The 68,178-nt window shown below is 49.2% G+C and overlaps 16 protein-coding genes across 16 annotated transcripts in view; 12 read left to right on the top strand and 4 right to left on the bottom strand.

The window, feature by feature from the left end:
* The window catches only part of ETH_00017080 (uncharacterized protein), a gene marked incomplete at both ends in the record, with an annotated part of 7,474 nt that extends 3,100 nt beyond the window's left edge, over positions 1-4,374 (bottom strand). Inside the window, 3 exons of the mRNA XM_013374824.1 lie at positions 1-2,125; positions 2,266-3,611; positions 3,753-4,374. The exon at positions 1-2,125 is cut by the window's left edge and continues 1,564 nt beyond it. Coding sequence (XP_013230278.1) covers positions 1-2,125; positions 2,266-3,611; positions 3,753-4,374 — 4,093 coding nt within the window. The remainder of the gene's footprint in view (positions 2,126-2,265; positions 3,612-3,752) is intronic.
* A 1,907-nt stretch (positions 4,375-6,281) lies between these two features.
* Positions 6,282-8,645, bottom strand: ETH_00017075 (adenylyl cyclase, putative; the record flags this gene model as incomplete). Its single annotated transcript, XM_013374823.1, has 1 exon — positions 6,282-8,645. One exon carries the CDS (start codon positions 8,643-8,645, stop codon positions 6,282-6,284), a length of 2,364 nt encoding a protein of 787 aa, XP_013230277.1.
* Positions 8,646-12,388: 3,743 nt separating this feature from the next.
* ETH_00017070 (uncharacterized protein) lies at positions 12,389-13,303 on the top strand (the record flags this gene model as incomplete). The annotated part of the gene is made up of 1 exon (XM_013374822.1): positions 12,389-13,303. The coding sequence occupies one exon, from the start codon at positions 12,389-12,391 to the stop codon at positions 13,301-13,303; it is 915 nt and encodes a 304-aa protein (XP_013230276.1).
* A 3,174-nt stretch (positions 13,304-16,477) lies between these two features.
* On the top strand, positions 16,478-18,046 carry ETH_00017065 (uncharacterized protein; the record flags this gene model as incomplete). Its single annotated transcript, XM_013374821.1, has 3 exons — positions 16,478-16,732; positions 16,939-17,751; positions 17,876-18,046. 3 exons carry the CDS (start codon positions 16,478-16,480, stop codon positions 18,044-18,046), a joined length of 1,239 nt encoding a protein of 412 aa, XP_013230275.1.
* A 1,669-nt stretch (positions 18,047-19,715) lies between these two features.
* Positions 19,716-21,521, top strand: ETH_00017060 (uncharacterized protein; the record flags this gene model as incomplete). The annotated part of the gene is made up of 1 exon (XM_013374820.1): positions 19,716-21,521. The coding sequence occupies one exon, from the start codon at positions 19,716-19,718 to the stop codon at positions 21,519-21,521; it is 1,806 nt and encodes a 601-aa protein (XP_013230274.1).
* A 7,688-nt stretch (positions 21,522-29,209) lies between these two features.
* Positions 29,210-29,710, top strand: ETH_00017055 (Generative cell specific-1, related; the record flags this gene model as incomplete). The annotated part of the gene is made up of 2 exons (XM_013374819.1): positions 29,210-29,359; positions 29,558-29,710. 2 exons carry the CDS (start codon positions 29,210-29,212, stop codon positions 29,708-29,710), a joined length of 303 nt encoding a protein of 100 aa, XP_013230273.1.
* Positions 29,711-32,634: 2,924 nt separating this feature from the next.
* On the top strand, positions 32,635-34,475 carry ETH_00017050 (Generative cell specific-1; the record flags this gene model as incomplete). Its single annotated transcript, XM_013374818.1, has 4 exons — positions 32,635-32,856; positions 33,024-33,299; positions 33,393-33,452; positions 34,164-34,475. The coding sequence occupies 4 exons, from the start codon at positions 32,635-32,637 to the stop codon at positions 34,473-34,475; spliced, it is 870 nt and encodes a 289-aa protein (XP_013230272.1).
* A 2,055-nt stretch (positions 34,476-36,530) lies between these two features.
* ETH_00017045 (uncharacterized protein) lies at positions 36,531-37,001 on the top strand (the record flags this gene model as incomplete). The annotated part of the gene is made up of 1 exon (XM_013374817.1): positions 36,531-37,001. One exon carries the CDS (start codon positions 36,531-36,533, stop codon positions 36,999-37,001), a length of 471 nt encoding a protein of 156 aa, XP_013230271.1.
* A 645-nt stretch (positions 37,002-37,646) lies between these two features.
* On the top strand, positions 37,647-38,913 carry ETH_00017040 (EF hand domain-containing protein, putative; the record flags this gene model as incomplete). Its single annotated transcript, XM_013374816.1, has 3 exons — positions 37,647-38,300; positions 38,511-38,587; positions 38,706-38,913. The coding sequence occupies 3 exons, from the start codon at positions 37,647-37,649 to the stop codon at positions 38,911-38,913; spliced, it is 939 nt and encodes a 312-aa protein (XP_013230270.1).
* Positions 38,914-40,987: 2,074 nt separating this feature from the next.
* On the top strand, positions 40,988-45,165 carry ETH_00017035 (uncharacterized protein; the record flags this gene model as incomplete). Its single annotated transcript, XM_013374815.1, has 7 exons — positions 40,988-41,834; positions 42,912-43,052; positions 43,451-43,662; positions 43,824-43,943; positions 44,103-44,168; positions 44,317-44,511; positions 44,659-45,165. The coding sequence occupies 7 exons, from the start codon at positions 40,988-40,990 to the stop codon at positions 45,163-45,165; spliced, it is 2,088 nt and encodes a 695-aa protein (XP_013230269.1).
* Positions 45,166-47,451: 2,286 nt separating this feature from the next.
* On the top strand, positions 47,452-47,880 carry ETH_00017030 (uncharacterized protein; the record flags this gene model as incomplete). Its single annotated transcript, XM_013374814.1, has 1 exon — positions 47,452-47,880. The coding sequence occupies one exon, from the start codon at positions 47,452-47,454 to the stop codon at positions 47,878-47,880; it is 429 nt and encodes a 142-aa protein (XP_013230268.1).
* A 270-nt stretch (positions 47,881-48,150) lies between these two features.
* On the top strand, positions 48,151-50,832 carry ETH_00017025 (tubulin delta chain, putative; the record flags this gene model as incomplete). The annotated part of the gene is made up of 1 exon (XM_013374813.1): positions 48,151-50,832. The coding sequence occupies one exon, from the start codon at positions 48,151-48,153 to the stop codon at positions 50,830-50,832; it is 2,682 nt and encodes an 893-aa protein (XP_013230267.1).
* Positions 50,833-52,351: 1,519 nt separating this feature from the next.
* ETH_00017020 (Tubulin gamma chain, related) lies at positions 52,352-54,717 on the top strand (the record flags this gene model as incomplete). Its single annotated transcript, XM_013374812.1, has 4 exons — positions 52,352-52,832; positions 53,016-53,222; positions 53,465-54,198; positions 54,403-54,717. 4 exons carry the CDS (start codon positions 52,352-52,354, stop codon positions 54,715-54,717), a joined length of 1,737 nt encoding a protein of 578 aa, XP_013230266.1.
* A 1,307-nt stretch (positions 54,718-56,024) lies between these two features.
* ETH_00017015 (RRM domain-containing protein, putative) lies at positions 56,025-63,799 on the bottom strand (the record flags this gene model as incomplete). The annotated part of the gene is made up of 25 exons (XM_013374811.1): positions 56,025-56,058; positions 56,365-56,453; positions 56,565-56,623; positions 56,863-57,271; positions 57,422-57,583; positions 57,787-57,981; positions 58,104-58,249; positions 58,551-58,789; positions 59,123-59,209; positions 59,356-59,394; positions 59,589-59,708; positions 60,129-60,180; positions 60,399-60,450; positions 60,573-60,656; positions 60,845-60,942; positions 61,099-61,160; positions 61,291-61,348; positions 61,581-61,722; positions 62,036-62,122; positions 62,350-62,393; positions 62,543-62,614; positions 62,802-62,982; positions 63,322-63,371; positions 63,470-63,563; positions 63,689-63,799. The coding sequence occupies 25 exons, from the start codon at positions 63,797-63,799 to the stop codon at positions 56,025-56,027; spliced, it is 2,766 nt and encodes a 921-aa protein (XP_013230265.1).
* Positions 63,800-64,384: 585 nt separating this feature from the next.
* ETH_00017010 (ATP synthase epsilon chain, putative) lies at positions 64,385-65,178 on the top strand (the record flags this gene model as incomplete). The annotated part of the gene is made up of 3 exons (XM_013374810.1): positions 64,385-64,452; positions 64,860-64,954; positions 65,114-65,178. 3 exons carry the CDS (start codon positions 64,385-64,387, stop codon positions 65,176-65,178), a joined length of 228 nt encoding a protein of 75 aa, XP_013230264.1.
* A 498-nt stretch (positions 65,179-65,676) lies between these two features.
* ETH_00017005 (uncharacterized protein) lies at positions 65,677-66,575 on the bottom strand (the record flags this gene model as incomplete). Its single annotated transcript, XM_013374809.1, has 2 exons — positions 65,677-65,997; positions 66,312-66,575. 2 exons carry the CDS (start codon positions 66,573-66,575, stop codon positions 65,677-65,679), a joined length of 585 nt encoding a protein of 194 aa, XP_013230263.1.
* Between the last annotated feature and the right edge of the window lie 1,603 nt (positions 66,576-68,178).

Raw genomic sequence — 68,178 nt, 5'->3', positions numbered from 1 at the left:
TTTCACGGCTAGACGCGTGGTCCAGTCCCTCGTATTGATGCTCCTGAGAGCTCGCATCTGAAGACCTGTGAGGAAGCTGTTGGTGAGCTCTGGGCACAGCAGTGTCGTCAGGGCCTTGTTGCATTCCAGCGGTCATTTCTACAACATCGTGATCTGCGAGTATATCCCCTTTGGGTTCGGATTCTTTCATTTGCGGGTGGACCTTAACCTCTGTATGCTGGCAGTATTGGAGTGGTGAATGCAACGAACTTCCCCCCTTTCCGCGCATGGGGACTTCCTCCTCCATCATTTGCAGACTGCGGACTTCCTTCAAGCGACGCGTGCTTGAGATTTGCTGGCGTGAAGCGGAGAACAACTGAGCTTTGCATGTGCCGCAATCATTCTGAATAATTAGGCGGCTCATCAATTCTCTTTGAGCACTAAGCTGCTGTCTCAGGTGTTCCAACTCATGCTGGAGATAGTTCTTGAAACAATTGTTTCTCTGCAGTCCCTGTTGTTCTTGCTGAACATTTTCAGAATTTTTCAGGGGCTGTAACATCCCTATTGAATCCATGGCAAAACGTGCAACTGCTTCAGAATCACCTCCTTCGAATTCCATACGTTTGCCTAGTGGTAGGCATTCTCCACAGCTGACTGAAACATTCTCTTGTATATCAGGGCTGCTGCGCCTTATTGATGACTCGACCCTTGTCCCCTGGGAGCAGCACGAATTAGTGCTCTGTGATATCCATAGGAGGGATTGGTTATGGTATATATGCCGATTTGGAAATGTGCGCGACTCATAGTACAGTCGTTGTTGGGAATTCTCTGGTGATTTTACTGCGAACTCTGCGCCATCTCCTACTTTACACGTTAGAATACTTGCTGGCATCAAAGCATTTTCGCGCGCTGTTGAGATATCATCGGGCGCCGAAGTATTTCGATTTCTACCAGCACCTCGAATTGTGTTTTCCCAGACTTCAGAACCTGTGGCCATCTTCGACTGTGGCACAACTGAGCAGCAAAGGCTTATTTCGCTATACGAGTCTGTCAATGAACGCGCTATCTGAGTAGTGCTCTCGCCGTCCTCCCCTTTTTCCTCAGAGCCTCCTTGCGGCGGTTCCCGGTGGCCTCCTTGCTCGTGCGATACGGGCTCGCAGCGTTTCTTTGGCTCCAGTTTCACCCCTCCAATACTCGCGCCCCTTTGTAAAGTCTCAAATGGACCTCTGCTAGTGGAAGCACTTTCCTCTCCACCCACGGCAGAAGGGGACAGATTGCACACCGGCGCTTGTTCACTTTCAGAGATCCTATCTTCATAGTGGTGCTCTAGAGGGCTTTTGTATCCGGACAGCATGGGCCCCTGTTTGCTGTCTGCTTGTTGCTCTGTTAAGCGCATGGGCTGACAAGCGTCCTTACGCTCGTCTTGCACGTCTACCGTTCCAGCAGATAGTCCTGCAGCTTCTGCTGCAGTAGCATCCGCTGTGGTTAGCACTCCGTCCGCTGCGACGAGCGCCGCACTGAAGTCTGTCCACGCTATCGGACTAGGAGCCCGTGAGCAAGTTAGATTAGCCTGGTGAGCGGCTATTTCAATAGCACCGTCGAGGCCTTCCACATGAGCTGAGCTTCGTGGAGAGACCCCAAAATTTTGAACGTCCTGAGGCTCACCATGGCGGACTGCTGAATTGTGAATAGAGCTTGCAGTATTTCTTACCTCGCAAAATGGCAAAATATGGTCTGTGCAGGTCTCAGCCTCCTCTTCAGGTGGAGACAGGAGGCCTTCATGGGAAGACATTTTACTGGTGATGGCTCCGTCGGCAACTCGAGGTCTGACAGCGCCTACCGGCCTGCCAGTGCTTTCGGCAGTTGTACTCGAGCATTCTTGCAACTTTGTGCTATCGAGTTTCAAAGAGTTGTTTTCGCTAGTTTGCAAAGACTCAGGCAAAGCATTGATACTCTGTTTTTTATTCGGGCCGGCTTCGTTGCGCATTGGCTGGAGGAAGTGAGTAATCCTATTCAGTTGTGTCGGTACCTCCTTTGATTTTGTGTCAACTAAAGGCGTTTCTCCATTATTATGGTTTCCTTGACACCTCCGCAGGAACCTACGTGCACCGTTGCGCAGCTGCCTAATAGTTGCAGTTCTCAAAGCCTATGCGGAAAAAAGTGACAAGCACCTGCCCGCCGGGAAACTAGACAGTCACATATTCAACACACAGTACAGATAAAGACAAGGGGAAGGGAAAATTCCACTATTCAGAGTGACAGCGGAAACGCCAGCAGCTATCTTACCTTACTGATGATGCGGGCAAGATGCCTAAGTGCCGCAATTTGTGAGAGTGTTACTCGTAGCTCAGTAGGAGTCGCAATGAAGGGACCTTCACCAGGAACGTCCACTGACCTGCCATCAACAGCAGGATGTGACCCACTTCGAAGCCCAACAAACAAGCCAATTGCTTCCTCCGGTGTCTTCAGCTCTGTGCATGCTGCAGATGGACTTGCTGGAGGTAGAACTGCTGAATCAGAAGCCACATTTGGTGCCGCTATACTTGCAGTCGTTGATCTAGCTGACGATTTTGACTCTTCTGGACCCTCTTGGAGTCTAGATGCAGCACTTACAGAAGGTGAAGTAGGTGCAGCAGAGCAGCATTCCGGCTCTTGCATTCGACTCCTCGGTGGAGTAGCTTTAGATGCAGTGAAAAGAAGTGCCCGTTTTGTTGTCAGAGATCCTCCTGAATCCTCAGCGATCGGGTGTGTTTGATAACTTGTTAAAAGAGTGCTGGGACAGCGGCGAGCTGCGCCGCAGTCCCATAGATGCGGCTCAATAGTTACAGTACGGGGCCCTGAATCGGCTGATTCGACCTTCAGCGAGTGACGTGCCTCGTCTTTGGGCGGTGCGGAAGCCAGAACCGCAGATGAGATGGAAGTGTTCATCCCTGGAGCTCCTACTGGGTTGCTTCCAATATCCAACTTTGATGAGCAGCCTCGACTCTTGATCGTTACGGGCTGCAATTTCTTCCCTAGTGCAGAAAGGTCGCTAGCTGGTCCAACTGTACCTGCCTTTCGCCGTTCTGTGTTAGACTCATCGGAGCTGCATCGTGTTTTAGCGGGAAGCCTTGCGCTGCCTTTGTTATTGCTGACTGACCTAAGAGCTGAGAAGGGCCTTGCGTCCGACCCTCGAGCAATTCTCCGGCTTTTGGATACGCATTCCTTAAAGGACGTGGAGTATTTCATGCTAGAGGTCTGCGATGGCCTGAAGAAAGTTCCTGGCACCAGAGATTTTCCGAGCATCTTGCCTGCCAAAGGAGGCCGCGGCCGAATGCCTTTGTGGTCTCCCGTAGATTCTCGTCCCGCTGCAACTTCTTTCCTAATCCTCGCAGCAACTTCTTCTGTCCTGATCTTAGCTCTTAAAAATGCCTCAATCTCACTTGCATTGAGTTTAAACCCAGTGCACAATCCCGACTTCGTTGCTGAGTCCAGTAATGTCACTGATGAGCCTTCAGAATCCTGTATCGAGGCAGCAGCAAAAGCCGCTGCAGTTGCTACTGCAGCCCAGCCCTCGGAAGTTGTCTTCAGAGGGCTCATAGGGGGAATTTTGTCAACCGTACTATCGCCTGGGCTGAGGAACGTTGTGCTGCCTGTGGCAAACGGGCAACAAAACAGTGGGCGCGTTCCATCCTAGTAATTGTCCAGCAGACCTGCTGAAAATTTAGTTTCTCCTTCAGTGGTTACGCATGATGACAACTGGTGGCTTTTTCTGTTTTAGGTATCTAGCATACGCTCTGCATGCGAGATTCTTCGGGGTCTCTGCAAGAAGTCGCTAATCAATTTGTCTATTGACCGGGAAACATTGGCAATACAGAATCCATCATCTTCAGTAGAAAATGATCCAAAGACACTTGTTTCATCAGCCTCCAAAACAGAGCTGCTGCGTAATGCAACGGGGAAGGTTTCTTCTCTGCGAGATGCTGATGTCCACTGTGCTACACGTCCCTCGGTAGTCCATTGTGTTGATGTGCGGCGAAGGGATGGACATGCATGAATGCTGCAGCTTTCACTCTCACTGGAGTCCCAAAGGCTGAATTGCGCGTCTAAACGCTGTCCCACTCTGTCGGGCACTGGAGACCACCCGCTGAGTTTCTCTGTGTCTGTTTTGCGAAGCTCGCCCGAAGTGTTTGGTTCGTTGTTTGAGGTGCTTCCTGCTCTTTCAGGCCCATAAAGACTGTCGATGAGGCGATGGCTTTCTGAGTTTAGAGATGAATCTGGGAAATAGTGGGTGATGCCCGCGAGGTCAGCAAACGGTTCATGGCTTGCCAAATAATCCCTTGCAGCACGAAAGCTGGGCACATAGTCATTGCCAGGTAGGTAGAAGGCTGCATCAATGTTCTTGCTGAAGGGCATTTCCTGCCTACTGGTGCTAATCGATGGGTCACCAACACCCAATGAAACCGCGTGCGCTGGAAATCCCAAGGAAGGTCCGATGAGGTGAAGATCACAGCGGACACCTGAAGAGAAAAACTGCGTAGCTTTATGCGTCTTACAAGATCTATGACTAAAAAGTAACAACGGTCGGCGAGACGCTCATCCCTGTATCCAAATGCCTGAGTAAAAGAGCAACAGCTCGCTTCAAATACATTTCATACACACAAACAAACATTGTTCTGTAGTTGTACATATCTTGCCTGGAGAGAAAACCGCGCAGTGGAGCGGCAGCGCCAGATTTACTTGGAGGTCACCTCCCGAGAGAAGCTGAGGCAGAGTCTACGTCGCTAGTCCTGCTGCACACTCGGGGAAAGAAGACATGGGCAATGCATACGAAATCATTCCGTGGTCATCACTGCCACGCTGTAAGGTAGCCATACTGCAACTAATTCCAGTGTGTAAGTGAAGTGAAGGAGCTCAGCCCCGCCACTGTGAACTATAGGAGAGCTCCAGAGTTGACCTGCTACGCGCTCATATGCAGCGACTAATTATAAGCTCTGGCAAAATATTAGTTTTCTTCTTCTGCAGCCGCAAACTATGCAATTGGACCAGATCCATCCGCCTCTGGTTAAAAGAGATGCGTTTGTGCGCGTGGCTTCGGGTCTTTTTGGTGTTGTTCCTTTATTGCAGTGTTTTGCCGACAGGCTCGAGAGCTCCTAACGAGGATCTGTTTCCCACAGGCAGTATGAGGCTTGTACATGGCAATCAGTGTGTAATGAAGACTGCATAACCATAAACTCCTCCAGCTGAAATGGCATTGACTCCTTCGTTTACTGTTCAGCCTGGAAGATCAGTCTAGAGTTGCCTGTTTCTTCCACTTTAAGTCAGTGCAGCTTGAAATTCGTCATTTTTCTGGTTTTCCTTCTGATTGCTGTGTCGCCGAAGGCATTTCTTCTATGCCCACGCCCAGGCTCTTCCTAGTCGTTCCTAGCCAGTCAATGGGCACATCTTCAGCCGCCTTACCACGTCTCGTTAGTGAACCTATCTCGAGAAAATGAGTACCCTGTGGATTTTGAATGTTTTTTCTGCACGCTGAAACCTTTGAATTTGTCAGCTGATGTTCGCATCGCACTTGGCGCAGCCGTGCTTACACCGACCGAACGCCATCGCGAGCTGCTGTTCAGGCATCTTTCCAACGCCAGCTCTACCTTCTCGTAAACAAAAATTTCTCAGCACACTGTTTGCTCTGCAAATAGAAGTTTTAGCTGATGTGCCTTCAAGATCAATTTAAGCCTTACCGTTACAACACAGAACTTTATTTTCACTGTGCAGCGGTCGCCATGCAGAAGCTGCAGGGATGAGGTGTGCATTCTTACCGGAGTTCGGCATGCCCAGTTTGCGCATTTGGGGTACAGGCGTCAAGTTGAAAATCACCTTGATTCCATTTGTGCCTAGTTGAAAGCATGCTGTTCGCTGGCAAAGGGCCGCATATGGTGAGATGTAAAGGCAGTGCATTAACCCCAGAAACGACGCAGGCACAACAAAGGAGCATGCATAGTTTGGAAGAGCAACGTGCGAGTACACTAATTGCGGCTAACCACTGAATTTGACTGGCAGTAGAGTTCCCTCTCATTTATTGCAACAGATACGGCGTTGTGCCTGAAGGAAAACAATATTTCTGGAAGCCAGTATAAAGAGCTCATTGGCATCCAAGGGAGGAAAAGTAATTTTTGAACTCGTGCCAGTGAAGAGTTGTCACAATGCACAGTCTCAAATTTTGATGCCGATCTTTGAGACTGTGGCTTCGTTGAGAGGCATGCCCATGCTTTCTAGGCATTCCGGTGGCTGGCTGGCATCTGAAGGTGATGGGACGTTACTATCTGATTTTACTTTTCTACAAGCTCCCGGTACCCTCCCCAGTCTTCAGGGGCAACGTAATTCTTGGTGCTCATGAAATGGAGAAGCACAGTTGACGGTCCGTCCTCCACGCCTAGCATGTACTGTGTGCGGACGAATATCTCTCTGGCGGTGTACCACTCACCAGCTTCGTAATGCCTAAATCCCGAGCGAAAGGTACCCAGGAACTCTTTGGTCAAGTGCTCACGCATAGATACAATATCTGGGTCGGTCTCAAACATTGCAGAAATCGATGTTCGACTAGACCAAAGCTTGTGCTTTTCTCGGAGACGCTGTTGCCTCTGAAGGAAGACTGTATTTTTGGAGTTCACTGTCACAGGGGTCTTTGCGGGAACCTGGAGCCTACCAGGGTCTAAATCAACAGTGTAGAGTCCAAGAGGTACTTTGGAGCCCTTTACGGTCGCTCGATCAATTTGGCGACAGTATGTCTGCGTTTGCGGAGACATGATATCGTATAGATCTGAAGATATCAAGATTGTGACCCCATACTGCTTGGTTGCTGCTTCAAGCCTGGAAGCCATGTTTACATTGGGAGATAAGTACGACGCGTCGATTTTGTATTCTGATCCAATGGCACCCTCAATAGCCCACCCAACATGCAGGCCAAAGCCCATCTTAACCTTCCAGCCCGTCCCCATGCGCTCAATGATCTCCGGTATTTCTCTGTATTCAGCCAATGTGTATGACTTGTTGATCCCCGCAACAACTTTAACGAACGACATCAATGCCATGTCTGCCAGCTTATTGCTGGTAACGGTGTCGATGATTTGCTCTTTAACGCCATCGGCGACCTCCCTCTCTGGAAACTTCCAGACCAGAAGAAATGCATCACCTATGTTCTTATTGGCGCTGCCTGAAAACTGGTCCACAGTGCCGTGGACGATCTCAGCAATCTGGTTCACAAATACCATAACTTTTTCCTTAAGTATTTCTGTTGCATCTGTGAAATTCCGTATGTCACAAAAGCCAAAGATTGCTTCCATCTTGCGTCCCTCGATCATTGCGTTTATGTTGCCGTCAGCAGTGTGCATATTTTTGGCAATAATTTCGGCTCCTGCCTCTCCGAAGCCAAGAGCTAGTAAACCCCCGATTTTGATAATGGTTTTCTCCAAGATAGCAGTCTCGTAGTTCTCCTTTTGCGTTTTCGATCCCTTGCCGCCCATCCAGTTTTTTAGCGCTTGGAGAGGATCTCCCTCTGCGTTTTCGGCGTTTTCCTCAAGTTCTTTACCATCACTGTCTGCATTCATGTTGGTGGCGGCAAGGGGGTTGTTTCTGATTTTGTTCATTTTTGTTATCATTCGCTCTATAGGTCTTAAAATGAGAGTGTTAATATCATGGTTGATTGCCACAGTACCGATGACCATGATCAGACAAACAAACACAGTTTTAAGCATACTCAACGCTGATTCTAGATGAGAAAGTTCTCTCTTGTCATAAACTGCCTTGAAAGATGCAATTTTTTCAGAAACACAAGATGATGCTTTTTGTGTATCAAGCGGACCTGCCACCTCCTCCGAGGGTCCTTGACAGAAAGCGGTAGAAACAACTTCCCTTTCACTAGGCCTGAGTGAATCTATCGACTCCAGCTCATCGGTGAGCATTGTTCCGTTGACTGCGCTTGCTAGAAGCAATTCCTGTGCGCATTCTGGTGGGAGTTCTAACGGATGCTCGCAGCTCTTGAAGCCAAGACATGCCATATCTACGAACACTCGGCCAGCCGATTCAGTGACGTGTCTGAGAGGAAGCGGAAGCTCCATGTACACTAAATTTGCGGGGTTGATTTCTCCTTCTGCGTAGCCTAAGCCGTTCTTGCGATGGTAATTGATGTAGTAGACGGTATTCATGGAGTACATCCGCCACCAAGGTGCTGTGTTGTACCGACGGGCTGCTGTAGCAGATTCCGCGACGCTGTCTAGTCCAGACTGCTCAGAGCTCGTTCTTGTGATGTATTGCTCCTCGGAGAGGAAAGGTAGGACAATCGTCATCGCGAGGATTATGTAAATCACTTTCCTGGTAGTCCTGTCCGTGAGCTCCTTTCCAATTTTGCTGTCATACTCATCTCCCTCGTCTGTAGCATCAGCTTCTTCTTCAAGCCCAACATCATCTGGCGCGCGTTCCCCGGGTTCGAGGAACATATCCTGCTGATCCAGAACTTCGTCTTTAGCTTGGAATCGCAGTGCAAGAGTTTTGTACAGTTTTGCAACTCGAATAAGCCGAACTAAACGGATTACTCTGAGCACTCTAGCGACTTGAGACCCGGCCTTTCCAGCCCGTGACACTTGCACTACATCGCTAGATGCTACTTCAGCATTCTGTTCGACAACAAGATACATTTCATAGTATATCCATGATAGATCTAATATTAGAGTCCCAGTCGAAATTAAATCAAACCAGAAAAATGTATGCCATGTATAATTCTCTTTTCCTACGCAGCTAACAAAGATTTCCGTCGAAAAAATAATCAGGCACAGGATGGAAAGTATGTCGAATGGCAAGTCAGCACTCACTGGTGTAGCCCACAACTTGAGATCATTTCCAAACAAAGCATATACAGTGGCAACTGTTGTTACTACTTCTGTTGCCTGATGATGGGAAATACGTGTACAAACAGAAACGAACTTTGAGTCGTTCTGTCCACCTTTCTTTGTGGAAGCTACAGAGCTATGCCGCTGCTGTCGGTCCATTTCAGTGGCAATCGTAGATACAAGGTGAACAAGGCGGCTGCTAAATGGCTTATCCCGCGGTAAAATTGATTCGGGGCCTTAAAAAAATATGACCCTAGGACTTATAGCCAGGAGAAGGTATGCATTAGCAAAGGTGTTTCCGAATAGTCAGTGTTAGCATTCAGAATAAAGTAGCTCGATCAGAAGCACACCACGGGGAGAACATTGGAGATGCCTGGAATTTAGGCAGATAGCAAAACTAATCAGCTGACTGAACGGAAATGCTGTCGTATCCCAGCATGTTTTCCCGGGCTACTTGCGCAATGGCTTTCCAGGGCTAGTCGCAGTACCCCAGCGCTCAGTCGGCGGAGACTAGCTCCTAAAGAACAATTCTTTCCCTGATTATTCGTAGGGATTTTCGATAGGTGACATGATATGGTCCAATTCTTGGCCTTCTCTGTTTTTGTGGAAACCCATTGGGTCTATTTCGCTCCGGCGCGTGGTAGCAAGCCGACAAGAAAACTTGCACAGAACGCACATCATGCTGATCCATACAGCAGACATGCCTCCATAACCTTAGCTGAAATGATATAAAGCGCTTTCCCAGTTTTTAATTGCTGCATCACGAGAGGTGCGTGTCGTGCAAGCGGGGCTTTCCACGTTTACGCCACCTGGCTCCAGACAAACCCCAGAGCTCCTCGAGCATTTGCAGTATGATCCAGTGTCCCTTGCTCTATTTTGAAAGACAGTGTTACACAAAGAGAATATAAGATGGAATTTCTTAGCTGCGGCGCGGATCGATTCGATGGAGAGGCAGAATTAGTGGCCACGTGGAACAACGGAGTAGTCCGAAGGGAGAGATATATACGTAGCTCATACGCGATACCCAACATCTGAATTTTCAGAAACATGAAGAAGCGTAGAGGCCACTGCTAATCCTTTTGAGGAAGGGCCTGTTCAATAGCCACCTACTCCTGCGCCTCAGGAAGTGACCCCAAACAGTTGTTTTGAACTTGGAAACGAGAACACGCATACACTGACTGCTCTCCTTCAAAATTGCTGTCAGAACCTATGCAACTTTGTCATATATACTATGAAAATTAGTGTTCACTCAGAAGCCTATTCATGATTGTGATACACTCTGCTGATAAAATCCTCCATAGGCTTTTGCTTTCCATGTCTCCTAGAGCGTTATTGTAACTAACTATTATCGTGAGCTTTGGAAGTCTGCGGAGGAACATCACTGCGTTTGACGTTTGTAACGGTTGCTTCGGCGCGAAAGCCATTAAGCCCACTAGGCTGTAAAAGACTGAGTCATTCATCAGCCAGCTCATCTGTAGCCCCCTAGCACGAAGGCAGTCGATGTGCGCGAAGTAGTACCCAGAGCCACCAGAGCTACTCTGGGTGGGAGAGGCTGCCATTGCTGCAAAGCCACTTCGAAAATTGCACTCCATAATTTAATTTGGTGCCCAGAATGCACGCTTCTGAGCAATGTAGATTCCCTGTGACTATGCAGCAAAGGCAAATAAATATATAAGACGTGAGCCAATCGTACGAGAGTCACCGCTCTCTGCAAGAAACTGGTCCCATGTATAAAACCATAGGTTCCGTTAGAGCCACCAGTCGCAGCCGTGCATTTGGATTCGAGTGCCCATCCACCGGAAGACTTCAGGGAAAACAGCCACAGTAAAATGATTTACAAAATATGGGGCAGACGGACCGGACCGCTGAAATTCAGCTTCCTTTGCAGGAATGGTGCTCCAGAGCCGCTCACTACACAGCGTCAGCTCAAGGCATTCCTTATGCATCTAGTGTGGCCCTATTTTACATCCCCGAGTTGTTGCTGAGTCTGCAGTCCTGTTTCAGAAAGGTGCATAGTAAGTAGTTCCGGTACAATTTCGCTCTGCAGCATGCCACAAGCTTGCTTCATATTTAATGTAGGCCGTATTCTACATCCCCGATCCGTTGGTGGTTCTTCAGTCCTGTTTCAGAAAGTTGTCCTGTTTCAGAAAGTTGCACAGTAGCTCCAGCACAATTTCGCTGTGCAGCATCCCATAAGCTTGCTTCACATTTGACAGTTAGCGCTCGTGGGGAGTGTTTGCGTACACATTCATGGGAAGCATTTACCTACTCAAACCGTTAGAGAAATAGGGAAAGTGTCAGGCCACGATGAATCGCTATCAAAAGGCCTTGCCCAATGGTGTTTTACAATACTTAGAAAGAAGAAGGCTAGATGGTGAACGGGCATTTTCGCCTTGCAGAACGTACACTGTGTGTTTCATGCGTTAGAGGCCACACTTTCTTTGCCGCAGTACAGATGACGCATAAACGCAATCTCTCGAGGGAAAATTGAACTAAATGTGTGGTCGTGGCGTATGGCCAGTATGCTCGCCTGCCAGTTGTTAATATTTGATCTCAACGCCGAGCTACTCAGACCCATGGTACAGCGAGGGAACGAGACGTGCAGCAACATCTGCAACAGTAACATGCTGCCTCCTTAGGAATGCACATGCTGGACCATCGCCAGCTTCCATCTACCTCTGACAGTGAAGCAACAGTGGACGACGAGACAATCTGACACGGAGAATAACAGACACGACAGCAACAGGAGGCGATGCACTTTCTCTGGGTACGAAGTTGATGATACCAATGTATTATTGTGCGATTATATGAGGGAGAAAACACTTCTAATACACTCAATTTTGAAATAGGAGCCAGGAGCATATGGGCAACCGTGCGGCAATTTGGCACGAGAAAGTTCCGCAGCGTCCAGGTAAAATCGCAGCGTCTAGAACATTATCGCCAGTTTCATTCTATAATATAGGAATACAGTGAAAAGTACTTGAAAACTCACCTTTTCATAGTAATTGGCAAGATTGCTCCCTTAGAGCGCCGCCGTTGACAGCCCGTCAAGCACGTGACCTTTGTGACCTTGGCGAAGAGCATCAAGGATGAAGCAGCACCGTTGCCCTTACAGCAAATCAAACTGAAAAGTGTTCTTTTATTTTTGAAGGCTATAAGCAAACATTGCACAGAGGTGTACCAGCGTGCAGACAGCTTGAGCCTGGCTTTGCCCCTGAGTTGCCGCCACGATCGAAGTTTGTTAGTTAGCCGGGAGGGTACTTTGGAGCGGTTGCTCTTTTTCCATTTCCACAGTTACTGCCGGTTCCATAATAAGGTGATGATCTGAGGTCTCTTGACCCAAAAGTGAAACTTTGGGTTGGCACTCGTCGCTGCCCGTCGTTTGAATTCGGGAAATGTGGCCATAAGGGCTGCCCAACCTGCAACGACACACGTCGTATAATGTACACAGGAAGTGAGAACTAAGATTCCTTCAGGAACCCCACTCTGTTCTTTTGCTACTGAGTGGGTTACCATAGCCAAGTGGAATCCGTTGTGTAAGGGTGGCAGGGATGGCAAGGGGAAGAAGAGCTAGAGAAGCAGGTGACTCCTCTGCAGGAGCAGAGGCAGGAGGGACTTTACTTCGTGGTGATCTACTGCACAAGGCTCTTGGGGACGTCTCTCGTACTGCTGATGGAAGCGGGTATGCCTTCACCCGGCTGACTTGCTGCGGGAAGGGCGTGACTACGTTACCGAATGCATTGCAGCTGTACGTACACCTGCGGTACATTGATATATCTGGCAACAGAATCAGAGACTTGACTCCTTTCTCCAGGCTTCCCTATCTGCTGACGTTGAACGCAGCAGGGAACCAAATAGAAGATATTACATGTTTTTCATCTCCAGAGGCACTTCCGTACCTCTTCCTCCTAAATCTTAGCAGTAATAAAATATCTAGGGTTCCGCGGTTGGCCCTGCAGAGACTTGCGCGTCTTGCTCTTGATGCGAACCCTATTACCACACTAGAGGGTTTTGTGCAGCCGCCTTCCCTAACCCACTTAAGCCTTCGAGGGACACCGTTGGAAACTCTAGATTCCTTGCCCCCATCTGACACCATAACATCCCTTTACTTATCGCACACACCGATGCAGCAGCTACGACAGCTACAGCAGCTACCCCAAATCAAAACTCTGGATCTGGAGGGCGTTCCCCTTCCTCCGGACCAGATCAACATTCTGGTTCTACTCCCTAAGCTTAGAGAAGTTTGCCTATCCTCTACAGACCCGTATATGGAGGAGGAGCATTTTAGGGCAGAAATCTTACGAGTTCTTCCTCGATTGCACTGGATTAACGGCAGTGCAGTGACCTCGGATGAACTGAAGGCAGCAAGGGCCTTACGTGAAGCGAATGCACAGCGGGAAAATGAGCTCAGTGAGATACAGAATGAGGAGGAGGAGCAGGAAAGCAACGAAAATACGGCAGGCTGAAAGCAGCAAAATGGCTGCGGACGAAAGTTAGTGGTGGACTATGGAAGTACTTAATCTAGCGCTACCAATGATATGCACGGAAAGCAGCCTCCTGACACAACTAAGAGTAACAAATCCTTCCTAATGCGAGTCCAAGAAATGCTTACAGAGAACAAGAATTTTCTGCATTATAAAGAAGGGAGCTCGTTGCTGCACTGGAACTCTCCAAAAAAACTCTGTGGGAATTACTGAAGCAGCCTTGGATCTCTACCTCATGTCTGCCAACAGTTTTTCTCACAAAAGCGTGTGCGACATCGCTTTATTCTATACAAGCTTCTGGCTTTTACTGGCCCAAGGTGTCCAGCGACTCGATACACGCAAATGTATTATCCCCCTCTGCATTTCTCACCCTACATTTTGCCGTTCGTATCGCTAACTGCCTAGGAACCAGAATTTTTAGTCGATGCTAGAGTTTAGGAAGCCAAGAGCCAACCAAAAGCAATGGACAGCTCTAGAAGAAAGCGCCAACAGAATTTTGGCATGCTCTATGCAGGGTAGGCTATTTGGCTATGCTTGTGCATGAGACCCAAACCTGTCAGGGGCTACGTCAAATCCTTGAAATGGTCATTTTAATGAATTTGAGGGTGCGCGTTACGCCGCACGCCTTCCGAATCCACACGCCGGGACACGAAGATGAAGCAATTCGCGAGCAGATTGTCAAAAGAATGCTCACAGCCAGCAACGCAAACAGTTCTAAATATCTACTTAATTTTGCCCAGCCTGAACACCGCAACTGAGCGCGTAGAGCTGCCGAAGTAGGTGGCCAGGTGTCACTGCATGGGCGATCGAAGGTGTGCGAGTTCTGCTGCATCCGCGACACTGCTGCTTGAGGCAGATAGTGGATCTTGAGGATAGAATAACAAAAGAACTTATAGGAAATAAAAGGAGTTTACTCAGCTGGGTCGAGAAGATTTCGGGAAACGGTGTAGCCGTTGTGCCGTTGTAAATCACACGATACCACCAGTTCACGGCAGTGCTGCCAAAAATGTTGCCCTTCAGAAGGCAAACAGCATCTTGCAATTATGGTTGACCTTTTGGTGGCCTGCCAAAGAGCTTAGAGCAAGCAGCTACAGCAATCTACTGCAGTGGCTGTTGAACCAAGCTGGAGCTCTCCTTCGGCGTTTCCGCAGTGCAGATGCGTCAGTGACTGCATGGGGAAAACCACGAGGCTACCCTTCCCACGTGAAATAAACACATAAGAGGGAAAATATTTGCACTGTTGATCGGCAGTCGCGCACGGTGGTGGAGAGACAATGGGAGGCACGACTGGCTCAAAAAGCTGTTTCATGACAGTACCGTCGTTCCGCTGAAATGTGTAGAAACCTCACTAAAAAGTCTTTGGAAGAAATAAGTCACGAAATTCATCCAAGCAAGCTTACTGGTGCAAAGGTCCTTAGGTCACTGACTTCCACTTACCATCCCGAAGAGATAGTGCCTGGTAGCACTCGTGGCAGCTTACATGAGGGTGATGTCCGCAACACAAAACTATTATACGTAAAGTTTAGAGATGTGGTTATTAGAAAGGAGCTTGGGGGGGTTTTGCTTGCTTTTGCTGCTGACTGGCCTATGGACAGCCAGCACCGCAAGGCGCGTGATGGAGTCACTTGCGTTTGAGTCAATTTGAAGCCCCAGTAAGGAGAGCCCGAACTTTCCAAAGGACCCTTAACGGAGTTCTTGACATTATCACTTTTTAGTTAACTAGGTAGGCCAGGTCGTAGAATCAGGTGAATGTTCAGTGTCGGCGCCGGGCACTCGTGCTATCCTTGTAAGAGCCTATTAGCAAAAGGAATGCAACACCCAGCTCCCTGAGTCTCGATCAATTCTTTTCGCATATCGGAACCGGCCTAAAGGGAGGAACTTCATAATTTCATCGCTTTTCAGGACGTGTATCGGCTGGATTGAGATTCTCTTCACCGGGCTCCATCACCTTCCTTACCAAGCAGGGAAGAAATGAGTCGCTCTTTTGCTGCAAGAATAGCACTTATTAACTGAAATAACGCTTAAGAACTCGGCTAGCCCCTTGTTCTGGATGGGGCAAGAAATGTGCAAACAGCTGGTGCCGCGACAAACGCTGTCACGGAGCTAAGTAGCGCGCGTTAACTTCACATGCTGTGTTTTGCTGTATTCATGATTACTTTTTTAAATTAAAAAACGCGAAGTCGAAGCACTTGCATCCTCAGTTGGTTCGTTTATCAGTCAACTGCCACGTGGTACAAATTGACTCGACTCGTCAGAAATGACTAAGGAAATAAACGCTGCTACTGATACGGAAAGTGAGTGCTCTTAAGCCATGCATTTTAGAAGCGATCAACTGACGTCTACAGTCCCTCTTGTTGCATGCGGCTTTCGCGTTCTGACTTAAAAGCTCCCGGAGTGCTTCGCGTTGTAGGCAGAGGAGGACTGAAGCCGCTATCGCGCTCTAGAGAGTTTGATAAATCAACAACAAGGGTGTGTAACTAGGCATGTAGGCCACAAAAGCAGGAGTAGCTGAGTCTCTATCCATTCCTAATTTTGATATAATTTGAGAAGAAGACGAGCAGCACACTTTTTGCGAGAAACACACTCCAAATACGGCCTGTTTGTTCGTGACTTTTCTAATGCGAAGCCAGGATTGAGGGCCAAGGCCAGCGAGTATCTTCTTCGTTGATTTGCCCTCAGCAAATTCCGTTCGAGAGGGGAGCAAGCATCATTAGCAGTGGAATTCCTCCTGAGAAAGATAGTACTGTAGCTAATGAAAAAACGCCCCAACGAAGGAGATCTATCACAGGCCGAAATCTTGCAGCTTGGAAATTCGCTCTGCAGATTGCTATCCTCGCAACGATTTTTATTCTTCGCAAACCTGAAGGCAAATCAGCCCAGCAGGACACCATCCCTGCTCATGAAGAAATTGCTACAAGAGAGGATGGTGAAACGGTTTTCTGTGACAGCGACGATGCCACAGAAGGCAGCACAACACCCCAAAATTGTACTTTCTGTCCTGAAAATGCGGAATGTAAAAACGGGAAGCTTAATTGCCTCCCTGGATATACGAATAGTCAGGAAAATAAGTCTTCGAAAACAAAAGGAACATCATTACAAACCTGCACCGAGGACCTTGCATCAAAAGCCAAAGCAGAAGAAGTTCTTAAAACACTGATGGAGGTTCTTAAGGAAAGACAAGGAAGGTACGAATGCGGTCTCCCTCTAGATCCTCTCTTTAGCCCATCGGAGCAGCTTGGAGGAAAGCCATGGAGCAACGCTATCAAACAGATGTGTAGTGGCTCTGGCCTCACTCGCTGGCAGATGCACTTTCATCCGGAGATTGCTCCAGCTATTGCGCACGAGGGAGTTTACTTCTGGCTCTTCTACCATTTTTTGGCCCCAGAGGCTGCTGATGAATTGAATATTCAGGTCAGAAAAAACCTGATAGAAGAAGGCCAAATATACACGCTAAAGGACTTTGCAGTCTGCATACGCCCTCATAAAACTTTTGGTAAAGTACAGAGTTTCAACAGCGAGCGTTGCAATGTTTCGCACTGTAGAGCGCTTGAATTTCGAGCTTGTACCAAGTGGAGGCTCTTAGTTTCAGTGATCTGTGGCTTGCGGCGCGTGCCCAGGTGGAAAGGCAATATCTCTTTGTTCCACTTGCAAATCCAGTGGACTTCCCTGGACTTCACGAGCGCCTTATGAAGGAACAAAGCAGATCTAAAGGAATCACTTTCACCTACACTTACAAAGGCTCAGACCTAAGGAAGCCTCTGAGCTGCAGAATAAGCCAACTGGCTCAAGAACATTTTCTGGCGCTCTTGATGATGCTCTCACTTCTTGTGGTGACTGGCCATTTTGCCCAGCACTTCTATTTAAAACACTACATAAGGAAAGAAGTTTTGAAGCTCATTCGGTTGCACTCTCAACAAGCAGCAGACACGGCCGTAAGTAGAGGAATTCCCACAGAAAGCATATACAACTTATTGTGCCACCGAGTTGCAAGGGGCGGCACTATTCCTCGGCTGCTCCTACGGAACAGACTCACAATGGACCTTGTGGAAGATGCATGCCAGGAGCTGCTTTGGAACCCAGAGACAGGGGTACACTCCTATAGACTACACGAATCAAACCACTGGTGGGCTGAAGATACAACAACTTCATTTCCAGCCGAAAGTGAAGAGGCAATAGAAAATAAGCAGTCCGTGTGGAACAGCATAGGCCCGACAGTTGGAATGGCTCAAAACTCTGAGGCCGCCAACAGCCCCAGTCTTGGCGCACCTATCCCTCATCAGTGGGAGAGAGAGAACCCGCATAGTAGAGAAAGTGGAAGTAACCCCCTGTATTCCTGGCGTTATGGAGATTCCCCACCTCGAGGCCATCTGTGGAAACAAGACTCTTTAGACAGCGCTGCAGATTATTTCGTGACATCTAACGCTGGGGAGGTGCGACGATGCGCCTCTCATTCCTTCGCTGCACGCGCCTTGCCAGTAGGACTCCACCCCGATAGATTCTCCCCACCATTGTGTGCAGTGCTGCCTGCCTTCTTTGTGTGCGGAGAATGTGCAGCGAATGGCAATAAGGACGTATGAGAATGGGGCTTCAGAAGGGATGAAGCCAGAAAAAGGGCTGGATGACTACTTGGGACTCATGCGAGAGCTTCGGGAGCTACGGCGGGCAAGCCACGCAATCTCTGGGGAACTCTCGCGAGACAGACACCTCAGAAGCCCGAACATGTGAAGCGATTTGGTACTGTGGCCAAGAGCTACATGGTTTTAAGCCTGAGTATTGGAGAAAATTGTGCGTGTAACCGCAGGAGAGCCTTCTCCCCACTTCGTGCACGGTGAGTTGGCCGTGAAAAGCTCGAAGTCCGCAGCAGCGAAATTCGCATCTGAGTTGCCATCAGCCATATTATTTGTGAGCATTGATATGATTGCTTCGGAGCTCGGCCTCCAGCGCAGTGTCCAGGGAACCATGGTCACTGTTGTGTGAAATATCGCTAGCTCCCCTCCGATTTCATTAAAACTCGGCCGCATTAGAATTTCTTAGAGACCAACAGAAGAAAAATTCCTCACAAGCGTAGTATTATTCTTTGCAGTAAAATGGCAGTAGCCAGGGCTAGTTTGTCAGCACGGAAGTCCTAGATTCGCTCCAGGAGTTGTTCCAAACAGCAAGCGCATGAGCAAGAAGCGCACCGCATATCCATTAACCCCGCTTCTTGAGCACTTCATACAAATTAGTCAGCAGGGCAGGAATGTGTCGGGCTTGTTTTTGCTCCTCGTAGTGAGCCATCCACACGAGCAGTGGGATTTGGACGGATTTTTGAACTGTCGATGGCATAGGCTGATGAAACGCTGTTCTGGAGGGTATCATTGAGCCTACACTAATATTTAGTATAGAGAAAACTATCTGCACTGTGTATATGAGAACGAACTTGATAAGTGGTATGTGATTACTTGCAGCAACATCCAGAATGCGGGGTTACTTAGTGAAAGTGAGTTATGAAGGCTCAGCACGCTCTGCGGAACAGTCAAAACTAAAGGTTGTATAACAAGATTGCTTAATAACGCATATATATGCAGAATGAACGGCCACACCTTCGGTAGCCTGAACGTTAAGCAGAGTTTGAGCTGGCTCGGCCGATCGAAGAGTTGAGACACGCGTAGTCGACGCGACCCACTGGTGTACGCGCGCAAAAAAAGCAAGTTCGAGGAGAAACTGTGGCATGAAATCTATTCATTCCAATAAATGTACTATTCCAACGGCAAAGAAGCGGTTCTTTACGCAGGTAATTTGCGAACACGCTGCTTCGGGCTTGAGCCACTGGAAGGTCACCTGAAGCTCATTTTGGAGACCAACCAAAACAAACCAAGTCATTGCCTTCAAGATAGTGACCCCTGTATATAACTGTTTTGGGGCTTTTAAACGCTAGTGTTGCCTGCGACTGAGGGCTTTTGCCGCTGTGCACTGCTATGCTTGGGGTACGCAGGGCCTGCCACCTGGGACGTCGCAGGCTTGGACCGCTGCTCCAAGCTCCGCAGAATGACAGCTAAATATCGAGGAGAATGTTTTGTTTGAGCAAAACCAATTTTTAGGAAGCATAAGACCGTATGTTGAAAGGATAATATCTGTGCAGGGCTAGAAGCCCACGCCATCAGGACAGTGAGAATTTTGGCTTGCCAAGGCGAGAGCACGGTTACCACTGTTCAAATGAATCCAGTACAAAGCGCCATAGATTTCGTTAATAGAGAAGAACGTATCGACATTTTATTGCCGTTTGTGGCATGGCAGCTGCTCGCATCTCTCCCTTAAGAAAAGAATGGTGAGCTTACAGCTGCACCTCGTAGTACATTTTTCATTGCCATGGCTATCTTCTTGGCTCTTTTACTGCCTCACACCATGCCATTCGATGTCGTTACAGAGTTATATAGTTAACACTGGCACGGCCAGCCCTGCACGGATAAAGAATGCTTTGTCCACCCGAGAGCTCGAATCAGTAACGACAGTCGAGGGTCTTCAAGCTGTGGAGCGTCTATCCTTTGTATCCCTTCCCAGTGGAAAACTCTTGCTGATGCTTAATAGCTGCAGCGGAGCAGACGCACACGATTCAGCAAGACCCCCATTGGATAAACAGGTGTATTTCGGGTGCGACATAAACTTGCAACGAGTAGATCCATCAGACAACTGGAATAGATCGCAGATCCAACTGCTGAGCTCTACAGACCTCCCAGAAGTTCGGGGAGTGGGTTTGTGGGCAGAGGAGAAAAACGGCTCAATCGACAGAGTGATATTACTCCTTTGGAGTGCAACATGCCCTACAAAAGAAGAAACATGCAAATGCAACAAAGAAGACGGTTGCAAAATTATGTTTCAAGAGGGACTAGAGCCCTTTTGCCTTTCATCCTTCTACGAAGGGACGCTAGCACCCAACGGAGCTCGACTCTGCCAAGGGACAGGCGCCACTGTGAGAGAAAGAAACGGCGAATGCTATGGCTACAGTTTGGACGGCGGACATGGCTGGGAATGCAACTCTGTTCCTACAGCACCTAAAAAAATGAGTGCTGGCAACATTTTCGCATCGAGATCAACCGCAAAGGACGCCGCTGCCTGGCACGCCACAAAGGAAAATGCCTGGGAACGTCATGGAATCCGTTTGGGTTCATCTACTAGCATGCCATATGGCTCCTTGCTTGTAGCTGAGTTCGATGGGAACGGAGTCCTGCAGTGGATCAGGACTGTAGCGGATGATGCAGTGATACCCTATAAGCAGGAGCAGCGCGCATCTATTGTTGGGAGTGAAATAACTGGGATCGCAGGGCTTAAGCAGACTCAGTTTGCCGTTACTGTGATGAGGGAAAGATGGGAGAGAAAGGAGGAGAAAGTTATTGTAACCCCTAACTGCGAAACATTTCTCCTGAATAGCAGCGGTGAGCCAGAAAAGGAACAGCTGCAAAAGAGTGAATGCGAGAGTTGCCTTTACTCAGTGGCCTCAATACACCCGGAAACACACAACTGGGCTTCCCTATGCGTTAGCGGTAGAGGTCCCATGCAAGGAATATCCATAAATGGCCGGCTTGCAGTGGATAGCATGGGCAGGTACCAAGCGGAGACTCAGCAATCAGACCTCCCAGACGACTCGCTTTTGTATTACAACGACACTGGAGCAAGATTGCTGCCTGTGGGCGGAGGCAAATGGGTGCTAGTTTGGCGGGAAGTGTCTTGGATCGAATCAGATATTGATGGCCTTAATGCAAAAAGTGCAACTCTGAAGGCAGCGCTGTGGGTGGATGAAAATGGCCTTGGGGCTCCAGTTCCACTTCTGGGTCCTGTGTTGGAGCAGCGGTTAATGAATCCTGACGCCGTTTCCCTGTCCCTACACACTGCAGTGCTCACGGTAGCGAATTACTTAGATGAAGAAGCATTGGCAGCCACTTTGGACCTATCAAATGCAGGCGTCCCGGAACTTTCTGCCACAACTGCTGTCGCTGGCGTGTACTGGGGTGCCCTGTTTGGTCAGACATATGGACATCCTCTTCTGAGGCTCTCTGATGCTAGTGCTCTTTGGTTAGGTTCGATTAAAGAGAATAATTCTCCGTTCGTCGGGCCTTCGATATTGCTGCCGGACTGGAAGCCGTCGGACACCTCAAGAGCTGTAGTCATTTCGGTGGAACAGGGTGAACAAGACTGCCATGGACGGTCCGCGAACACAGGATAGTTCCAGATTTCGCGGGTGCAACCCTTACGCAGCCAGTGCCAAACTTTCCTTCAAAAGATTCAAATAGTATAAGTAGGCTTGGACGGTCCAAGAACTTCCTGCAGGCGTGGCACAGTTATGTAGAAACGCTATTACGGCTGCTGGGTCTGCAGGTGGGAGGCTGGCAACTCCACATGCCCTTCCACGTGCCTGCAGCGTCATCTCTTTCGGAGCCTAAGCAATAGTGCTGGGTGCCCTTGGGAAGCTGATGCATTCCGGCTCGTCCACTGCGAAGGTGGCGCCTGCCCAGATTGGCGAGAAGGAGCCACATTCTCACCAAATAATGCAGCAACTAGTGGCACTAAGCTTTTGGATAATGATTTAGTAACAAAAGTAGACTTGGGGCCTGGAATGGAATCGATTGAGATCCGTTTAGCGCAACCAGTGAACCTCGAGGGCGTGGAGATCTACATACAACGTGCCAGTGTCTCGTTAGTGCTAAGCATCGTAGATGCCGAGGGAAATTGGCTGTTGAGTGTCTCATCGTCGTTCAGCGCTGCTCCTCTTGATTCACCCGCTGGAGCCCATGCATGGGTCACTAGATACCTTTCTCTGAAAAGGGTCAATGTGCTGCATTTGAGGGCCTCCCCCGTTACGCCGAATTCTTCTGCACAAGCCGGAAACTGGAGTGTCGGAGTTCTTGAGATCCGTTTGCATTCAACACCATTATTAGCTTGCGCTGGAGGTGGTTTTCTGGGGAACCAGGAGGACTGCGAAGCTCCAGTAATGCTCCCCTCATCTTTGGAGGCCCTAGACTGCCAGGGCGAGTGGGAAGACTGGTCTATTTGTGATGTCAGTTGTACTCGAATGCGGCAGTTTAACGTTGTCTCTCCTCCAAAAAGGGGTGGCAGACCCTGCCCTTCTCATGAATTGGAGCCGTGTACAGGTAACAGAGAGCGCCCATATGCTGACGCTGGAACTCTACAGACGTCCTCCAGTTCGCAACTGAGTTTAAAAAGTATATTTGTCCGTAATCAGAAGCATATTGAGTTGTACCAGATCCTGAAAGACCCACTGGTGGGAAGGCTGTAAGGTGCACAAATAAGACACTGCGTTACATCATCTTCCGTTTGCTCATCTGCGCTATCATTCTGCTCCAGGTGGTGGACTTTGCTCTGTTTCTGAGTCCGCAAACGAATTAGACCATAGAATTCTGTCACGGCCAATGTATCCTCAGAGCATCTCCACCAATGTGGGTGTGGAAGCAGCCGAATCTTCGAGTACAAGCACAAACTGTACATCAGTACTTTCACCCAAGTCTAATTGTAACTCCTGCCGAACGCTTCAGATACATCAGGTTACGCGCCAGGCAACAGGAAAAGGGCAACGATGTCCTGAGGAACAGTTTGTATTGGAATACTGTGATGCGAATTGCGCCGCTGCGTACGGGCCCACCACAACAACCACTACAACAACTACCATGGGGCTTATATTTACTTCCTCCGCTGTCCCTCTAGTAAATATGGAAAATCCTGAAGATATAATGCTGCTGCTCAGAACTGTGGCAATATATTTTTTGGTTGTGCTCCTTGCGTGTTTAATCACTGCCTACATGGTGGGGATCTTTGAAGGAGGCCAAACGCAGAAAGAAGGCAACGCTCCTACAGAACAGGTTGGTCATCATTCCTCACTGCCATCATTGGCCACAGCAGCACCAGCTAGCACCTTTGCCGAAGGTGCAGTCAATAGCTCTCAAAGAGCAGCAGCAAACACTGCAGCGAGAGACAAGAGAAAAAGTAGTTTGTCAGCTCTAAGACTGTCACTCTTAGGAGGAAATTTGCTGCCCAGCGATAGTGACAGCGAATCCAGCAGCAATGAAAGCTTCTTCGGTGAAGATAATCACAACCGTAGCATGCACTTATACGGGCAAAAGGAAAGATCAGCTCATGTGTCTCCGAAAGGAACATCCAAGAAAGAAGAGTTCCCAGGAGTCTGACTTTTCTGACAACACCTTGTGCCTTCTTTATTCGGCTACTTGACTTTTCTTTCCATTATCTATTTTCGACTGGGGAAGGAGGCTAAGTAGCACACAGCACACATGCCGGAAGAAGGCTTCTCCAATCGCCGCCTGTGCTTAAGGTTCCCCGTTCGTAGCAAATTGCTAAAATTGCGAGCATATGACTGTTAGGGCGCTAGCTATATTACCGCCCAAGGCGGTCACTGCATATCCGATCCTACAGCAGGCGATTGGGCTGTCAAGTATGACAAGTATGACAATACGCCTTATCTATATACTTGTGAGTGCGTGGGGCTGGCTAATATGCAGATGAGAAAAAATAAGCCGACTTCGTTAATTTTTTTCAGAAGCGCTGAAGCAGCTACCACGATGGTTTCCGCTCAAGAGTCAATTACGTGGCGAGACAGTATGTGACCACTTGACATAATTCCGCTTTTTGAACGTTGTGGAGATTTCTGTCCACCACTGGTTACTGCTCGCGCATATAAACTGGCATTCGACTTTCAGTAGGTCAGCCGTAACCAAAGCCTGTACGCCAGGATCGAATTCCTGTGTTTGCGTGCACTTGAATATCTACCATAATGAGAAAGCGCGGAAGCACTTGCTTCCTAGAGTTTTTATCCGCTAAAAGTTAAGGCCAGTTCTATTGGCCTTTAAGGTCTTCACATTAAGCAGGTACTGCGTAGACGAGAATCACCTCCCAGCGGTTGACAGATCGGTAGAGCAATGCATGTTTAAAACAATATAACAGCATCTGAGACGTGAACAGCTGTCACAACCGCACTTATCCCAATTCCACTGGAGTATGGCTTCACGCCAATTTTACGGTGTTTGTGCGTGATTGAGGAGTTCAGACGTGCCGCTGCAATCAGCTAGGAAGTTTCGAAGACTAAACATGCCTGTGTGCTGAGAGAGTATTTTCCGCCACAAACGCTTAAACGTGTGCTCTTGCCTGGATGCGGTTTTCGCATAACTTCGCAGACGACCAAGGCAACCCAAATGGAGGCTGCCTTCTCAAAGGATTCCGCAACGTTACGTGCTCAAAAGTCAGCCTGTTGACGAGAGCAAGGCGTGGCTGCTGAGGCAAAGTCTTGCACTAGTCATTTTGATGAGACTCCGGTGCATCAATAAACCGAATGCCTCCCAGCGCCTCGTTCAACGAGTCTTGCACCAGGTCGTTCGGAAGGGATAGTTCAACCTGCACAGAGGAGCTTAAAATTTTGTACCATTCGCTTTGTCGTGCCTCTCTCTGCACCACAGGCACTTCCACACCCATGTCGTGTTTTTCACATAGACCGAACTTCACACCATTCGATTAGTCCAGCAGTCAGCAGGCGAAGTGTTTTTCCAAATCACCAGTGCCTCTGGTGAACAACGTCATGTGTAGGAAGAGTTGGAGCACTTTATAGTTACGCTATTGCCAAAGCGCTCCAGGACGACTGGATGTAGCCTGGGTGGCCTGCTGCGGGTGTAAGCTAATCGCGAAAGTAACAAATAGAACTGGCAACATTTGGCTTGACAGCGTATATAGAATAGTATAGATAATACATGAGCCATAGCTGGGTGCTTAACTGTATGAGGACCTGCGGTAGCAGGATCCTTGCGCTTCAGGCACGGCTAGGACACGGGAGTCGGCACTGCGCAGACCAAATAACCCCTACAGGAGTTCATAGCAGGTATTCTTAGTAGATTACTGTAGGCAATACAGGAAAACTGGTCACTGCACGAATTTCCCGGGTACACGTAGCTCATGCTACATGACCACGCCTAGATACAGTTCCGACCACTGTCGGGCACGCGTAGCTTGTCTAACTAGAGATGTCAAGAAGCACCAAGCCATGTGTATGAATGAGCACAAGCTGCTTTGGTAGCTCTAATGAGCTGACAGTGATTTTGAGGGGATAAAAGGAGGATGTCGTCCTTGCGTCGCCTCCATGAGGCAGATCTGTCGTGAAGTTCTTTTACATCAAGGCACGACTGGCGTAGGCCCTTATGGCCTTTAATTTTGTGGGAAAATTTTGGAACTTTCCGGAAAATTTTCTGCCGGTGACCTTAAAGATATTCGGAGTTTTGAGGGACCCTTAATTAACTGTCGCGCAGCAGCGCTAACGGCGCGATCACTCGACTGGGAGCGAGTCGGCATGTCCTGAAAGGCTCTCGCCACACGTCTATCCAACGCTTTTTTTCCTTTCCACATCTGTCAATATGCAGCTGTGCTTTTTCCTGTGTTAGTTGTTTTCCTCCAGTCGAGGGACAATACCTGCAAGGGGAAACTTCAGCGCCAACATCCTTTCCTGTACCGATGATAGATTTGCGCCCTACAAGGGGAGTTGTAACAGTCAATGAAGGCGACTGTGGTATATGGACACAACATTCGGTGGGTTTTTTTATACAAACAGGATCTCTTCAGGGACCAGATTGCAGCAGAGGGTACATTGCCCAGTACTAGAGCACCGAAAATGGTTGCAACACAAATAGGGCTCTCACACCCACGTTTGTCGTGTCTGCTTCAGTGCCACCAACGCTCCTTCGCACAAAGGAAATGTCTCATTCGAGGCATTGAATAGGCTGTGATACAACAGCAAAGTCCGTTGTGAATCGATCCTAGTGAACACCGGTCCCCACGAATCGGCGCACCATTGCGTAATGAAGGGATTACCCTTTAGTTGGGGAAACAGCTGCGTCGTCTCTGTCTTTTTGGGATCAGGCTCAACGCTTGGCGCATCTAAAAGGAACTCTACTCACATGCTGTCTCCGACTAGGAATGGCAGAGCCAGTGTCATGGAGAACAAATATCCTATCGAGACCAGCATTCACACAAACATACTTTGGCCCTCTAAAGGGCAGGTGTCGCAGGTCAACGCCTGTTGCGCAGCTGGATCTTTTCTGCTTTCAAGGAGCTCCCTTCCCAACGAGCATTCCCCACCTAGCATGAGGGAAGCAAGATTTATGCAAGAGCTTTGGAGCGTTTAGCAAGTCACACGCACAACAGGAATTGTACGAGAGGCGTGCAGAGTTTTGTCTTGCCGAGAAGCTGGTGGATATGCGACAATCACTTTATTGCGTATCAACTAGAAACTACAAGGCCCAAGTCTTCCACCAGGCATTTTAAATAGGAACACTGAAGACCCCAAGTCAGGCGAGCTATCGTACACTGTCGGCGAAAATTTCCCGCTTCAGACTCCAAATAACAAGAGTTTTTCTATAATCGCGTGAGGTGGGGCTGGGTGACCGCGGAATGCAGCATAGCAGCCGTCGACTGACTAAAAGGTGTACAGTGAAGGTTGTGACGTTCACTTATCAGTGGCGTATCCCATGCACGTGCCTAGACTATAAGCCTCTAGGATACTTACTACCCTGCTTTGGGCTAAGTGTCGCTAAGTGCCGCTGGCCTGCCTACACAGAGAAAGTGTTGCCAGTAGTATGCAAGAAAGATTAAAAAGTGCAAGTCTTGAAATGTTAGTTGAATATGGAGCATAAACGCTTACTGGTGGAGTTACCGGCTTCTTACACGACAAGGAAACGCGCGATATGCCGTTCATGCGAGACAGAAGAAGTTCGGTGAACTCCAAGCACGAAACGAGCAGCGGCGCGCATTCTAATAAGGCCGGCAGCCGCAGATATGATCGTAGAGCTATGGAATGAAAGATCAAAGACCATGAGGGGCACTATTACCCACACTGACTACAGTGAAACCGGAATTCCTACTGAATAAAGACTGACTTTCAATGAGTGCAGAGTGTAATGAATTTGATTGCATTCATGCCTGCTTTCGCGGTCTACTAATCATATTCTTTGCTGCGTAGGCTGACTCAGCCACAGCGGCTGGAACATGGTCCCACAGCGGGATTAGAAACAGTATATATGCAACATATTGAATATTCTTCACTTAATACTTCTGAATGCAATATTGCACTATGGGAAGCTATTTTGAACTTCTAGATTTCGAGATGTTACGCCCTGAGTCCGTGCAGATTTTGGGTACCGTTATGACTGAGTTGAAAGGATCTAATCGATGAACCTTGTAACACTGAAGAAGTCAATTGAGTATTGTGGAGTTGCACCGCAACAAGCGCAAGCCTCCGTGAGCCAGCTTGTAGTGCACGGGCACTACAATGGGTTCCCTGGGGTGTCTGGAGGCCAAAAATAGCGATGAACAGGGAACCCCGTACAACTGGCTTACCTTCCACCGTGGCTGATGGCTCAGCAGCGGGATCCCGCTGCGGGTCGAGGCACCAGGCAGATTGAGAAGCCATCCGGGGTGCAGATGCATCTTCCCAGCCAGGGGAGGTCTAGTCCCGGACATCAAAGGGATGGCCTGAAAAAGAGAGATCTATGCTTGACGACTATGCGAATTGAGTTTGCCCTTAATGAAAGTCCCTAGGACAAATGAAAGGTTTCGGTGCATGTATTCGAGTTCATCCGCTGGCGAAGGTTTAGGCTACAAGTAATACGGCAGCTTATGTCCCGCGTACTACAAAGCTTGCCCTCTGTGCAGAGTGACCAGCCTTTTGTTCACTATGAGTAACAGTAGCTTGGGTGTGTGAACGCGCCTTGTTATGCATCTGCCCGGATTGTTTGTTTGCCAGCAACATTTCAGCGAGAGCGACAGCCACGTAACTGACTACCCACGGCGAAAGCAGAGATTTTCAAGCTCTTTGATATGATCATAGTGCAGGAAGGAAGTTGTCGGGAAATTTGACCCATTCCGAAGTAAATACCCCAATATACAAACTTTATACATAGTGCGTGGAAATATAGTGCAATGAAGGCATAAAAACCCACATTTTCTCGAGCAAGGCCACTTCCTTTGGCGCTGGTAATGACACTGCGTAGCTGGCACGGATATCCGTGCATGAGGAGGCGTCAGGCCAAGCGAACAGAGTTCAGCACTTTGTCTTTGCTTAGAATTACCGGCTTTTAACCAAGGCAATTTGATTTACTCAAGCGTCCGAAATACTTGTGAGTTGAAGTACAGTGGAAGCTGGCTATTAAATCCGATTGGCCAGCGAGGCGGAACTCCTCGACACACAGAAGTAGCTACTCAGAATGCTTATGAATGATATCAGGAGAATCTCTCTTCTCCTTTTACGCCTCTGAAATACTAAGCACTGACTTATTTTTGTTTGCAATTAGGATCTTAGTAAGCGCCATCTAGGACTGCAGTCGCTAGCTCCCCCATGTCAGCCTGAAGATAACTTTACCTGACCAGTAAGAGTTGCTGAAAAGCAGCTTCAAGTACTTGGTGCTTTTGTTTCGCTTCGTAATGACTCCTGAGTTTTGCACTGAGAACGTGCTTATAGGTCAGCTCCAAATGCAACTGACGAGAACCCAAGGGAAACGAGCGCAAGCAACAGTGCAGCAGAGGGGAAAACTGCTGAGGCAAACTAGAAATACTTGATAATGGGATAATTCAACAATTATTGGGCAAACACAAAGAGGGTCGGACCCCACTGAGCAAGCTGGACGACGCATAAGTGTTCGGCGTCAAAGACTTCAGACACCGAGGCTGCCTTGACTGGGAAGCACTGTCACGGACAGCGATTCGTAGTGGCCTACACAGAACAACTCAATACATAAGTCCTACATAAGTCCTACTTTTCATCTGGTAAAGGACTGTAAATGTGGAAAAGGCACCATCCTCTCCCTTTGTAAATCCGCAGCCCTTAGCAGGAAGCCTTGGCTCACCACAATGCTTCTTCTCCTCCTCATCTTGAGCTTGGCGCCACAGACATTGGAATGTTCAGGCCAGGGTACCTCGAAAGTAGAGACAGTGTGCTCTTCTGGGGGTTCAGGGTGTACAGACAGACTAATTGTTGAGCTTGATGTGGACAACCTGGATGTACGGCTGAGCAGCTCCCTGAATCGTCACCGATTCCAGAATCATCATAGGCATAAAACCCCTAAAAACATCGGTAGAGTATACAGTGGGAGGCTCATCTGCCGCTTCATACAAACAGCCCTGCCTGCTCCGCACTTATATCCCCGTAATCACCAGCGGTACTTTGTCGCTGCCCTGCTGTTCTCGGGGTTTTCTCAGAAACTTCAGTTTCAGTGGGAAGCAGGGGATATTAACAATCGGTCCCCCAGAAAAAGCGATGCAGGCAATGCCGGAGTTGTTGTAACTGTACAAAAAACCGCTGTATCTTACTCGTACAATCTTACTTATGTCAAGGTAGACTTCATGCTTTAAGATCCCACAAGATTTTTGAATTAATGTATTAACCCAAGAATGTGCTTGGGATTGACCAGTCACGGCGAGTTTTGGGCTTCTGAATAGAGCGAAGCATTTGCTTCTTGGTCCAACTTACGAGTCATTTGTGCTGAATAAACACATGTGCGCCAATCATTACAAAATTCCTTGTAGGAGATGCTCACACGGGCAATCTTCCTGCTGAGAGTTAATGAGGCGTGTCTGCCTTGTGAACTCTCAGGCAGTGCCATTCAACTGGATAGAGTACGCCCATCGTGCTCTACTATGGCAGGTCAAAGATGGTGGGGAAAACTTCTGTTCGCAGACATGGGGTTCCAAGTGCCAGGATGAGCATGGGGAAAATGGATATCCCATTAGTCCTAATACGGGTCTTCCTGTCGATGGAGCTCAGGGGAAATGTTGCTGGTGTCCTTCCGTCTGGCATCTCTGGCTAAACAACCCTAATAGGGGCAGGGAGCCGATGCTAAAGTGCAACTTTTGGGGTAGGCCAGTGCGGTGGTGAGGATACACGTAGGCATGTGAGTGCTTGAAAGGGGAAGAGGTATAATTTCGTCTGCTCATTTATTGTAGTGGTGATGAGCTTGGTTAGACGAGCCTGGTTAGTGGCTGGGTATGAGGCTCGATACGTGGAACTTTTAAATTTGCACTGCACCGCACCAGCACTTCGTGACATAGCGGTATCTATGGCACTGCCCTGTTGGTGCAGGTAAATAACGTTATTTTGTTCTGTACTGTGAGCCTTTTCCTAGGATTACGATTTGGAAAAATCCCCGATCCCTACCTGACGAAATTTTGCCCCGTTGTTGAATATCCGTGGTATCGTATGCTGAAAGTCAGCGAAAATAGAACATGGTTCTTTAAGATTCTCGTCGGAATATCTTGGTGGAGTAAGTTTATCCCATTTTCCAACTGGGCATGCCTCAGTGGATTTACCCACGCGCCTGCAGTCGGTAGAATAAACGCTAGTTGAAACTTAAAGAGCTTGGTTCATCCACTGCATGCGCAGGGCCACCCAACCCATCAAGCCTCTCAGATGAAGAATATAAAGCAGAGTGTGAGAAAAGAGTTCAGGAAGGGAGCTACCCTCAAAATTTCGATTGCTCGCAGCGGCTTCACACCGAAGCGGGGATGGCGGACGCCATTCTCGAGCTTTCAGATGCCAAAAGTATTGCAAGGGACAGTAAGGCAGCGTAACTCTTCAAATAAAAGGAAAGCCCTTTCCTCTGTCAATCGTGCACGCACATTTTGTTGATTGCGCTTCTCCAGGTTAATGGTTTTTCGCTTCATAGAGAATTACGAGGTGTTAGAAAGGCGTGTGAATGCATGTATGATGTCTAATCAATGCAGCAACCTTTGACGTTACAGCGCGTCTAGTTAGCTCAGAAGTACCGGAATCCCCTGTGAGTTGCATTACCGCGTCTAAGCGACATTTTGTTGTCCTCCTTGGTTGCATGCATCATCTTACTTCTGATAACGCGCCCACAAGTGAGGCAGAACATTCCGCGCCCTTTTAGGATTATGTGAGAACTATGCACTAACAGGAGCCAAATATTAAGGGCAAATACGTTTTCTTACCAACAGCCCCTTCAACAAATGCCTGGGTGCAAGAATCCCTTGTAACGGTAGGCTGAAGTATCTACTTTAGCATTTCCATTATTCTGCATTCGCAGTGAATCTATTTCAGTTTTTTGTTCTTTCTATGGCGTAGAGTTATTCTTCATCAGGAAACCCACGACGGTTGCACTTTTGTGGTAAAGGATGTAAATTGATCTGCAGGAAGGATGCTCAGACTCCGAGGACCTATCACACTGGGGAGTAAGCGAGACAGATAATCCAGATCTTGCTAGACTCTGCAAATCTGGTGAGATGATGATACCGTCTCGGAACAGGGTTTTCATTTTGACGCTACATGGTTTGCGCGGTCTCGAGCAAAGAATGTCAATTCCGATTGTGGCACTTCAAGCTACGGTAATGCTTTACGTGACGAAGTGCTTTTCCAGTTCTTTCTCCCGATGAGCTTTTTAATTTCAGGCTCACCATTTTGTAACCCTAAGAGCTGTCTGAGGCATATGATCGTCCTAGACGAACAACACGTCACAGTGGATGGCAGCACGTGTGATCTCCCGGGAGTTTCACTGCAGCAATGGGGAAGAGACGGCTTTTGTGATTACGCACAAGGAACGTGCTTTGCGAAAAACTTGAAGTGGTTTCATGAATACAACGAACAGGCCGCAGAGCTTGGCAGGACGCCTCTTTACGCTGTAACACACATACACCATAGAAGCACTGCACTGTAGCTACCTTTCAAGAGCATATACTCACAGAAGCAAAAGCATGAACATGTTCAGCGTGAAGTGCTGATACACAGGATAAATTCGCAGGCCTCCAGCACTCCGTTACTTTGCTGCAGCTAGAGTATCCACCTGGTAATTACCCTCGTTATCACGTTGGCTTAGATAACGTGGATGATGCAATTGACACTTCAAAAGCGGGTCCCTTTGAACTGCATCGCTTAGCCTTTGCTTATCCGGATAGTCATAAGAGTAAAGTGCGCATTGAGATGAATGCTGGATTGATTCGCTGGATTCAGTCTACCTCTCCAGGTCAAATAACTAGCATCGCGTAAGCCAGGTTGCCCTGTGTGGAAAGCAGGCAAACACTTCTTCAACCTGCCAGTGCAACTTAAGCAAGTGCAACCATCCTGTTGTACGCCACCCAGAATTTCTTCTGACGCTTGTAACATCGCAGGTAAAGTGAAAGCCAGATGACTGCCCATGGCAAAAGCGACCATCGACAGGCTGAGTGCTATCTGCTTCAGGCCCCCAGCACCACGTGAATGCGATAATGCTCAGACGTTTGGTTGCCCACTAAAAGTGTATGTGCTCAACTCAGGTTAGGCTTCCATGCAGCCTCCATGGCAGGCTCTCTCAACCATATGCGCTATATCGCATCCACATCTTTCACGCACACTATTTCCCCAGGCAAAAGTTTTTCAGCTCTCGAGAACCAAGTACAAAGGCGACTGTTTCCCAAAATGTTACTGCTCTCCAGGCACGATAGATGCGACGTACTATTTGGAGCTACCATACTGCACAGAGCATGGCAGCGAGGAGCCAACAGACAAAGTGAGCGTTTCGCAAACCGTTGCAACGAAGCAGTTATGGAGGGGTAGCGTCCACACTGCATTAGCAACATAATCGCACTACATGTGATATAAGCCGTGGCCAAAGCCTACTCCAACCCGTGACTACCACCAGTGGAATCTCATCATTACTTCGCTGCTTCTTTTCAGTTGGACCCTGTGCCGGCAATTCAGCGTAATGTCCCTGCCGGCGCCAGTCAGGCATTTGACCTAACTCTGCGGCTCACAGCCGTTGTCGAGGAGTTTGACTTCAACTGCATAATGAAGCTCTATGATTCAGAGCTAAACCAACTTGACATAAAATCATTTGACCTCCTGACAGGCAAGGCAGCAGTAAGCGTCTCAACAACCTGTACAACGGCTGGGTACTGGGTAGTGAACTTCGACTTGGCAACACGGCCTGATGATCACACAAAACTAGATATGGTGAATTATTTGGGTAAGCGCGTAGGCATTACTTTGGACTGATATGCAACGGCAAAGGCTCCTTCATCTGCATAGTAATCGCTGTTTGTTCAGGAGTTGCCAGGGGGTGTAACGAATCCTGCAGGAGAGGTCGTAGTCATCGAACCGCCTGAAGTGAGGTGTACGGTGGATAAAAACAACTATGAAAGCTTTCAGGAGCTAGCGCACTTTACAGGATTCCCAGAGTATATCGTCATCAACAATATCTGACTACAACACACTCAGACGTTTGTTTTTATGGAACGTGTTTTTCGGGCGCTTTGGTGACTACGAACTGTCAATGCTGCTTGCTGGCACACAAAGGAAATAAGAGTTCTCGGCTTGCGCTTCAGGACAAACGGAACTGGTATCAAAAGCTAATGAACGTTGTGCCGGATGACGGGGAGTGCGACTGCTCCTTTTGGAATGTCTTGTGCCTTCCAGCCGATTGTGAGAGTCCTTGTTTGCTGAACATATAATCCACCAATGCCTGTCAAAACTAACACCAGATACGCTACTTGCACAATTACCCTTAATAATACAGCTTGAGATGTGCTGGAAGATGTTTCGAATGACACTGAAGGCTACAACAAAGATATGCTCAACCCTCAGAAGAAGGAGATGCTTCATAGTGAATCCGCATGCTGAAAGGCTTTGCTCTGTGAGAAGCTGCGCATAACTTTGCAGGGAGCGACTGCATGGGTTCGCTTAAAAAGGTTCTGAAGACTGTTCTTTTCGCGGGCATTGCCGTTGTAGCTCTCTTTCTTTTATGGCCCATACTAAAGCCTCTTATTAAATTGCTATGCAAGTGCATCCTTATTCCTTTTAAATGCTGCCGGTCAATAGGCAAGCATCGTAAGACGCTACGAAAAGAAAGGAAACAACGAAAAAATGAAGCAAAGAAGCATGCAATGGAGGAGAAAAAACGTAAACAGAAAGCAAGAAAGGAAGGTGCGAAGGCAAGCTATCTTGCAAACTGGGGGCGCAGTAGCGGAGGAAAGCAAAGCAGCGACAGAGGAAACGAAGGAACCGTCTCTTCTTCCGGAGCTGCCGCTTCAGAAAGAGATACTGAAAGCAACAGATGGAAAGAGTCTAACGATGGTGAAAACCGCAGTAACAGCAGTAACTATGATGTCAACAATGAAGAAAGCAGCCTAAGTTCATCCAAAAGAAGCCAGGAATGAGTCACTTAATCTACTGGAGAGACAATATCTGGGCCTAAAAGGGCTACGGGGTGATTTTAACGACATGGCAGAATAAATTACGGGAAAGCGCCACATTGATTTGCCAGCTAATGGCAGTCCGAGATTTCTTGCCAGCTAGTGTGACAGATGTTTTCTCTGCCAATATCATCTAGGCGCGGTCTTCCGAAAGGCCTGGAAAGCCTGAAAAGCCTAAAATTTTTGGAGCACAATGAGCTCGTCAAGTCATGAGCGCTACAGTAGGCTACAATAGTTAGTGATCAGAAATTTCCCGAGCTTGTAGGCAAAAATCCTGACATGTACCAGCAGGGCTTAGAACAGCAGAAGAGAATGCTTGGAAGAAGAGGTCGGAGGAGATCTAAACGAAAGAGTTTCGCAGCATCGCGCGCAACTGAACATAGGAGATAGCAGGTGGTCAGTGTCCGAACTGTGGCAGAACTATCACACGCTAGGCCCGCATCGGTTCTGTTTAACTCAAAGTTGGTTTCATGGTTTTATCTACAAATGTCGTCCTAAGTCGTCGAGATTGTGCCCAGGAAAGCTCATGTTTATCTTCCCCGTGGCGTGCACGCGCTTTCTGACAATAACGCTAACGGGGAAATACGATCCGCAGCAGACAAGATATGTTGAGGATTCAGGGGGTGCACTTTCATGATTTTGTGGTGTTCTGTCAAATAATTAGTCTTCGTTGCTATGAGCGCTACATAATGCAATCGCTTGAGGTTGGCAGATGTCCCACAGGTAAGGTCACTTGTGTATCGCCACCGCAGTTGCTGGCTCACTACATTGCTTGATTTTGACCCAGCAAGGATTTGGCATGTAGAAAAATTAAAAGTCTTAGGGAATAAGCGGCATTATTTTGATAGTACCCTGCAGGCTCCCAGTTCAAGAGAACCGGGGCCGCGGGACATTCGTGCAGCAAGGTGCAGATGACCTAGCATGAGTATTTTCTTTTTAATTCCAGAAAATACAGTGGAAGTGTCTTTAACCTTTCTATCGCAGTTAAAGGCACACAAAATTCGCAATAGACGAAGAGCAGGGACGGCTCACCTTGGACCTGTGCCAGTGCTCGCGGAGCAGGCAGTGGGCAGTGAGCACCTCTCGGATCACCTGTACAAAAAAAACTCCTACAGACGCCCGCTAGGCTCCTCTGTAGGCCTATCGCTTCTAACATGCAGCTCTCTCTGGCAGCGAGGCAGCGCCTCGCCCACTTCTTTGTCTCAGTAGCAGAACTTGAAGGGCAGGTGTGCTCCCACTCACTGCACCAGATACACATTTGGGACACAGAACGCTCCTCAGTATGGCCAGAGAAAGGACCAAAGCTAGTAGTCTGTTATTCCATGCTTTGGTTTGGTCGCCCTACCGGGAACATGAAACTTTTCACAAGGTCCATCTGCTACGGAACTAGCATCTAGCGGCCAAAAGACTGTTGGAAAGCCCATTCTCAAAAACAAATAATATAAGCTCAACCTGATTATGGGCTGGTGGCTCAGGTTGAGGCGCTGCGCGTTGCGCTTGCCCAGCTCCCAACCTTCACATCTCACAAAGCATTTACTACTCTGGATCCCCTCGGGAACGGCTTCCTCACCAGTAAATCATGCTCTTCACTGGGGATTCCATACTAATTAGTAAATCTCGTGAAGTTCTCGCTTAGAGCTCAGGTTTGTGTGGCGTGAGCACATCGGAATTTCGCCATTGCCCAGTGCCCACTACGGTTGTGACCAGGAGTTGTGGCCCTTGTCGCTGCACAACCATGTTTGCTTAAATAGGCGGAGACCTCCAAAGGTACCTAAAGAACCATGGGGTTGCAGTGACGGATTCCGAGGCATATAACCTTCTCAGACGCCTCGACACTAATGCGGATGGGAGGGTCTCCTTCCCTGAGTGAGTTTCCTAGGCTTTTAGAAACAACTATCACCTGCTCGTTTCCACAGCAGTGAATCAGGTTAGCACGATAAGCGTTTAATTAAGAAAACGCTTCACCACAGAATTAGTAAAAAGCACACTTCAGATGCGGTGGACGTTGATGCAGAGCCGCACGCAGTTGATTTGCTGTTGTCTCACAAGGTTCATTGACTTTCTGCTGCCCATGAGTTCGTCGGAAAGAGAGCTCTTACTCAGTCGAGACCAGCGTTTCTTGCGCCGTCCAAGATGCAGCTGTTCCGTTTGTAACTGTTGTTGCTGCTGCTACTCTGCTGACAAGAGGGAACTCGACTACAGCTGGAGCACAGGCGACGTTTGCCTCGCTCAGCTGCTGCAGCGTGAGATCGATGCGCATCGCGTCTTGGAAATTCGGAGGCGAATTCTCTCTGATTCGCCAGACTTTTTGCTGCTTGCCGCCTTCCAATTCGTCGAAGATCCTAGCCTTGCTGCTGTCACTCCACTGTCACTGGCAGAAGCACTTGCGGAGGAAGGCTTCGTCCTGACACAAATGGATCAAAAGCTAATATTTCGCAGACTCGACAGGTCATCATGCCACTGATCTGTGTTGAGCTGCTATCTATCACATTGTCTCTTGCTCCAGTGGCATTAGTGCAAGAGACAGTGTGTGTCGAAAAAAGCACGCTGATTGGTACTCAGCATGCTTGATTTTTCGACAAGTGTGGTGTCCCCTTTGTACTACTCTCGTTCGTTTGTCAGTGCTGCAATCCCTCTCCATATAGTGTCACAGGGGAACAAGATTCACATTAACCAGTCGGATTCGCTGATATGTTTCAGGGACAGTGATGGCCGGATTAAGTACTTGGAGTTTGTAGAGGCGGTGATGCCTTCAAGCTACCCAGAGGCTCGGGTTTCTACCGACCCTTTGCCTGTGGTATGTAGTGTTATTCTCAAATATTTCGTGGTACTTCAGTTGCAGGGGCAAAATGTTTCTACATTTGAGATCTTTGCAAAGTCTTACAAGGTACTGATAGTGTGCGTGGATTGTTTCTTCCAGCTGCAATTACAAACGTTTTCAAACCCTTCACGCTCATCGCTGCTGCTGCTCCTATCTCATTAACTATCAACCCAACATCATCAGCAAACGATACGAGGACAAGGTATGCGTTTGCTTTGAGTTGTGTAGGGAGCTCAGGGATGCATCTGTTCTTTCGGTACCTCACTGTGTGATTGCTATCCAAGCTCGATGGTGCGGAGTAGCAGCAGCAGCCGCCTCCAACGTCACCCGAAATCCAGCGCAGTGCGCAGCAGCAGCTCCAACAGCAGCTCTATGGGCGAACAAACGCTGCCGATACGCAGGGGATACTCATCAACCAGCACGCTGAAAAGCTACCTGTGTGGAGGATGCGGTTACATGGAGAGTAAGGACAGCTTCCAACTGCGCGACAGCAATACAGAAAGGAAAGATTGTTTAATAGCAAGCGAATGCGAAGTGGCAGGAGTTTTAAACTCACAAATCGACACAGAAAGAAGGCTGGAGATCCTGAGAGAGAAGCTGGCCCTGAAGTCTGACTTCAATCTCTTGCAGTTCTGGGGACTCTTTGACAGAGAAGGGAGGGGGTATGCAACAGCCGCGCATGTACAGGAGGCCTTCAATGCTGTTGGATTAAGCATATCTCTCACACAGGCGCGTCTCTTTGCTGGAAAACTAAACAGCGATGCAGAGCCGCGCTTGAGGTACGCTGACATGGCAAAGGCGTTCCTTCCCACAAAGGCGAGGTATGCCGAGGCCATGATTAACCGCACAAGCACAGGCTGTCACAGATGCCCAGCGCCCCTGACGCACCTGGCGCCAGAAACGCTCGAAGTCGTTGCTTCGATATTCGACCTGACTCTTGCGGTAAGCGAGTTATGTCAGCACGCGGCTGTTTAAGCGTTGAAACAGCATAGTGACACGCGAATGGCAAACATGCCGTCAACGAGCCTTGGTGGGATTACGTGCTTTCATGAAGTAAAGCCAGCATGAGCACGGCCACGAGACGTTAAACTTTCGGAAACCGTCGACTATTAGGCCTGCGAAAAGCTGTCAGTTTGCTTGTTGACAACTCAGTCTGAAGAACAAGCCGAGATTTCGAGGCATCGCCTTTGCTTGAAGGATCTGTCTTCAGCATTCCGCAACTTGGACAAGTACAGAGCCCAATGCAAATTGGGAAAGCCCCTATTCATAAGTACCTCCAACTATTTTGTGCCCAAACGTTGTATCAACTTCTTATGCATTTTTTGGCCCAGTATTTTGTTTTTGCAGGAACGGTGACGGATACATCACAGCCGCAGAGTTTTCAGCGTCTCTGACAGCCCATGGCTTCCGCCCCTCGGAGGACGAACTTAAGGCCCTTGTCAACCGCTACGATAAAAATGGAGATAGCAAAGTTTCTTATGCAGAGTTTGTCAACGAGATCGCGCGAACAAGGTGCCCAGTGGGTTGTTGCCGGCTTATTTGCCTCTGCCCCTGAGTCAAAGCAAGAGCGAGCATTTGCTCTGAAGCAGGCAAAACCCTTAATTACAACGGCTTCCTTCCCGCAAGTAACGTTGGTCGTGGGTGCTTCGCACTCGCAAGCCTTTCTCGACCACAAAGGCTTCTCCACAGCGACTAACATGCCGTGACAGTACCGAAAAGCTCACGTTTCGGCAGAAGTACTTCAGATGCGTGAGCATAGTCCGAGGCCTAGCGCATTCTTGTGCCTTTTCATGGTGACTGACACGTCACAACCGTATCAGAAACTTCAACACCCATGTTGGGACGAAATGTCCCTGCATATGCGAGCGTGGTCCGAGCCTCAGCGCACTCAGCCCATACCTCTACGCTTGCGAGTCGGAAAACAGGCTGCTCTTCTGCGTCCCCGTAGTTAGCAGTCCACCCGAACCACGAGATCGGGACTTTAGCGTAGCTCCACATTATGCAAATATTCTTTTTTATATAAATCAGTGTCGAAATACCAAAGGTATAGAATTTGGCCGCATGCCGAGAATATACCTGCTTACCATCATTTTGCATGTGGGATTAACGTCATTTAGAAGCGTTGTTTCTGGTCGGGTGAACCAATGCGGCTCACGGATATTCACTGGGTCAGGTAAAGTTGTAGGCTTTAGAGAGCTTTGATTCCATTGTGCCTGGTTATGGATAGAGCATATCCAAACTACAGATGACAGCACGGCTATTTTGTTGAAATACAGCACGAATTTCGCACACACGAAGCTCATTCAAGGCCCATAGCATAATTACATAATCTACTCAAGCATGTTCACGCTTATTCTCGGGAGGCACACAGGATTGCACTGTGGTGAAGGCAAGCGGTACACTGATGATCATGCTGCATGATACACGGCCGGAAGTGGGATGCAGCTGGACATGTGCTCACTTGTGGTGTTAAAGTGCTCAAAGATACAGTCAGAGGCTGATGAGAAACAGGCGTGTCGTCGTTTTGCCGGACCACGGACGGTGCCGGTCCAGGCTGTGGGCGAAATTGGGCACCTTTGCCCTTTGGGGTCCCCTGGTACCTCAGAGCCAGAAGAAAACGATTCCAGGATCGATTAGACTTGAACTACTGCTTTTGCATTCATACATTGCACAGCGGTTGCATAAACTTCAGGTTCAGCCGTTAAACAATATTGCCCAATGCTGGATAATGCAGCATCAGTCGAACCGTCCGAAAACAAACCATAATATTTCAGCCCGCTTGGATTGCTGCTGTTGGGAATTTTGATTTCTCCATCAGCCAATGTAAACAAAATCATGGTAATATGAAAGGAACTGTAAGTAGCGCGATGCCGTGAACCGCAAATCCTTGTTGGGACGGTCGCACACGTCGGCGAATAAATCCGTCATTTCGACCGAAAGCGGTTTTTTCTTTGACACAGAGAAACAATTTAGGCTATGAAGCACTGCTAGGAACAGCTTACCCTCACGCTACATGATTCGGCTCATCCCAGTCGACATCCCTCACCAGGGTCACTGAGGTCACCGAATGATCTTCTTGAGGACACTCCCTGGAAATGGCCTGAGGGACTTTGAATTTTTTTTAAAGGTACAGAGAGCGTTGAATACCTGAACTATCACTAGTTTCTGCCAAGGCCATTACATTTTTGCGCAGGAAGGTACCGCGCATGGACCGGCGGCGATGTGAGACGCAGTTTGGTGATTCTCGCCCAGTCGCGGCATCTAAAATCAAAGTTTTTGGACAAACGCTGCTTTTTTTCTTGCTGGAAGCGCCGGGAATTCAGCTTAGCAAATTGCACGCGCAGCCAGTTCGTACCGGTACCTCTATAACGTCCGTTCGATTGAAGAGCTCGGCAGGGGCGCGGTCAATCATTTTCTAGCGAAAAGAGCCCTATTAAATTTCATGTCAATTTACTACTAGCTTAGTTATACTGAAAGAGCCATCTTCAGCATTAAAAACGTCCACAGATTTGATAAGCTCGGATAAGTCAAGTAATCGAAGTGTTCGACCACAAAAGCTGCCTTCCTCCTCTAGAAGGAAGCGAGTGTAAGATTTCGAAACTGCATGAGTACTAGAAGTGCCTTTCCCAATGGATGGCATCGAGCCAGTCTCCTCGCATGAGGAGCTTCAACCCACTGTACAAGGTGGCACCAATCAATCATTGAACGCCTCGGAAACAGCTTCGGCTACCGAAGAAAGGTCCGACAATCCAAAGCGAAAATTTGACGGAGAAGCCCAGAAAGGTGGGGAGGGAAATGTGGCAGATGCTGAGTCCAAGGAAACGCCAGCCGGAGCGCTTATTCTCCTTGAACAGCTCCGAGCTAGGCGTCAGGCACGGGACAGTGGGACATGGGATGTCGAAGATGCCGACCTAGAGCATGCACAGATGAACGACGTAGCAGTTCACGTTATCTCCTGCTCTTCTGATGCCTCCGACGATTCCTCATCGACTGAAATTGGGAAAATATGTCCCATGAGGCGATCTCCAAGCTCTATTGAGTTCGAGAACATGACTTCCGTGCCATATCATGCTCAGTATCAGCGTATTGTGGAGGAGGAAGAGGCCGCTGAAATGGAGAGGCTCTTGCAACAGTTAGATGAGGAACAGCAGGCTGTGCAAGATATGGCAGTAGCTCAGCGTTACCAGTTGATGCAAGAGCAGATTGCTCTAATTCAGATGCAACTTGGCAACGAAAATGCTGAGGTTCCAGATCTCAAGTGGCTTATGGCCAATGATCCCGATAACAGTCACGAACTTGACGAGGTCATTGCGGCGTTCGCCGCGAGGGACGACGATCTCCCTCAAGAAACGCCCGAAGCACCCGACATTCCACTTACATGCAAAAACTTCTTCTGCCGATGCCCATGGAGAGACAATATGAGAAAAGACGAAAAAATGTTAGTAGAACACGCAACACATGCGGGTGACAGCATTCGTACGCTGTCACGCCGCTCCTCGCTTCATCCTCTATGTCGGCGTCTTGTACAATTTCACGTGTTTCATCAGTGTAACCTGCTGCACTGCACACGTCGTTGCTAGGGGTTTTGTTTTTTAATTCAGAATACGGTGGGCCTTGATTTGTTGTCCGCTGGGAATGCCTCTGTTTATCGGTCAGTTGAAAATGATAACACACGCTTTCACAGCAAATCCACAATTAACCTACAGTTCGCTTAAAGGTAACTGGCTGTGATCCAGATGCTCCCTTGCAAAAAGTAGCCTCATAAATAAATCAAATATCCGCGACAGATTGCAGACTGCAGAGAGAGTGGCAACAAATGAAATAAGCTTCAGTACTGCTACCTCAGATGTTGGTGCCCTATGTCGGTAGCGTTTTCAAATACAGAAGCTCCAGTGACGTTAGGCAGGCGCTGATCACGACAAAGTCAGAAGGACGCATGCAACCCCATGCGGAGCAACTAGCGGTTTTTCGCTCGAATCCACGTCAAGGCACAGCAACTTTGCTTTCGCTCGATCTTCATTTTCTTCTGCCTTTGCTAGCTTGTGAACAGGAGTGATCATGAGCTTGTGCTCGATTAAAAGGAGGCAAAGTGTGGTGAAAGCGGTGAGAAACTTGCTTTTCAGGTCCTATGTGGTGGACAATCTGCTGTGGCTTGGCATGCAGTGCATACAGTGGCTCTACCAATACATTCGGCCTTCTTTCGCATCAATTTAGCAAGCTAGATGGCATGTGAACAAAACCCTAAGGGATATGTTTTGTTTTCTTGTGTGCAGCTTGCACGGTTGAGCTGCGCTTTGCTTAGGGAAATGTTTTGTTTTTCTGTGTGCAGCTTGCATGGTTGAGCTGCGCTTTGTTTACTCTGATCGTCTGCTCAATTCTGGTTGGCCTAGCTGTTGCCCTAGCTATCGAGTTAAAGGGTCAGCTCCAGCTTAGTGGCTGTATTTTTCGGATGCTTATAGAGACCGCAGTATTGTCTGAGGGGAACTTCGCCTCTGTTTCATTGAGAGCATAAATTTGGATTTGTCTCACTAAGACTTTCATTTTATGGTACAGCAATCGAGGAAAACATCCCAGACGGATCTGATTCTTCTGGGAACGAGTCAGGGGACGCAGTGTGGTCAAATCCGTATAATATCTTTACCACTACGACCTGTGGGCAGTACGGCATCAGCTTGAAGATCGAACACTCCAGCAGTAAGGCGGCATTACGGTTCTGGAAGGCTCATCACGAGAATTAAAATTCACCTGGGGCATCAAGTTTTCCGCCCTAAACGGCTTTGCTCAAAGCCCACTAACGCACTTCAAATAGCCTCAGTCTGGTTGCAGTTCACATCTGGCATCTTTACGTGAGGCCTGCGTGTCCCCAGAAACACATATTTTAAACGAGGAAGTCTTCGGTACCGTTGCATTCATCGGCCTTTCCAGAGCAAACACTTGGGACATCATGGGGTTGCTAGACTGTAAGCTACTACGTGTACCGGTTCCAGATGCACTAAGGCAATGAAGGTGCGAGCCAGTGAACCACTGCAATTCAGCAAGAGCATGTAACTAAGAAGGTGGTTTGTTCTGTGCGTTTGGTCGCTCTCCCTTAGTGTCCTATGATCACGATTTTGATGCCATAGCGATATCACCGCCTGGGCATGGAAACACAACACAGGTAGAGGAGGACGGCGGAGGATTTTGGAGCCCAGCGAATTTCCTCAAAAACGGATTGGAATCTTGCTTGGGAGTGTCTCTAGCAAAGACAGTCGTTGTATCCCATAGCAACTTCGTCACCCGCAAGTATTTCCTTCCGCTTCTGATGGTGTGGCTGTACCTTCACCGTGCACGAGGGGCATTTAGGTGGCGAACAGCGATGCAAAGACACGGCACACACTTTTGAACACACCCAGAAATGCAGCAGGTTCTTGTTATCTCAGCGTTCTAGCGCATAGTTTTGGACAAACTTTGCTTTGTATTTCTCAGTCAGAAATCGCCCTGGGTTTCGTGCTCTTTGATAGCTCCGTTGGCACCGAGTGGATGGATGAATACGACACGGATGTCAACGACCACAAGTTCTATCAAGTCAGAACGAAACACTACCGAGTAAGTTCTACTGCATTGGAGGCTCACCTAGGAATGACTTTAAGTGACTAGATTTCCCTTGAAGGTTTTGCTTTTTCCTCATAGGGGGCTGAAGTCCCCTACAGGATGCAGTTGCTTACGACGCACCCAGATCATATTGAAATATGCTGTCATATTCAGTATGTTGGGAAAAGACGTTTAGCAGCAGCTGAAAATATTATTCAAGCTCTGGAGGCCAGTTACCGGGTAAGCAACCGATCAGTGGTCTGCTCACTGTAAGAAAGTTATCTAAATTTCGGTACTGTCCCACACACCCAAAAGGAGTGCAGTGGACTGCCGGGTAAGTGTCAGGTCAGTGTTGTATTGCTTCTGTCCCTCTTTTGCTGTCTTTTAGATGCGAGATTCCCCGAGTGTGATAGACAGCAGCCCTTTGCATGCTGACAGCCCAGCGCTGCAGCAACAGGTTCCACGAATACTGGCAGCTACATCACTTAAAGGATACTGCCGCGCTGAACCTGAAGGACCAGATGATGCATTTCCGACGAATAGCACGCTAGGCCCCTTTGACTTTTTCCCGGGAAAGTACAAGGTAAGCGGTAGATGGGCAAAACGGTCTTGCCGTGTTTGTCGAGCACTTTTCAAGACTGAAGTAGTGTCGCAGGCAACCAAGATAGCACACAGCAGTGTGATTATTTTTTTTTAGCTTGCCCACTAGAGCCTGTATTCTATGTAACAGTTGCCAGGGTGGGACACAGCGAGAAGGCGTTACCGAGAGACTCCATTGGATGCTCCGGCCGACGAAGGAATGGAAACTCGATTAGTAAACAGCGAATATTTCGCCCCGCTTCGTACTGCTCTTGCTGAATTTCTTGAAGAGTTGAAAAGCCTCTCGCTTCAAGGGAAGCTGCAGGCTGAACAGCCACGGCCTCTTCGCTTTAACAACCGACAAGTTGAATACGACAAGTCAAGAGAGAACACTACAAAGGTAGACCCGATGGCAGTTTATTGCATTCAAGAATCAGCTACCGAAGAATCGGTTGCCCGGTCAGGTCCCTCAAGTGAGCCCCCCATAGTACATCTTGTTGACCCAGAAAAGTATCTGCTTCAGAAAAAAGCTAAAGCACTGCGTAGCTCCTCCACCACTACGGCGCCTACCCATGCAACAAGGAGGAGGCCCATACACAGTCCCCCGATGGAAGTAGGCTTCTCCATTGGAGCCATCATCAGCAACTGGAAACCTTGAAGCGCATGACACGGAGCTGTGATGAGTGCTTCACCGGTGAACCTTGCGGCAGCCATCGGAAGACCGCTCTATTAACACAAGCTAGCTGCGCCCAAGGCGTTTCAGAGTTTTCTATCAAGAGAAGCTTCTTCCGCTCTGAACGCAAAAGGCTTGATACAGTGCAATCGCAACTTGCAATACTCTATCTTGTGGTGCCACAAAATTGAAAGGCTTTTGAACGACTGAATATACAAGCCTTCGACTAAGTCAACTGCTCTTCTTGGGGTCAGTACACTGGCGAATGCAAGGAGCCGCACCAGTAAGCTCCACTAGGCAAGTAGAAAAAACCAAGGGCTTCTTGTAGAGTATTCCAACTAAAATTCTGCCAAATCCTTTCTTGAGCAATACAGAATTCCAGTGGCGCACTCCCTTTTACATATCTGGTGCCTATGCCTCGTGCCTTTAGAAAGTCGCGCCGTTCGCAAAAATGCAGAGCTGCAATAAGCGCGAAACAAAAGGGGTGCCTTGGACTCAGCTTGACGAAATATACACAAGAAACATACTTTAATGCTCCACTCCTGTGTAATTGCTACGTTAGCTCGTGAAAATCATTGCTCGAATACCTCACCCACCGGTCTCTGTATAAGAAACCCAAATGATTCCACTTCTGTGTCAAGTTTCACTTTCATGCCAAGTTTGGGTAGTGCTCAAACTTGCAAGCTTATGCCTAATGTAATGCATTTCGTCTTCTTCAAGGAGGCTCATCAGTAGAGTATTATCTAAAAGCTGCGTTCTTCTGAAGTTGCTATATCAAAGTGAGCCTGTTTAGAAGCGCGAAGCTGCTTAGAAAGAGGGTCTCGGCCACAAGGCCTCTCTCGCTTCCCGCTAAGAAGAGCGGTTCACACATAGCCCGGACGCCCTCGTCATTTGTAACTCCAGTTCGTGTCTGTTGAGTTGACACATGAGATTCACGAAAAAAGCTGCAGTGCACTATCACAATGATGTAAAAGCAGCGTTGGTTCTCGAGTGGTACAGCCTCTGCTACGTGAACAGTCGCTAGCGTCTCCACCAATTTTTCAAAGACTCCCCTCAAGCCTCAAGCCTACAGGTTCAAGTAGGCTGTAGAGCAAAATACGCGAGAAAGGGGGAAGAAAGAGAAAACCTGCCACAGAAACAAGAGTGCATGAGAAAACTGGAAGCGCACGCCCTACCACCTGCTCACAAGAAATGAAGGGTGTTGTTGCTCTTATGGATTTATAATGTTTGAGTCTTTAGGATAGCTCTGTTGGTAGTAGTTTTGTTCGTAGAGTACTGCTTTCATAGTTGCACCGTCGTGCTGCGCGAAACTGAACAAGCACAATGTTGCCTATTCCTGGAAAGGACCCAAGAAGTATGGATATGGACCAGCAGGGTAAACATCCAATAGCTCATTCGCCTTTTGAATCCCTCAGATGACGGCTTCGTCTGTAATTCAGGGCAAGGTCACTTGCTGACAGTGCATCCTGGCATTCCGCAGTGAGGCAGGTACGAAAAAGGCGCCGACCGCCATAAGCTTTCCTTTGGAACTAGCCCAAATCCAATTTATGAAGTATTGTTCGGGTTTACGCAGAAGAACTCATTCTAAGGTCACCCGCCCCCACTGTCGACCAGAGTTTGGTGTCTGTGTAGAGATCTGGCCGGTAACATTTTCCACAGCTGATTTTGCTGAGTAGCTCCAAAACTGTCACAAAGTTGTATTACATTTACAGTTCAATAACGACGTTCTGTGCCGCTTTGATGGGCAGGCTGACTGTCGGAATCGACGGCCTCACAGCCCCGGTGCGCACTGCGCTCTGCCTTCAAAGAGCCACCAAGAATTACAGTGTTCAGCTTAAAAGTGGGGCGATTTGGATTTTAACCCATGCAATAACATTTTGTTTGAGCATCGGAATGCCGGTCTCGCCTTGTGGTCATGAGCTCGCACTACCGGCTCTGTGGATGGATTAGTGGTGAGCATCGATTTATCTAGAGACTTCCTAAGCAAGCGCAGCTCAGTGTCCTACACGACCAATTGTTTAAAGGCCAGTACTCAAATACATATTTTGGCCAGTCGTTCCGTGGAAGAGTCTACCAGCGATGCATGCTTCTGTCCCCGAGGTACTCTCAGTTGTTAGGAAAACAGAAAGCAACGACTTGGTGTGCTAAAAGAACAGCACAGGCGACGCAGTAGATGCCCTCGTGTCTGGCCACCGCTGGTTGCAGAACAATTAGGATAGGGCTTCAAAAGTCGGTAGAGGCTAAACGTAACCCGTTACGAGTGGGCACGCAATGGAAGACCCCAGCCAACAAGCCTTGTCGGAGGCTGTCCAGCCAGGCACCACATCTCAAAAAGGCGAACATGCTTCAGTTGGACATGAACATAGTGAATATTTAGCCAATGGAGAACATGCCGAGCCAACTGGACCGCTCGAAGGGCCCGAACACCTGAGGACTAAAGAAGTCGAGCGACAGGGGCCTAGAGACGATTTTTACCAGCATCCTACTAGTGTAACTGAACGAAATCAGGAAACATCTATTTGCATTAAGTCTGCAGTAGATCTGGAGGAACTGAATGACACTGGGCTCACGACTGATCGTGTTGAAGAGCTTCGGTCAGTCTTCGGTCCAAATGCTGTGAAGCCAAAGCAGGTGGGGTACAGTGGCGCAGCGAAGACTTCAGCTGTGCCCATACCATCTTCCCGCAGCACAATGCTCTAAAATATGGGCCAATAGAGGGGATTTTGGCATACGGAGAAGAGTAGAGCGAGCTTGCGATTTAGTTACGGAGGTCTTGGCAAAACGTATCAGCTCCGCAGGCTCTGGCTGATAGGCAGCAGTAGTGTAAGAAAACGTTGCTATATAGAACTTGTGAAGCTAACTGGCGTCATTGGCGTGGCCGCTGTATTTCTGATCGTGGTTTCCTGCGCGCAGATTGCTGAGTGGCAGAAGGTTCTAGAGCGGTACATGCGTGTGACGCCCATCTTGCTAATGATAGCCTGCCTGTTGTCTGTGTGCATTAAAGTTGGCGAAAAGCGAGACTGGATATCGTTTAGTCTTTTGTTGTTTCTCTGCAACGTGATGGTCTGGGCCGACTATCTTGGAGAACGATCAGCATCGAATGCGATTAGCGCTGTGGAGAAACTGGCGGCGGTAGAGTGCAGCACCAAGCGTGACGGCTCGTATATCACCATCAATGTTGTTGATTTAGTTCCTGGCGATGTCGTTTGGCTGAAAGCAGGAATGGTCGTTCCAGCAGACGGAGTGTTCATACCGCCACAAAAATACTTAACAGTGGATGAGTCAGCACTTACTGGGGAATCAGTACCAATTAAGAAGCACAGAGGAGCCGAGCTGCTCAGCGGCTCTGTGGTGCAGCGGGGGGAAGGAGCAATGCTAGTACAAAGGACGGGAGCTCAGTCTTTCTACGGCAAAACTATAGCGCTCTTGGCTCGAGCAGAGGCAAAGGGTCACCTGCGAACGATTCTCGATAAGGCCTCGAAAGTACTCACACTGACAGCTGTGGGATTCGCCGTTTTTCTCATATTTTGGGAGGCGTTTCACCCTGTCTGGATACAGATGAGCAGCGAAAATGTTAACATCGGCTCCCTGTTCAAGCGCGCTTTCACTCTGATTGCTGCCGTAATCCCTGCTGCCATGCCAGTAGTCACTACAACGGTTCTTGCTGTGGGGTCTGTGGCTATGAGCAAGGAGCATGCAGTGGTGTCAAGGCTGTCGGCCATAGAGGAAGCAGCTGGTGTTGAAGTCCTGTGCACCGACAAAACTGGCACTCTCACGCTGAACATTCTTAGTTTATCCAGAGATGAGATCTTCGTTGAGGCCAGTCACACTATTGATCAACTACTGGTCTACGCCTCACTCGCAGCAAGCCTGACAGACCCCGACGCCATTGATAGGGCTATCAACTCAGCTGTAGATATGAATGAACGGACGAATTTTACTGTCCTTGACTACACACCTTTCAATCCGGTGGACAAACGTGCTGAAAGTATCGTGCGGTCAAAATCGGGCGAAATCCTCTTAGTCACGAAAGGTGCACCTCACATAATAAGTGAGCTAGTCTGTGCACCTGAAAATTCAGCGAAACGCCAAGCGCTTCAGTCAATTATTGAGGACAAAGCCAGAAGAGGCCTACGCACCCTGGGTGTTGCTATTAAGCGACTCGGAAATGAAGCCATCAAGACTATCGAAGAGGCCTCTGAGAGTGTCAGCTACACCACATGGGATTTCGTTGGCTTTTTGTGCCTGATGGACCCTCCAAGACCCGACACAAGGGAGACTTTAGAGCGATCGAAACATATGGGAATAAGTGTGAAAATGCTGACCGGGGACCAGCAGGCGATTGCGGCAGAGACAGCGAGGCTCTTAGGGCTTGGCGACAACATATCTGGGCCAGAGATATTCCGTTCAAGGCCGAAAGGCATGGAGAGTGACGTGGCTTTCCGAGAGTACATTGGCAATGTGGATGGCTTTTCTGGAGTATTCCCTGAACATAAATTCGAAATTGTTGACAACCTGCAGCAAGGCGGCCGCCTTGTTGCCATGACAGGTGATGGAGTCAACGATGCACCTGCACTGAAAAGAGCAACTGTAGGGATTGCAGTCAGTGGAGCAACGGAGGCGGCGCGCGCAGCAGCGGATATAATTCTGCTGGAGCCGGGTTTGTCCAGCATTATCACCGTCTTTAGTTTGTCCCGCCAGATTTTCAAGCGCATCGAGGCGTACATCACTTTTCGTATCCATAGTAGCTTTATGACCCTGTTCTTTTGGTGGGGCTGTGTAGTCATTTTTGATTACGAATACCCCACGTGGGTGCTGGTGCTTGTTGCCATTATAAATGATTTCGTGCTTATGAGCTGCTCCCGAGATAACGTCCCATCGTCTAGCAAGCCACTGATCTGGTCGATGCTTCAAGTGTCATCCATTGCTTTTTTGACTGCAACGCTCATGGCTATAAGCTTGTTACTGTATATATACTTGTCCGATCCAAGGTATGGAGTGAACTGGTGGGAAGCGTTCGGCTTAGAGCGCTTCCAGGAATCCGACACCGTGACCTACGGGAAAATGCCGAAGAGCCTTCAAACTTCTTGTGGGGTCTGGCTGTTGTTCACTTTATGCATTCAATTCAGTTTCCACAGCTGTCGTACCCGCAACTTTGGGCTAATTTACAGCGCAGAAAATCGTCCTCCATCATTAATTGTCCTAACACCTCAAATTTTAGCTGTCCTGCTAACTCTGTTCCTTTCAGTTTACTGGAGGACTGAGTGGCAGGTTTCTTCAGGACCAAGTATGGTTGGCGTCTCTTGGGGCCACGCTGGCATTACAATTCTCTGGGGCATTATCTGGTTTATTTTCACTGACTGCTGGAAGGTTGCTCATTGCGTCTTCATCTGGCCTTACCTTGAGCGGTTAGAAAGAACATGGCGAAAAAGCCACTCAGAAACGTTGCCTGAAGAGCAGCGGCGCAGGGGGAAGATGCGTCTCGCGCTTAAAACGATGGAAGAGCAGAGGCGGAAGAGGGCACAGGCCTGGAAACGGCAGCGGCAGGCTGTCATGGATTCCCTGCGCCGACAGAAGTTGAAATCGGGTAACACAGCACAACAAAGTACAAAAAGCGACGGAGCTCACGTCGCCAGATCCTCACACCCTTAAGCGTTCGGCGTGACCAGAAAAAGCCTGAAGGCACGGGAAAGTTCAAGGAGCACCACGAGCTAGATATGGCGCCGAACACATAGCCGATTCCCTCTTCACAGCAAAACTTGAGTGAAAATTACGTAGGGCGGTCACCTTCGGCAAGAAGAGGGACCTTCACGCACCTTTTATGCGCTTTCACTCAAATTTGATTTGATATATTTGCAATGCATTTCCAGCATGTGTTTCTGCATTGTGCAAGTGGCAACTCATAGCGCTTGTGGGGTTCTTGACTTGCCGCATCCAATGGGTACTATAGCGATTAACAGTTGACTTATGAAACATTCTCAAGGACGCAGCTAAAAAGCGCGTATATATAGAAGTGTAGGGTATGGTGGTCTAAATGCTTGCTAAAAATGGTGCCTTGCTCACCATAGATTAACAACGCACAACTTTACATACCGAAGTGAAGCAACGGATGGATCAGGAGTCCAGGCGTAGTGCTACCGTTCCATCCCCATAAATTTAAACAAAATAAAACTAAAAAAATACAGTTAGAGCCGAAGGTGAGCGTGTAGGGGTGTAAGGAGCAATGGCCGCGCAGGAGAAGAGGGCGATGGAGCGTGGATCTGGTGATCTATTGAAACGCGAAGCCGTTCCTTAGCTGGTGGTGCCATATCACCTGTTACTTTGTTTTCACTTGTCTCCACGAAGTGAGGAATTGTTGTGCGCGTTGTTGACAAAAAACACACTTTTGTTGCGCCCTCCTCCGAAGAAATCCCGGCATTACTGAAGGTCACTCGCAACCAGTCTGACAGCGGAAAAGACTGACACAACACGCGGTGAAATAGCAACTTTGAGTCCTAGCCTTATAGTCTGGCTGAAGCAAAAAGGAGGACGAGATATCTCCGTGGCTGTAGTGAAACGGAGGCCGCGGGGAAGGGAGTAGGTGCACCTCCTTCTTGTGCGCGAGCGGGGCGAAGCCCCTTTTGCTCATCTTTTCGTAGTCCCGGATTGATAAAATATTATTTGGTGAAATATTAGATTAAAAGACATTTTCTCTCTGCTTTTTGGTTGCACGCAAGCTGAGGACTCATCACGCGCTGTGCAACCAACCCTCCACTGGTCACCTCTCTGTCTCCTTGCACGATACTGCTTTTCGAATGTACAACATGGAAGCTCTTCACAACCTGAGGTGCAATTTGTAGTAGTATCCTGAACAACAGGACGCCATCAGTGAGAGCAGCGTAACGCAGGCAACGCTTGAGGACTGACCCATGAGGTTTGTTAACACCTCGTGGGTCCTCTGGGCTCGAAGCTGTAAAGGCTGCCGGAACAGAAGCATATTAAGGCAGGAAATGCGATTTGCGTGATACATTGTATTTTAATTCGATTCTTCTCATGATACGCATGTAAGCGCCATTCAGCTGTGTTCGCCCTTGGTTCGCCACCTCGCAGCAGCCACACAGCAGGACTGGACTCTGAAGAAGCCGAAATTCACTGTTTGTAGCCTTAGAATCTGTCCCAATTTCGTGGAAAGATGAGCACTATTGTATTGATGGTAGGGGGCTGTGGCAACTACCTGGGTAGTGAGCTATTTACATCTCTCTATGGCGAACTACAACGCGCGGCCAGCCTGGACGACAACCGAACGGTTCATTCGTTGACCAATCGTTTCTTCAGCAGCCCTTCTCCCATTACGCGCGGAGTTAGTCTGAAACCGCGTTGCCTCCTAATCGATATGGAGGCAAAGACCGTCCAGAACTGTCTCCTGCGGCAAATGTCGCCACCACATCACAGGCAAGTGGGCACCAGTAACTTCAGCGTAAGCGAAGCAAATGCGGGGTGGTGCTGGGATCCAAAATTCGCTTTTTGGCAGCAGGGAGGTTGCGGCAATAATTGGGCGCTTGGCCACCATGTGCAGGGCCCCAACCACAGGGATACCCTGGAGCGCCTGCTTCTGAGCCTTGCAGAAGAGGCAGACGCTGTCAGCTCCATTTTGGTACTTCATTCTTTGGCAGGTGAGCTGCTTAGGCTTAAGCACTTGGTTTCACCCCAGATTCTGTTATTATAAAAGTTCTTGCCACTGTTTTCGCTCATATCAGTCTTAGCACGGAAAGTTGCAGTTACTGGCAGTTACTGGCGCTTTGATTCTGGCTGCGTTCTGGTAGGGATTCCGACGCTTTCCCTGTGGTGGTACTTAGGTGGCACTGGCTCTGGAGTTGGGTCTTTTTTGACTGAATTGTGCTCGGATTTACTGCCGGAGAGAACCATCGCCAGCTGCTGCGTTTGGCCATTCGACTCAGAAGTCTCTACGCAGGCCTTCAACACTGTCCTCTCTTTGGCATCTCTTCAGAGCTCTAGGTGCTTGGCTGTGGTTGCACATTATATCAGTCCCACGATGAATCACAGTGCGCGTTACTTGGGAAATATGCCATTAGGCTTCTTTGCAGTTCGTCTACAGTAAAGTTGACAAAACAGAAGTTTATGCATTTTTCACTGACTCCGCGTTTGCGCTACTCAAATATTGAGTTGATATGTGACGAGAGCTACTAAAAATGAGTAGCATTCGGAGGCAGCATCCCTTCTCTTTCATTTCCATCCTCACGGGGTTTGTCCTGAACCCTGCCGCTACCCAGCTGATGGGCATCAGTCTCTGCGGCGTATGTTGAGCTCAGTGATGGCATATTTATTTTTGACAATGCCCGTTACGCAAAGATCTTACAGCGGGAGCGAGGTTCCAGGGCTACACCTACAGGAGCTGGCATGACTGAGATCAACTGCTGCATCGCCCGTGACCTACTTGGCTGTTGCCTGCTTCCCAGCTCTCCTTGGATGCCGATGCCACCCCGTCGAGTATACCCAACCCGCCCTACTGCGCGATCACGCTGGGCGCGTGCACCTTGCCAGGACAGCAACCCAAGTGCCTTAAGGCCGCTGTGGGATGAGGCAGCAGGTTCTGCTGCTACTTGCACCCTGCGCGGCCTTGTGAGTGACGTAGTCACTCACCGAGCCTTCAAGCTGCTCACATGCCGGTACCTTCCACAGGGGCTTGCTCCCCTTGAAAACAGCCAACGGCTTTCGCCATACACTTACCCTTCTTTGCTTCGCCGGCTAGAGCGGATGTTTGCTAGGGCGGATACACTTGACCTGCATTCACCTCCCAGCCCAGCAATGCCCTCCAGTCATAGACAGAGGCAATACGCAGAAGTACAGCAGCGGGAAAAAAACAGCCCTAAACTGGCAGAGACATCGCAGGGCATGCAGCCAAATGCTGCAGTGGCCGCACAGCTGTGCATGCGAGGGCCGGCTGTCAGGGCCTTACAGAGTGATCCAATGGCCAATTGCAGCATTGGATTGTGGCGATATGCTGCCAATCCCCCGCAGGTATGCAGCAAATCCTTCCTGCTTGTACTTTTACAGGCCTAATTGTTGGCGAATACTGAAGCCCGTGTAGAATTCGCGTTTTTCGAGTGTACATTCTATCAATCGCCTGCCAGGCATGCCATTCCGCACGCTACTGCACAGTGAAGCCAGTATCATATTTTGCCTTTTTGCAGATCTCTGCTAACTCATTCGCGGCCTTTGGAGAGCCTTGCAGCTTGGCTCTCACTACGAATTGCCGCACGCCACTGCCTGCTCTGCGACGGTGAGACAACAGACGTTCAACACACAACATCAGTCCCGCAGATGTTTGAGGGTCTGCTTGCACCTGGCAGCTATGGTATGCATTCGCCTTTTTGCCGCTGCTGCTGCAGCACGGTGCAGCTTGGCCTCGACATGCTGCAAGCTGGAGCCTTTGTGCATCATTACGAGCAATTCGGCGTGGAATCTCACGACCTCTGGGGTGCTCTTGAACAGCTGCAGGAAACTGCAGATGCTTACGGCACCCTCCTCCCAGCCTAACAGCGCCCGAGACACAAGGTACCACGGTCTCGACTGCAGGCGTCGGGGACGAGTAACTGAAAAGTGTTGCTTCAGTTGCCATCTCCTGTGAAGACAAGTATGCCACTACATGCATTCTTGTCCCCAAAAACAGCCAGGCTGCGGCTTTTCCTACATATACCAGAGAACTGACGTGCTGTAGGCTCTCCGTATGTCACTGACGAGAAACCTAAGGCACGGACTATGTTAGAATACTCCGCGGCCAGTTTGCATTCGTATCAAGATTTCAAAGCGCTCAAGAGAAGCTTAAGTGCGCGTTTTGCATTGGTACACGCTCAGTGTACTACCTGCACTACCACTTCGTTTCTTCCTCTTTCTGCTTTGTCCAGCCGCTGCAGGCCAGCACTACTTTGAGCGACTTCGCTGCTGTCAGAGGCGAGGACAAACCAGAGTTTCACAGTGATGGAGAAAAATCTTCTCCGTCTATTATGTTGCACTGCTCAGACGACTTCCCGAGTCCGGTGTCGTGATATTGAAGCACTTTGGTCGTGTGCATTCTTCGATTCCATAGTTTGGCTGTTCCACTGCATGCACGGTTTCTTCTGCATTACTGATGAGCTCCTGTACGTCCCATATGCAACAATTAAGGCTGAATATTTTTCTGGAGAGCTCCTTCTTCCATGGAGCAGTGATCGCTCCTACTAATAACTAGTCAGATGCACGACAGAGCTTACATTTAAAGCCGTTACACCTTCTTCGGTGCGGAATGTGGCAAAAAGGGAAGCCACGCGCAACTGAGGCAGCGCAGCGCTTGACCTTCCTGTTTTCAAGTCGTACCGTGCTCTCCAGGTCAATGTCAGCAACACCCACAACTGTGTTATCTATTTTCTGTGCTGCGATTACATTCTTCTTTTCTCGCTAATATATCTACTGCGGTGTTGAGCAGCGTTATCTCAGTGCATGAGATGGCCAACGGCCATCTTTGGTTCCTGGTTTACCGATTCCACGTGCGGAATGCAATTGCATCTCCGCGCCACCAAGACAGTCGATACGTGCATTTTTGTGCGCCGTACAGAAGGCTGGCAGCCAGAGCGAGGCAAACAAATACAAAAGAATAGAAGGAAAAAGAGAGTGGTCTGCAGCACCGGGAGCATCGTGCAGCCTTTCAAGAACCCAAAAAGATACAAGGAAGCCCGAAGCACGCGCAAGTTGTAAAACCTGTGCTGCAGCTCAGCTTTTGCCAGGAGGAAGAGCCGGCTGTACACCGGCAACCGAACAGGGTGCCGGCATAACTGAACGTCTCCATCTCTGCTACATACGCGTTGTTCCTATGCCTTTGAGTTCTCGACGCTGATGCCCTTCCTGCAAACATCAAGTGATGTTCAACAGAGGCAACATCGCACCATAAATGAGCAGTTGTTAGCTCATACAGTTGGATCTGAGGACGCAACACTAGGTGTCAGTGCTCCCGAGCTGTTGTTTGTGAACTCCTACCATACACTACAAAACAATGCAGAATATGTAACAACGAAGGCTCCAAACACTCGTTTCCGTGGTTGAATTGAAGCCCAGGCACCTTTGTTGTTGTAGTTCGGGCCGTGCCCAGACATGAAATTTAAAGACACAGAACAAATCAATGTCGAGTGAAGTAAGCCAGGACCGACATACGCTTTCTTGCGGCTGCCGTGCGGAGATCTGCTGCGGTCGCGATTATTTGCCGATTTCCTCTTTGCCGCCTCCTTCGTTGCCCGGTGCTCCTGCGACACAAATCAGCCAGCACCAACACTCTGTTACTTCCTCCCAACATATCAACGTCACCGTCGGCCGCAGACCATATACAGAGCAATACAATTAATGGATGCACATACCTCGAGGAGGGTCTGCCTGAGAGCATCACAGCGGCTTGCGATTTCATCCTTCGGAAGACCTACAAAGGCGTGAAACTTACAAAAGAGCGACAAATACACCCCACATACTGCCGAGAACACACAACTGCTGCTGAAACTAATTGCAGCAACAGGTGTACGTCACGGCTTAGTAGCTCCCATATCTGTTAGGTGCATTTAGAGACATCGGCAAGTGAGACTGCTCAGAGCATCGCGTAGCCAGCCTCAAAGAACGTTCACAACTAGCTACTTAGCTTGGCTACAAAGCGGACGGCCTCACTTTGGTCTTCAAGATGCACCTGGAGCTCCGTTACCTTGAGCTCTATGGCACGCATACGTTCTCTATCGGACTCGCGAGCCTCTTGAGACTCTGCCGTTGCTGCTGATGCTCCTGATACTGTTGTTGCGCCTTCCTCTTCATCTTGCTGCTCCTGTGCCTGCTCTTCTTCCTCTCTTTCAAATACAAAGATATCTGAGGCCTCGCTGGCCACGTCATCTTGCTGCTGGTTTTCATCCCCAGGCTGCTTCGCGCAACCCTCTGCTGCATCTGTGGACACCTCCGGTGCGGCAGTAGTGGCAAGTGGGCCCTGAGGCGCAGCCATTGCTGCCGCTGCAGCAGCCGCTGCTTGACGTTCTGCTGCTGCAGCAGCCTGAGCCTCCAGCAGCACGTCAAGCGGCACTTCCGCTGCCTGCCGGATCACAATATACGCGGAGAATAAATACAATAGCAACTGACCTTTCTATGTGAATGCAGATTAGCAAGCAGGAAGGGCAGCAGCAGTGACAGCAATACTGGTGGCAACAGGAACAACGCAAGTCTTCAGCTGCAACAATTTTACCTCCTGCTTTAATCTCCAATATAGCTCCTGCCGCGCTAGTTGCACGAGCTGCTTTTGTCGTCTTTCGCTGCTACTACTATTGCTGCTGCGGGAAGGCACAACTCCGAGGCCCCGCTGCTGGCAGAGCCTGTCCAGCTGGTAACGGTCAAGCAGCAGCCATTCCTGGAAGCACGTGCAAGACAAAGCTGGGAGAAACAAAGTGAAACTGGGCCAATCTGTGCGCCCCTCTCGAAACAGGCCACCTAATAAAGCACGCCATTTGTAGTCCTACACAGAGCTCTGCTAATGTATGCCACAGCAGCTCCATCTCAGAATATGGCCCGTCAGGATTCTTACGAGCAGCAGCACCAGTATCTGCTCCTTACCATTGCAGCGGGCCGCAGCCACAGAGGAAACTGTGCGATGAGAGGCCTGAGGTTTTCCGCCAATGGCTCTCCGTCTAGCTGAGGATCTGCGAGCTCCGCTGCGGCAGCTTCGCACTTTGCCGCTGCTGCTGCTGCTGCGTCAGGATCCAGCAATGTTGCTGTTATGTCGCGGCCGCAGAGTGTGGCCTCAATACCCTGCGGGCACGTATCGGCGTCAGAGACAACGGGAGAGAAACTAATGCGGCAGCAACAGCATAAGGCTTTATCAGCAGCAGCCAGCCAGCATCAACAACCAAGAGAGCATGCAATCGGCTCACCCTAAGAAACGTAGGTGGATACACACCCCAAGCCTCCCACAGTTTTGTCATTTTGTAAAGGGCCCTCTCTACGCCCTGCCATTGCTCCTGCTGTGTCCTTGGGCTGCCTCCTCCGACACCGACTCCCAATCGTAGGTCTTCTAGAACTGCAGCAACAGGGCCAGCGAGAAACAAAGTTACAAAATGTCTTTACTGCTCCTACAGTGGGAATATACAAGTGTACACCGCAGAGAGAGACATCCAGTTCCATCTACAGCAAATTCCTTTTCGCCTTAGCAGTGGTTAAGTGCTTCCATCGCAATGAAACTTACTTCCTCGAACAAGTGAACGCCCAGTAGCAGCCGGGCATTCGCTCGTGAGACTAGGGAAACAAGTTGCATTGCTGTGGAAGCACTTGTCACGGCTAGTGCAGCGACAGGGGCAGCAGCTGGTTAAGGACATACGTACCTTTGCTCCAGCGATCTGCAATAAGAGGTAGATTCTTCTCTAAGTGGTATCTGTAGGTCCAGGCATGAGCTGTCTGAGCACTTGAATTGGCGAGCAAATCCGACAAGAGGTAAGTTCGCGCTAGCCTCATTGTCAGCGCCGTGTCCGGTAGAGTCAGCGATTCGGTCAGGCAACTGCACACTTCTGCGCTGCTGCTCCCATGAGACATGCAGAAGGACATAGCTGCGCAGATGGAAGCCCTAAAACCACAAACACACAAGACGACGGGCATAACACCTAGACCCCTAAAAAAGACACGATGTTACAACGGTTTTCCACTGCACTGATCAGAAACGATACGTGAGCCAGCAGAAACACGTGCTCCACCAGCAAAAAGGGTCACCAGCACAAAAGAGTAGGCGCAACGACACAAACGGCCAGCACAAGAGAGTAGGCGCAGTGAGAGCAAAGCCAAGTCCGAGAAGCGGCAAAGCAGCTGGGGCTCCAAGAAGCAAGTGGCCCGTGCTGCTAGCTCCAACGCAGCTTTGAGACAAGCAAAATGTAGCAAAATAAAACCCATCAATCAACCTCACCTGTCCCTCGTGATGTTACGCAACAGCTCCTCAAGCTCCTCACGGTCCGCTGCGCTCAGCCGCTCGCCACCGCGAGCTGCTATCCGGCTGTTCACAGCATACAACGAAACACCATCCGAGCGCCACTGATGAAAGTAAACGATGAAGAAACAAGTGCAGCCGCACCAGAATAAGCGACAACAGCAAAGCGGATAACAACAGCACCCAAAGCAGAGGCGACAGAAGCTGCCCACATGCTGCGTTCCTCTGCTGCTTCTGCTTTTTTCTTCGCTCTGAGCCACAAAGATAAATGGCAAAGGACACAGACGTTGAAACACTCTCAAGACAAGCGTCGGCGCCTCCACTACAGCACCAGCTGTTGCAGCAGCCGGAAATGCTTCTGCGAAGCACCTCGTCCTGTATTTTCCCCTAAAGCAGCAGCAGAGCGAGGAATGACATTAACAAACGCAGTCAGTTCAGTGCTTACGGTTGCTGAAAGTATTTCTCCGGTGGTGCTGCCCATCGTCTTCCTCCTGAGTAAATGAAGAACGGCTCTACGCGCCACGCACGGAGCGTGTCACCTTGGCCAAAGGCATACACGCGCCACCTAGGGACAGACAGTTTGGGACAAAAATACGTGGAACGCACGCAGAGGTTAGACAGGATAGAAGAAACACGTATGCACAGACAGGAAAAGAGGTAGGCAGACAGGAGAACGGCATCGAACGACGATAGAAACAGTGAAACACACAGGAAACTGAATTAAAACAAACATCCCTGGGATTGATGAAGATATGCGTCCAAAGCTGCCCTACCGTCCAAACTATAAGCATTTAAAGGACGGAAATTGTGCACACAAAACAAGGTGCACAAACAGAAATACAGAAGAGCAGAAATTTGCTTGTATGCATCTCAGCCAAGAGACACTTGTCAAACCAGAAGTTTTATGCATGCATACAGGCATGCAGTGATTAGTGCAGGAATATTGCGAATGACTCTGCTGTATAGCTATGCGAACAATGTTCACCTGTAGTATATGTTGTCCGGTGAATCTTTCTCGTAAATGAAGTTCAAGCGACCTGCATGCGAGAAACCGAACACTGCCAACCAAGTCTAAGCCTTGAACCCTTGCTCGCAACCCTGACATCGAAATCCAACATAACTCTAATCATAGTGCAGAGCCCCAGCAACAATCTATATCAAAGCCTCCTTCAATTTGCTTTAGGCAGCCCGTGAGATCAAAATGCAACCCCGAATTTTTTACGCGAAGCCGTCAATCGGGAACCCTAAAGCCTACCGCTTTCTGGAGGAAATTTTTCCATTACTTGCTGCTCGAAAACATGTCCCTCCTGTAGCGTCTCATCAGCACAACCAAGTCACACACACGCACCTATAGGACGACTACAGGGTCTACACTAGACGCAAAACTCAGGCAGCCCAGCAGCAACAGCTGCATCGGCAGAAATCTCACCTCTGCAACATATTTAGCAAGGAGATCTATCACCATTTTCACCTTTCTGTCCTTAGGAACCTGCACTTCCACTAACTCCGCCTCCTGTGCCAAAAACGTTCGCCCACCACTAAACCCTGATCCACTGATTGTACGGCAAAATTGATAGGTGAAAAAAGCAAAATATCTGCGACCATGCATACGCGTTTTGGCCATATGCGCATGCTTGCATGCACACATGCAAATTATGAACATGCAAATGAGGTTTCTGTGCGTGCGCCTTCAAAACTCACAGGAGGGGGAGGAGGGGTTGGAGTTGCAGTTGGGACTTCTGCGCTAAATGCCGAGGGTGGAGGCGGGGAGAAACCACTGGAAGGGAAAGGAGAGTCCGCTGAGGCAGGTATATGCATGCCGTAGAACTAAACTATAGACATTTTATATAGCCACCATCTTTTTTGTGCTTCTGCCTAAATGCAATGTTACAGACCGCTAAGCCCACAAAATCAGCACTTTAAGCCAACACCTATGAAGTCACGTTGCAACCCACAAAAGCCTCCACTAAGTCCAGTAGGAGTGGCGCCAAATGCTGGCCGAAGAGCTTTTCCCCATCTGCAGAGTCAGCGCCCACATCCCAAGCCTTATACCGTTAACCCCTGATCCACTAGAATAAATATAGCCCGTCTGCCCATACGCTGAAAGTCATAACCTGAACCCGAAAACCTGGAGTTCGATCGCTCACCCAATCCGAATGACCATTCCATAGAAAGACTTGCCATCAAGGCTGTTCTTGGCAGACTCTGCGACAACACAAAAAGGAACCAACGAGGAATTGCTGAGGAACTGCTCAGAGCGGTGGTGCCTTCCTGTTGGCGAGAATTGAAGCCTGTAGGCATTCGAAGCCTGGCCTTCCAGGCATACTATCTGCAGTGTGAACCCTAGAATTTGCAAACTTCGGCTGAAGGCTTGTTCGTTAGGGCTCACGGACTGCCATGCAAATTCAGAGGTTTGGACTTTAGGATTAGAGCCTACCCGCTTGTGGTCTAGTCTCAAAGGAGACGAATCCACAATTTCTGTTCCTTCGCTTCTCTTCTTCTGTTCTTGGGTACATTATTTTTACGCTGGTAATCACGCCGTGCTTGCCAAACTGTTGGCACAGAAACTCCTCCGTTATCTGCACTCATGCATGCGAATACATACAGTCTATCTACAAATAGCTACACAAAAAGAGCCTTACCTGCACTACTTGCACGCTTGCATATATGCACTAAATGCACACATGCATACATGCACGCATGCATGTCGAGAAACAACCCCAGTCTTCCAGCAGCACAGTTCAACAGGCAACCCCCTGCCACGGACGTGCTGCACGTAGCTACACCTGCAGCTGCGTAAACGTGTGCTTAGCTTCCCTTTCAATGAATGAAGGTCACATTCGCTCCCCGCCACTCCAAGCTCCAAGCAGGATGCAAGCAGTGTATACGCACCTCGGGTGAAAGGTTGCCAAGATACAAATTGGTTGAGCTCTCTTTCTCCAAGTCTATCGGAGGGGCACCACGGGGCCTCGTTGCATTCTGCGGAGACGAAAAACAGACCCCAAACGCGAAACGATTAATACTACCGACTAGACCTCAATACTACGGACTAGACCTCTCTAGACCTCAATACTACGGACTAGACCTCACGCCCTTGGTGATCTATCCAACAACCTCGAAAACTACGTCAAGCAACATAAAGCGCCAAAGCAGCGAGTGAGCAGCGAGCTCGGCTTCCCCAGCCTTGACCACAAACTAGGGCTCACCTCTAGGGCGGCTATCTGGAAGCGGAGGGCGCATCGCTCCTCCTCTGCAGACAGCCAAACAACAGCATTAGCAGCAGCACTACAACAGCAGTGCCTGCACCAACGGGAGAAGCGTCAACGTGACCTAGCACCAACAACTGCAACAGCAGCAGCCACACACGTCGAAACGCCGCCAGCAGTAGCTGTAAATCACCTGTGCGCGAAAGATTCAGCCTTTCGTAAAGTCTCCGTTTTTGACCTTGAAGTTCCTGACGCTTCTTGATCTCTGAGACACACCCAGTGGCAAACCGTACGTTCATGAAACGACCATGGAGTCATGAGTCACAGAAGACCTTCAACTGTCAAAACCAATCGAGAAGCTGAAAACAAATGCCCTTCAACTGTAAGCTCTCTGCAATAACCGCATCTAAGCTCGAGCCGCAAAATATTGCGCCCTAAAACTAAGCTCTAACCTTCAAGGAAAGAATCAATTTCCCTCTTCTGTCCCGGGCGTCCTGGCATGCGTTTCGGGGCTGGGGACTGCGTGTTGCTACTGTTGCTATTCGCTGCAGCCGCAGCTGCTGCAGCAGCGGCTGCGGCAGCGGCTGCTGCCTCGGCTGACTTGGGGGCATTGCTTGGCACCCACAGTGACCCCTGATTCAAAGGACAAGTGGAATTAGCAACAAAAATCCACCCCAAAGCGAACCAAACCTGCCGCAAGGAACTTTACAGGGCTCCAGCGGATACTTAATAGGTTGAAGTGAAGCACAAGGAGGTCCTTGCAGGGAGCACCTGAAGAACCAGGGGCTTGTATCTGCAAACTAGGACCCAAACCCGAATAATTCTCCCAAAAGCACACAGGCCACTTCACAGAGGCCAACGTCGCCTTGGCTTACGAACCCTTGACCACAAAGGGTTCCCTAAAGCTTTGCGTATGTCTTAAAGTCCAACACATCAATTCCTTAACCGTGAGCTGTGAGCTAAAAACCCTACCTTTTTACTGTCAATAGCAACTTGGCCCGATCCAGCGTTTATCACTCCCCCTGAACGCACACAAAGTAACGGGCGTAAAACCCTATACCCTAGACCTTCTAACCTAGACACTAAAAGCGAAGCCCTACACTTTGGGAGTTTACTTCACCTCTGACAAACGCCTTGTCAGCTGAAGGGTCCTCTGGCTGAAATGTCTTCAGGAACTCCTGGTAGACACGGGCCGTTTCCGGTTCCGCTGCACCCTGAGCAGCACAGCAGGAGCAGTAGCAGCGCAGACGTAGCCACATAGCAGCTGTAACATAACGTGACGGCATGGAAGGCTACAAGAACCATGAAACCTAAAGAATTGGGGCCCTTACTCCTCTACGTCCACCGCGACGGTCTGCCATGTTCCCTCCTGGTGCTCCTGAGAGTGCTGCTGTTGCTGGTGCAGCTGCAATTCAGGACCATCGAACTCGAGCACACGGAGTAGCCGCATCCAACTGTGGCGAGAACTGCCACTTTATGCTGTCCTTGAGACAAGAGGACACGAAGTGCAACTGTCAAAGTGGCAATTCGGGCGCAGGTGCCCACCTGCTGCAGTTTTAAGTTGCCGCTGCAGCTACTGATGTTGTTGTTCTTGCGGCTTCGGTTTCTGCTGCTGCTTCAGTACAATCAAGTCGAAAGAACAGCTTAAATTACAGGCGAGTTACCAAACGCTGCATTGGTTGAGGCACAGGTATATGACTGTGGCTTCGATGCGTTCAGGTCAAAGGGCTCCCAGAGAGCTCCGACGCGACGTCCTGGTCCTCTTGCCGGTATGGTATTAGTCCCTCGGCTGCAAATAGCTATAAAAAATCTATTTATCGTAAAAGGAAATAACGCCCCAGTGTAAAGAGCCAGAGTTCAGCTGGTGCTCCGCATGCAGCTGCCTGACCTCCTTGCATGACCACAACCCGTTGGGCCTCTCCACCTGTGTACTATGCGGTTTTGAATGATATAATTTACAATCTTTCTCCGATTTACCTGTTAGGCTTTGCATGTTGGCAAATTTGCATGCTTAGTTACTCTGTAGGCGTCCACGATGATTTGGAAGACCTGCGGTATCACCTACGTCCGGTACGCTGCCGAGATGGCAGACCTACTCAGGAAGTGAGGCCCCACACATCTACTCACAAGTGCACATACCAATTTAGGAACCATGGGGATGCCCCACGCGCATTACGGATACGAAAGGGGAAGTCGAGGCCCATGACGGCGAGGGGCGCGCGAGGGCGCCATAAGGCATCTGTGGCGTCTCGTCCCGAGCTGTAGGGGCAGGTAGTACAGTCAGAACTTTATGAGGAAAGCTTGAGTAGCCACAGGACGAGGAGCAGCAGCTGGAGCTGTTACTGCTGCCGCAGTAGCTACCCTGTGAAAACCCAGCGGAGTCTTCAGCCATTTAGATGTTTTTCTACTTTTGCCTCGATGCTTTCAAGAAACGTTTTGCGGACGCTACTTTATAAGTGTTTGACATCTCGGGTTTTTTGGTCATCAACTTGGGTCTTGTGGCTGAATAGGTGCATCAAGGAGCCCTATAGGACCCAGCTGCAAAACAGAAATCGGGTCCACTTTAAGGAGACCATCTACAAGCAAGGAGCCGTTGTGTCTAGGGGTAAGTCATCCGTGGTCTAGGCAGCAATGGCGCAACTGGCTAGTTAGCTTCGCATACCGAGTGAACTCCAAATCCTGCTCCCGCAGGCTTCCCTCTGGCGAGCTCCGGGTGTTGCTCGGCTTATCAATGCTTGAGGCTTTGCTTACGGCTGTGCTACAGAGACCTATGACAAGCTCAAGGCAGCGTTTGAAGCCTGCTCCGGGACAGCAAAGAAGGCGGACTAACTTTCCGGCTGCTTAGGTGTTAAGGCTTTGGGCTGACGTTTTGTAACTCATTTGTGTTTTTGGTGCGTGGCTGGGTGGTTAGTGACAAGCAGCGCTGTGTCCGTATCCATGATATGTGTGCGCGTGCTTGTGTTTGGCGCCTCCGCAAGTCAAACGGACACGCGGCAAAGCAAACGTGCAACGATTTTAAGAATGAAAGCAGATGAAGAATGGCTCCCAGATAGGCCTAGTTTGAGACCACAAAACGGCAGTCACAAGGCTGGCAGCTTCTGCTGCAATCTTTTGCAGCAGCTAGCTGCAGCTGTTTACTGCGGCAGCTTGCTGCTGCAGTATACTGCGATGGCAGTCCCATGAGTACCTGATAGCAACGGGGACATTCCTTTTTGTGTTTTCCTTTGGACTGTTCAAGCCCGGGTCCACTACCTGCCGTTCCACCCAGTGATATATTTGCTGCTAGTGGTACCGATGGTCGCTGAGATGCAAGCAGCAGCACGGTATCTACATTTTCTTCGCACCGCCTTTCCACTGCTGCTGCTGGCGGCGCCAGTAATCAGTGAAGGATTTCAGGTCTCTGCCGCTCCTGTTGACAGACACTAGGCCCGGGACAGCACGCAGCATAATATTGCGGAGATAACCCAAGTACGCTTGCTGCTGCTGCTGTTGCTGCTGTGGAGATGGCTGCTGGAACAGCACCTGCTGCTGTTGGGTCTGTTGTTGCTGAACAGACGTCAATACATCCTCAGGAGACACCCATATGCATCGCAGGTGCTGGCTGGGCTCCAGCAGCAGAAGCAGCATATGCCGCAGAGGGCTGTTGACCTGGCAACGCAAGGCACAAGCCTTAGACCACACATCGTAGCTAGCAAAATCTAAGCTCTAAGTGCTCATGCATTCAAGCAGCTGAAAGTAGGGCCACAGCATATATGCAACAACAAAGTGCAGCAGCGGGACACCTGCAGCATCATCAGGAGCGACCGCGACAAATGCAACCGCAACGACGATACCTGCAGTTGCGTAGGAAACAACAGCAACTGAAGCAAAAAAGGAAGAGGCTGCATCAACGCCACAACAGCCGCCGGTCTTTACAGGCGAAGCAGTAGCCACAGCAGCGACAAGAATAGTGAATGAATTACTGTGTGTGGAGTAGTGTAGGCGGGCCCTCTCCAACTATTTGGGGCTGTAGCTGATGCTTGCTTGTTGCTTGTATCTTGAGTGTAAGTACACCCCAGAAGCGCCACCCTCCCCTTGAGCCTGCTGATGGCTGCAGCATCCAGACCCTTGGCGTCCCACTGCAACAAACAGCTGCCATTGCTCTTCTGGCCCTCTGGAAACATCGCAAGAGGAGGAATGAATCTGTTGCTATCGTTGCTTTTGCCGCTGCTGCCCTCAAGGGACATTAGAAGGGCAGACAGTGAAGGGTACTGACCGCGACCAGGCAGAAGCTGCAGCAAAAAGCAACATGCAGCAAATACAACGATCGTAGCAGCATCTGAATCAGCAGCAGCTGTTCTTGCTGTTGCAAAAAGGACGGCACTTCACCATCCTCTGCAGCCGCTGCAGCAGCTGCAGCCGCTGCAGCAGCAGTAGATACCCCGCGCGCTGCAGTAGCTCCAATCCACCCACATAACTGACAGCAGCGAGCAAGACGCAGCAGCAGCAGCCCGGGAACGAAAAAACAGCAGTGGCAGCAATGACAGCACGCACTCACCTCGAAGGAAAAGGAGTACCGAATAGCACTCCAAATAGACAAGACGGACAACGAACCATCAGCATGCAGCCCCAAAAAAAGAGGGCAAAGTCGCATTTGCAAATACAGTACTTCAACAAAACAAGTGAAGGTCGACAGGCAAAGGCAAGCCCTGGACGGAACTCTAGAGTAGCCCATGAGTGCCCCATGGGGACCGCCAAGGGGGTCTCCACGGAAATCCGTAGTAACCCCTTGGGGGTCGGACTTCTCATAGCGTGTTGAGGAGTTTGCGCAGAGGGACAGGAAGGAAGCAAATATAGACCTTGGTTTGACTGATGGAGGGCGGATTTGCAAGCGGCGATAATCTGAGGGACAAAAAATGAGATGTGCGTTAAGTAGGTGTGGCAATTGTGTGCTTCATGCAATCACATGAGGGGTTTGTACGCCACTAGTCCACTGCGGAAGGGAGTTACGGCTTTCTGTTAGACGTAGAAAAGGAAACTGAGGGAAACAAAATGGCCAACAGTGGACAGAGATAAAGACTTAATAAAATTACATAGACGAAGAATGGACAAGCAATGTACCTGCTCTTTCTTCTTGTATACAGTGGAAACCAAACGCAAGTAAAGCCAGGCGCACGGGCAAGTGCAGCAGCAACCGCTTGGATCTCCAGTAAAGACGGGGCAGCCGCTGCAGTGGCAGAATTAGTAGTAGCAGCAACAAAGCCAGCAGCAGTGCGAAGCTTAGCAGAAACAGCCGTAAGACTGCCAGAATAAGCAGCATCGGGTACAAAGCCCAATTGCAGCAGCAAACCACAAAAGATAAAACGCGGGAGCCGCATAGGGGGCCCCGCAGCTGCTGCCTCATGTAATAGGTTGGCACAAAGGGCTGACAGCCAGTCTGCTCATCTGCGAAAGTTCGGTATTTCTCCATCTTGCAGTGGCCTTGCTGCTGTTTTGTTGCCTTTGCAGCTGTAGCTGATCCCTCAGCAGCAACGACAGGCTCGTTGCTGCTGCAATCAGGCTGCAGCAACCGGTACTGCCTCTTTAGTAGTGTTCTTGCCCTGTCGTTGCAGCTGTCGTTGCATCCCAGAAGCACTTCCCGTGTCCTTGGTCCACAGTTGTCGCTGCTAATCCGACCACCTGTCTTTGATTTCTCCAGATAGTCAACTCTTATATCTAAAATTCTGTCGCTCCAAGATTATATATTAATGTTTTGTAGGGAAACACTGCACCGCAGATAATCATGCATGCAGGCAGCACAGCGCCGCCGTCGGCCTAGCTGTACACATTGTGTGTTTATCCACTACAAAA

Source organism: Eimeria tenella, genomic scaffold, assembly GCF_000499545.2.
Source record: "Eimeria tenella Houghton genomic scaffold, Eth_scaff23, whole genome shotgun sequence".
NCBI classification, from domain to species: domain Eukaryota; phylum Apicomplexa; class Conoidasida; order Eucoccidiorida; family Eimeriidae; genus Eimeria; species Eimeria tenella.
Note: the sequence above shows the minus strand (reverse complement) of the source record. Positions and strands in the feature narration are given on the sequence as shown.